Source organism: Pygocentrus nattereri, chromosome 27 (assembly GCF_015220715.1).
Source record: "Pygocentrus nattereri isolate fPygNat1 chromosome 27, fPygNat1.pri, whole genome shotgun sequence".
NCBI classification, from domain to species: Eukaryota; Metazoa; Chordata; class Actinopteri; order Characiformes; family Serrasalmidae; genus Pygocentrus; species Pygocentrus nattereri.
In genome coordinates, this window is record NC_051237.1 from 23,219,811 (window position 1) to 23,280,758 (window position 60,948).

The 60,948-nt window shown below is 41.9% G+C and overlaps 1 protein-coding gene across 1 annotated transcript; it reads left to right on the forward strand.

The window, feature by feature from the left end:
- Positions 1 to 34,901: 34,901 nt before the first annotated feature.
- On the forward strand, positions 34,902 to 60,649 carry LOC119262555 (L-asparaginase 1-like). Its single transcript, XM_037535305.1, has 12 exons — positions 34,902 to 34,921; positions 35,486 to 35,584; positions 36,054 to 36,192; positions 44,997 to 45,135; positions 45,253 to 45,378; positions 47,340 to 47,435; positions 47,757 to 47,883; positions 48,073 to 48,194; positions 50,417 to 50,596; positions 60,023 to 60,121; positions 60,345 to 60,395; positions 60,485 to 60,649. Exons 2-12 carry the CDS (start codon positions 35,515 to 35,517, stop codon positions 60,533 to 60,535), a joined length of 1,200 nt encoding a protein of 399 aa, XP_037391202.1. The 5' UTR covers positions 34,902 to 34,921; positions 35,486 to 35,514; the 3' UTR covers positions 60,536 to 60,649.
- The last annotated feature ends 299 nt before the right edge of the window (positions 60,650 to 60,948 follow it).

Below are 60,948 nucleotides of genomic sequence, written 5' to 3' on the forward strand. Positions count from 1 at the left end.
TTTGAAATGGAAACGTGAGGCACTGTGGACCTGCGATGGAGCGGTTGCATGTCGGGCTGTGATTTGCATACAGCTCCACACATTCCACGGCCAGGCCAGTACAATGTTGGCAATGTGACAGTAGTACATTTGGTCTTAAAGAAGCGCTCTTCATATTTGGGATCACGGCCACTCATGTGTTTGAAAAACATTGTGCAGTGCAGGTCCTGAGAGTGCATTTGTTCTGCTCCCACATAACCCACTTCACGGACTTTGTCACCTTTGTCACATGCTGCAGGGCTTTCCTGTCTGAGATGGAGCAGTTTCAGAGAGAGACAGCGAGAGACAAAGAGGGACAGAGAGACAGATAGTGAGAGAGAACAGAGAGCGAGAGAGACAGTGAGAGAGACAGAGAGAAAGAGAGAGACAGAGAGAGACACACAGTGAGACAAAGAGAGACAGAGAAAGAGATACAGAGAGAGAGACACACAGAGAGACAGAGAGAGAGAAAGAGAGACAGAGAGAGAGAGACAAAGAGAGACAGAGAGTTATACATCCACATATTTATTATTAAATTTGTACATTGTTATAATTGTTACAAAATGCTTTGCTTGTTGTAATTTTGGATTTAAAAACTTTCCCCCACAATTGTTTCTTCAAGCTCCAACACAAACTCTCTAAGCAGTTTTATTCATAGGGTTTGGGAAATGTGATGTCATGCTGCATGATTTCAATATGATGTTGGTGTTTATAAGCGTGTCGTGGTCTCCTCTGTCCCTCTGAGCCCACACCTGCCCACCGCCTCTCACCATGGGCAACCCCAGAAAAGAATAATGTCCAGCCCCTCTCAAGGAGATTGGACCCAGAGCCCAAGCTGTGTGTTGAGGTGAGCCTGACTATATCTAGCCGGTATCTCTCAACCTTGTGCACCAACTCAGGCTCCTTCCCCGCCAGTGAGGTAACTTTCCAAGTTCCAAAAGCCAGTTTCAGCAACCGAGGATCAGAACGCCAAGGCCCACGCCTTCGGACACTGCCAGATCCACAAAGCACCGAACCCCTACTACTGCCCTTCCCATTGGTGGTGGGTTGATGGGAGGGGGGACTCATGTAACCCCTTCGGGCTGGGCCCGGCCAGGCACCATGAGTAAATGCCTGGCCACCAGACGCTCGCTGGCGAGCCCCTCCCCCAGGCCTGGCTCCAGGGTGGTGCCCCGGTAACCTGTTCCGGGCAGGGTACACAAGTCCTGTTTTTTAATTATTTTCATAGGGGGAATTTTGGATCACACTTTGCCTGACCTGTCAGGCAGCCAAATTCCCCAGAAAAAGAGGATAACACAAGGAAATGGCAACCCACAGCAAATGAACACGATAGCTGCAGCTTACGCTGTGATAGCCTAACATACAGCTGCTCTGACGTTCAGTTAATTCTTAAAAAGGTAACTCATGGGAGCCCTAGTCCCCCCCAAAATACATTAATTATACAAAACAGCCAAAAGAACAAACATTAAAATACCAGCCGCCCGCTCAATAATACGAGTGCACGACGGCCTAATGACTGCTAAAACAATCAACGACGCTTTAAACGCGTGCGCCATGAGGTTTCAGTTTCCGTGAGGTGAAACGGCAGCTTATTCCCCCAGATAGAGGCCGCTTATAGCGTGTATGCAGTGGTCGTATTGGACGGCACCATATTCACTGGTCCCACTGATGCGGAATGAATGAAACGCCGCAGAGAAACTTCCTGATTGGTCAAGCGCCGTCAGCGCGAACAGGTGAGTAACTGAGTGTTGGAGCGCGCGAGGCGCAGACAAGGACGTTTGAACGGAGGCCAGTGGCGATAAACACTCAGAGCAGAGCAGTGACCCGGAAGGGGAGGGGGGAACCAAAGGCAGAGACCATGGAGCATTACCCAAAACCCTTTAATAGGGGCGCCGTCTCGCACAAATAAAATCCCCAGCACATTAGGAAGCAGCAATATTAAACTACTACTACTACTACTACTACTACTACTACTACCACCATTACTAACAATAATAATAATAATAATAACAACAATATGCCACATCTAGCTTTGTAATCTGATTCTCATTTTCTTATCAGGTTTGCTTTCAGGATTAATATAGTTCAATCATCACTCTCATTACATCTCCAGTTTCAGGAATTATTCTCTGACTTTTATCCTTCAAAACGCATTCAGTTTTAATTTAGAGTCACCAGAAATCTTCAGTCACACAAACATTGCACAAGATAGCAGACTAAAATGGAAGCTTACTTTCCAACACAGGTTTTTCACTTTTTCATCAGCATCTGTCCATTTAGTCCACACTCCAGATCGTACAGAATCCATAGTTCTTCAGGTTCTTCAGCTCTGTTCTGCAGAAGAATGGAAGTATCTGAATGAGCTGAGTGTCTGTGTTAAACATGCTGTGATTCTGCTCTATTCACACCCTCAACACACAGTATCCTGGAGAACATCTTCTGGAAAGAACTGGAACAACTGCCACAGCAAAGTGATCCAAACATTTCCTGAGAAATAAAACAAATAATTACTGGAAACAGAAAAAAAACAAAAACAAATTTAAATATTATTTATTTGGGCATATTTTTCCAACAACAAATTGTAGACATCAAGCTCTGCAACACAGGAGTTTTATTATTAGTCTTGTTCTGTGTTTTATTCTAAACGTTCTTTGGGCCTCATTTGTCAAAGTGCTGTCAGTGTCTAAACTCTGTGTGAATCCACCAGCAAGTGTTCAGCAACTGCCACCCTGAGTCCACTGATTTCTCCAAGGAAGAAAATTAAGAACATGTCCTCATGTACTGATCAATTCCTGAACCGATCAGGTGATCGACGTGATTGACGTGGTGGGCAGAGCCGTCAGCACTCAGACTTTGACTGTAAGTCGTGCCTTGGACAACATCGTGGAGAAGTTGGCGGCTTTGCAAAGGAAAATGGATCGCTGGAGTGACCACTGATTGTTGACTCTGCCTGGTCCCGATCAAGGTTGTCTCCATGGCGTTTGCTGAGTTATCGCCATTCCACCCTGCGAACTGTGAGATACCTGGGATGCCGAGCAGGGCGCCTTCTTCAGGCCCTTATCCCCCCCCCCTCCAATCCCCCCCTCCTCCCTCCCCTCCCTACTACCCCCTCCCCCTTCCAACGCCTTCGCCGCTTTTACCCCCCTGGTATGGTATGACGGGTCTGTTGATCAGCGCCGGATTATGGCTGCAGATCCGGATGGCTGCTTACTACGCTGGGTTTGTCCGCACCCCCTGCCCCATCCCCGTTGCAAGTCATGGACTTTGTGTGTGTGGAACTGTGTGCTAATGCTGAGGTGTTTTTTTCTCTGTTCCTAGACTGAGTTCCCTTAGGAACTCAGTCTGGGGTTTTTTTTTTGTCTCCTCCCTTACCCAATGTATTCTGTTTCTCTGTTTCCATTTGCCTGTCTTCCTGTCCTGTCTCCCCCCCTTGTCATATTGTATGTGCTCGGACGGGTTGATCATAATTTCGCTGGTTACTTTGGTGACTATGTGACAATAAAGGCTTCATTCATTCATTCATTCATCAAGCACAGTGATTGGAGGAAATCGTTGGCACAGATCTCAGAGAAGAGTTTCCTGTGGACTCGATCTCAGCCAATCAGGGCGTAGTCCACACATGAGATGTACAGGGTGAGTCAAAAGTCACAGGACACTGGATTTTCTCAGCATATACAATGTGTTTGAGATGACCCCAGAGATAAAAGTCAATAATAAAATAAAAAATAAAATAAAACCTGTCCTGTGACTTTTGACTCACCTTGTACACCAACTTCACTTCACATCCAGACTGGAACTGACTGCAAAGAAATGGTATTTCAAGTGAAATCATCTTAGATCTGCTCAATATTTCTAACGTTGAGATCATTGTTTCTTTATTGTAGTACAAAAATTATTTAATCGGTTGTTTTAAGAAGTTTTATCAAGTAAATTTTTTCTTGGTTGCTTTTAGAAATGTACCAACAAATGTATCTGCCAATGTAACGAAATGATTTCTCTCAATATACACTCACCAGCCACTTTATTAGTAAATAGTAAAAGGTTGGAACCCCTTTTTCCTTCAGAACTGCCTTAATTCTTCATGGCAGACTTTCAACAAGGAGTTGGAAACGTTCCTCAGAGATTTTTGTTGGTTATTTGAGTTCCTGTTTCCTTTCTATCAGACCGTCCTCTGTAAACCCTAGAGATGGTTGTGCATGAAAATCCCAGTAGATCAGCAGTTTCTGAAATACTCAGACCAGCCCGTCTGGCACCAACAACCACGCCACGTTCAAAGTCACTTAAATCCCCTTTCTTCCCCATTCTGATGCTCGGTCTGCACTTCAGCAAGTTGTCTTGACCACCTCTACATGCCTAAATGCATTGAGTTGCGGCTGTGTGATTGGCTGATTAGCTATTTGTGTTAACAAGCAACTGAACAGGTACCTAATAAAGTGGCCGGTGAGTCTAATTACATTAAACAAGCTATAAACACACCTGAAAATAAGTTAAATATTCATATAATATTCCTGTTACCATATGAGCTTTAGAAATTTTAGATGTATAACCATTTAACTGATCATACTTTTTTTCTAAACAAAGTCAGATCTCATAACGCTACATAGTTTATTCACACTATAGTGTCTCTTCTCATTTATTCCTATGAAATGGTTTACTAACAGTTATAAGTCCGTCATGTGCTCCACTATCGCTCTGGTGGGAAAGCACTGAATATCACCAGTGAACCAAACATAAACATAGGTGTGGTGATGGAACCTGTCTGATGTTTGGCCTGATTTGTTACTGATGTAATTAATCTCCTGTTTTTCGGTTTGCTGTTCTCCTCCTTACCATCTCAACTGTGTTTCACCTGGCAACATTTTTGTGGTTCTTATCCAGAACCGCCTACGGCTGAAGAACACGTTCCAGAGAATTATAAGAGTAACCCAGTACGCTGCCATCTGGGTGCTGTGAAAGTTTTCAAAGGGAAAAAAAAACTGATTAGTTTGTTTAATTCTTTTACATCCCCTCATCCTGCTGCACTGACTCTACACCAAGGTTTACTGCTGCTCCATCACTGCTAAAGGGCTGTGAAAAATTATTTGCCCCTTCCTGATTTCTGAAAACCTGTTTTGTGCCCTTTAGCAGCAAAAACTGTAAACAACATTTCCCATAATTCCATCAGGAATTTGAGCTCACTCTTCTTTGCAGAGCTGCTTTAATTTCCAAAACCTTCATTTTCTTTATTTTCATCCCTTCCAGTGTGGATTTGCGTTTCTGGTTTGGGAAATGTTCTTCATCATCACTTGATTCTTCTTCAGCATCATCACATGGACAGATGAACAGACACTTAAGACCCTCAGATACAGAGTAGAACTCATGGATCCTTCAGTAACTGAGTGCTGCCCAGGTCCAGAGGCAGTCAAACATCCCCACACCATCCCACCACCCACATGTCTGAATGATGGTCAGATGTTCCTGCTGTGAGACAGAATTCAGTTTACAGCAGATATAAAGGGATCTCTGTCGTGCTCAGTCTGGTCCGTCCATAGACCATCATCTCAAAAGGCTTAGAGATTAATCAATCAATTTGGGTTAATGTTCTCTGCTTTGTTGCTGCTCCATGAATATCACTTATGCCCACTCTGCTTCTTCCAGTAGTTATGAACACTGAGGTTAACTGTGGCTGAAGAGACCTGCAGTTCCTTGGATGTTCTCCTGGATCCTTAGGTGACTCTCTGGAAGATTTGCTCTTCGAGAAGTTCTTGCAGGCTGGCCAATCCCAGCAAGGTTCTCCAACTCTGTGTTTTGGTGATGTCTGAGATTCTTAGTGCTTTATAAACACTTTTCAGATGGTCCAGTGTCCAGTTTTTTCCTCGTTCCTTATGTACTTTTTCATATGGGTGATTTTATGATGAAGATCTTTAATCTTTAAATAAATTAAATGTGTAAAACATTCAATGTGACAAACAATAATCAGGAAGAGCCAAATTCCTTTCTGTACTGTAATCGTCCTAAGTTTGGTCCATTCAAAGAACATCATCTCAAAAGGCTTAGAGATTTCCCATTTTTAATTTTTTGTTCATTTATTAATTTATATATATTTGTTTGTGTGTGTATGTATCTGTGTGTGTGTGTGTGTGCATGTGTGTATACACATTTTTATATATTCTTTCTTTTTTTTTTTTGTTTTTTGCTTTTTCTACAAATGCATAACAAGGATTGTTTTCTGCTCGAGACCATAGCAGCTCTTCCATGAATATCACTTATGCCCAGTCTGCTTCTTCTACAGTTATGAACATTGACCTTAAAGCTCGAGAGACCTGCAGCTCCTCTGTATTTTCTCCTGGAACCTTTTTCCTGCAGGCTGGCCAGTCCCAGGAAGGTTCACCAATGTTCCTAGGATTCTTCACTTGTAGATAGTGGCTCTCACTGTGGTTTGGTGTCTGAGAACTTCAGAAGTTGTTTTAAAACTCTTCTACACTGATATCTATATATTTCAAAAAGAGAGCAACCTCATCTCTTTTGTCCTTTTTGACATGGGGTAGTTTCATGATGAATAACCGCAACATCTCTGTCTGAGAGCATCCTGACCTGTGGTCAGATATAGAAACTGTTCCGTCTCAGACAGGAAAGCCCTGCAGCAGGTGGTGAAGACTGCCCCGTCCATCACTGGGTCGAGCTTCCCTGCCCTTAACCCTCTACTGCACAGTGTTGCCAAATGGCAATGATTACTTTATCTGAATTTTACTAAAAACAGTGATATAAAATCTTTTACTTTGAAAGGACAGGTACTTTATGACATCACATGACCAGTGATTTTTATTGTGTTGTTATTACCATACATTCAAAATACCAATTGAAATAGTATAAATTTCCGATATTTGTAAATACAAGTATAAGTTGAATTTGTTTGTTCTTGTTTTCAATAAAAGATTAAACATTTTATGATATCTTTTTTAAAGATTTTATGGTGCTATGGTATAATTGTGCACTGTTGCCAAATAGGAACAATTTACCAAGTAACCCATTGAAATTTTAGAAATACATGTTTGTTTTTTAATTTTCATTATTTAAGCCATTTAAAATAATAGAAACACATTGAAACATTTGATCATGTTCATGTAATAATTCATGCAGTGGAGGGTTAAGGACACCTACACCAAACGATTTAAAAGTAAGGAGCGCAGCGTCAGGATGGATCCCTCTCATCCACACGGACTGTTTACACCAATCTCATGCCAAGAAGATCTACGGAGCTTCAGGGCCAAGTCCTCAGCAGGCAGTCAGACTGCTGAGCAGATCCACCTGATGGACCTTTAAACATTCTCACTGACCTGCTACCGCAGCCTTACTTCTCACTTTATCTGCTGCATTTTAACTTCCACACTCAGCCACTTTACTGTGAAACTTTGATCTTACTTGCTTTAAATGCACAGTCACTTTAATCCATCCTTTGTCTGCAGCTTTATTTTTCTTTGTGTTTGCATTAAAATACTATTGCTAATTGATATTGCTATTGTTAAGCTACTGTATACTTACAGAGGAATTGTAGTGTTTGTAGTGTCTATTTAGTGTGTTTTCTGCCTCTCTGCTGCTGTTCTGTATTAAATGTCGATCTGAGTCATTAAGAATTAAGAATCTCATTTGTGATGAGAAGAAATGACGACAAAGCTCACACTCACTTTTAGATTATTTGGTAACCCTTGGTACAAACAGACTTGCAAATGAGATGTTAATATTATTCTAATAAGTAATTAAGTATTCAGTATTTATTTAATAGTTATTCAATAAGGATTAGTTGTTATTTAGTATCTGATTATGTACTAGAAAGTAATTAGTAATTGAGTACATTGTTAACTGATTAGTTTTGTTTGTTATTAGATGATGGCTTATTAAACTGGGACTTAACTGGTGTTTATTACACTTGTATAATGTAGTAACATGAGTGCCATTAATTATCTGTTAATAAAGCCGTTGACTCATTGCTCTTATTTAGTTACTACTTTCTGTCCCTCTCAGTAAAGTGAACATTTTTAGTACTAATTGGTTTTGCTGAAACGTGCTGTTAGTGCTGTACAAGCTAAAATTCCCTTATTTCTAATTTGATTTTACCTGTTATTTTTTAATAGCCAGGTGCAGTGAGGTTTTTATTCAGATCAGTAACAATAAAAATTCTCACTTCAGAACTTTCAGAATGTCATATGTGAATCAAGCACATCTAAGTACAATTTTATTCCTTGGCTTGTTATGTTATAAATATTTCCTTACGAATTAACGACTTTTGGTGCCCCTTGCAAAACAGATCTTGTAATAACTGTGTAATAACAGATTTCCATGCTATTGCCATCAACTTCAAAGTAAAGGAAATGTTTCTTCTGAAGGAAACATTTCTGTGGTAGAGAAACAAACTTTTTCTTGAACCTGTTGGGTAGCAATCTCATATCTCACGCTGCCATCTGATAGGAGTTTTATGATTGTCATGTCATGTTTGAACACGTCCACCAAGTCCTAGGAACAGCCTAAGGTACTTTCTGTTATGTGCTCTTCCTAAATATGATGCCTTCAGCATGTTCCAGAAGTGTTAGGACGGGAGCATGTTTCCCCTGTTTCCCATCGCCTGTCCACTACCAGCTCTAAATGATCGTTTGGGGACTGAAGACACGACCTGATCCGGTTTAGAAAGCGGAATTGTCTTCTGTACTAAACGTCTTCATCCGTCTAACCAAACAGGGCCTTTGTTTCATATTTTTGCCCTTCATAATGTTTTCATATTATGGGGAGACACAGGCTGTTCTGGACACAGGAAGGTCAGTCTAGCACTTGCACTGTCCGATTACCCAGCCTTGCTGCTGAAACGTGCTGGCTACACTGTGCATATGTCAGCCCTCAGATCCATTTTAGAGGGTGTACATAGCTCTGGCTGAAGGGAAAATACCATAAATAAATGACCAAAACAAGGCGATTTTCCAGAAATGCTCTTTATATTTTCCTTATCTTTAGCTCACACAATGGAGATAGAGACAGAGAGAGAGACAGACAGACAGAGAGACACAGAGAGTCAGAGAAAGAGAGAGAGACAGAGAGATAGATACAGGGAGAGAGAGCGAGAGATACAGGGAAGGAGAGATAGAGAGAGAGAAAGAGAGACAGTGAGACACAGAGAGACAAAGAGAGAGAGACAGGGAGAGACGGACAGAGAGAGAGACAGACAGAGAGACACAGAGTCAGAGCGAGAGAGAGAGACAGAGAGAGAGAGATACAGGGAGGGAGACAGAGAGAGACAGAGAGAGATACAGCAAGAGAGGAGAGAGAGAGATAAAGGGAGAGAAGGAGAGAGACAGAGAGAGACAGAGACAGAGAAAAAGATAGACGGAGAGAGGGGAGAGAGAGACAGAAAGAGAGAGAGACAGAGAGACACAGAGAGACAGAGAGAGAGATACAGGAAGAGACAGAGAGAGAGAGAAAGAGAGAGAGAGACAGAGAGACACACAGAGACAGAGAGAGAGACAGAGAAAGAGATACAAGAAGAGAGAGAGAGAGGGAGACAGAGAGAGAGAGAGAGAGAGAGAGAGGGAGAAAGAGAGAGAGACAGCAAGAGACAAACAAAGACAGAGAGACAGATAGTGAGAGAGAACCGAGAGAAAGAGAGAGAGAGATAATTCAGATAAAGTAATCGTTGGCATTTGGCAACACTGTGCAGTAGAGAGTTAATGGCGGGGAAGCTCGACCCAGTGATCGACTGGGCAGTCTTGACCAGCTGCTGCAGGGCTTTCCTGTCTGAGATGGAGCAGTTTCAGAGAGAGACAGCGAGAGACAAAGAGGGACAGAGAGACAGATAGTGAGAGAGAACAGAGAGCGAGAGAGAGATAGACAGCGAGACAACGAGAGAGACAGAGAGAAAGAGAGAGACAGAGAGAGACATACAGAGAGACAGAGATAGAGACAAAGAGAGACAGAGAAAGAGATACAGGGAGAAAGAGAGAGAGAGAGAGAGAGAGAGAGAGAGAGTGAGACAGAGGGACAGAGAGACACACAGGGAGAGAGAGAGACAGCGAGAGACAGCGAGAGAGAAAGAGAGACAGAGAGAGACACACAGAGAGACAGAGAGAGAGAGACAAAGAGAGACAGAGAGTTATACACCCACATATTTATTATTAAATTTATACATTGTTATAATTGTTACAAAATGCTTTGCTTGTTGTAATTTTGGATTGAAAAACTTTCCCCCACAATTGTTCCTTCAAGCTCCAACATAAACTCTCTAAGCAGTTTTATTCATAGGGTTTGGGAAATGTGATGTCATGCTGCATGATTTCAATATGATGTTGGTGTTCATAAGTGTGTCGTGGTCTCCTCTGTCCCTCTGTCTTCATCTGCTTCGTCTGGTCTACTACTACTACTTGTGTGAGTAGCTTGTGTTTGTTTGCTCAGTGTTTCTTTGTCAAGATTGGTAGTTTGTTAGTATGTGTTAAATGTTTCTTCTGGTCTGTTTTGTTCATTAAAGTGTGCTCGAAGGTACGTCTGGCCTCCTTGCTCTCTGAAAACAATACAATGAGCCTATTATTATAAAACGCTACACTTTGTTTTCAATTTTTACCATTTCTTCCACCATAAAGTAGCTCCAGCAGCTTAGAGTAAAGCTGTTGTTGTTATTGTGAACACAGGTAAACTCTTTCCAGCCAATCAGATGGTGTTGGTGTGTAAACTGTTGTACAAATGAATATAAATGATCAGAATGAAGAGTGAAGATGTTCTATGATCAGAAACAGATTCATCAGCACCTAAAAATGGAGCAGATTTTAGATCCAGATTCAGATCAATTTTGAAGTTTGTGTGTTAATAATGATGCTGGAGTTTCTGTCCAGACCAGCAGCTGCTGTAACCCCATTACTGTAACCAAGGGTCTAATATAGGCTGGAAGTCAGGGAACCGGCCTTGTGACCAGAAGGTCGCTGGTTCGACTCCCTGAGCCGACAGTATGTGACTGAGGTTTCCTTGAGCAAGACAGCTAACCCCCAACTCCTCCCCGGGCGCCATGGATAGGGCTGCCCACCTCTCTGGATTTCTCAGGGAGTAACAATCAAAAGACATGATGCTTCATGCCGCAGCTGCAAAATATATCAGTGCTCTACAGACTGGTAAACCACTTTTAAGATTCAGGAGAACTTGTGGGGAATATTTTCAAATCTAAAATATTGATAATCTTTAGATCATTATATCTAGATTGTAGTTTGAGAACTCTTTAGAACCCACTCCCACATGGTGCTGTGTGAAACAGGGTAAACTGATAAAGTGTAATGGTCAATAAAGTTCAGACAGAATTACTGTCCACTCAGGACCAATATCAGTGCTTCACTGCTCAGCAAGCAGAACTTCAGCAGCTGAAATATGATCATCTACCTTGATTTCATAGTTTGTTCCTTCCACAGTTTGTTTCCGGTACATGAGGGCCTCAAAAACTGTGAATGTCTTTCCAGTCTTCTCCTCAACTTCAGCTGAAACCACAAAATAAGAAATATAACGCAAAGTAAGATCACTCGTTATTTTCCTTTAAAAAAATCCAGCTTTGCAACTTTGTAATGACTTGGAACGAAACTATCAATTAATAGCGTCTTTGAAGTTTCTAGAAACTCTGAAAATCAGTTAAACTACAAAGACAGAATTGAACCTGGTGGGAACATAGATCGACCGGTAAATTGAGAGCTTTGCCTTGTGGCTCAGCTCTTTCTTTACCACAACAGACCGGTAAAGAGCCCGCATTACTGCTGACCCAGCACCAATCCGCCTGTCAATCTCCCGCTCCCTTGTACCATCACTCGTGAACAAGACCCAGAGATACTTAAACTCCTCCACTTGAGGCAAGAGCTTATCCCCGACCCAGAGAGGGCTCTCCACCCTTTTCCGCCTGAGAACCATGGTCTTGGATTTAGAGGTACCGATTCTCATCCCGGTCGCTTCACACTCGGCTGCAAACCGATCCAGCGAAAGCTGAAGTTCACGGCCTGATGTCCCCAATAGGACCACATCATCTGCAAACAGCAGTGATGTGACCTTGAGGTCACCAAACCGTACACCCTCTGCCCCCTGACTGCACCTAGAAATTCTATCCATAAAAATTATGAATGGAATCGGTGACAAAGGGCAGCCCTGACGGAGTCCAGCTCTCACTGGGAACAAATCTGACTTACCGCCAGCCATGCGAACCAAGCTCCTGCTATGTTTGTACAGGGCCTGAATGGCTTGTAGCAAAGAACCATGTACCCCATACTCCTGAAGCACCTCCCACAGAATACCCAGGGGAACACAGTCGAATGCCTTCTCCAGATCCACAAAGCACATGTGGACTGGTTGGGCAAACTCCCATGAGCCCTCTAGGATCCTGGAGAGGGTGAAGAGTTGGTCCAGTGTTCCACGACCAGGGCGGAACCCACACCGCTCCTCCTGAATCCGAGGTTGGACTATAAGCCGGACTCTCTTCTCCAGTACCCCTGCATAGACCTTACCAGGGAGGCTGAGGAGTGTGATTCCCCTGTAGTTGGAACAGACCCCCTGGTCCCCCTTTTTAAAAAGAGGCACCACCACCCCAGTCTGCCAATCCAGTGGCACCGCCCCCGATGTCCACGCAATGTTGAAAAGGTGTGTCAGCCAAGACAGCCCCACAACATGCAGAGCCTTGAGGAACTTGGGACGGATCTCATCCACCCCTGGAGCCTTGCCACAAAGGAGCTTTTTAACTATCTTAATGACTTCGGCCTCAGTAATGGACGAGCCTATTCCCGTGTCTCCAGACTCTGCCTCCTCACTGGAGAACGTGTTGGTGGGATTGAGAAGGTCCTCAAAGTATTCCTTCCACCGCCCAATGACGTCTTCAGTCGAAGTCAGCAGCACACCATCTCCACTATATACAGTGCTAGTGGCACACTGCTTTCCCCTTCTGAGTCGCCTGACGGTTTGCCAGAATCTTTTCAGAGCCGATTTAAAGTCACTTTCCAAGGCCTCACCAAACTCCTCCCACACCCGGGTTTTTGCCTTGGCGACGACTGAAGCTGCAGAGTGCCTGGCCTGTCGATACCTGTCAGCTGCCTCTGGTGTCCCACAGGCCAACCATGCCCGATAGGACTCCTTCTTCAGCTTGACGGTGTCTCTCACCTGGGGTGTCCACCACCGGGTTCAAGGATTACCACCCCAACAGGCACCAACTACCTTGCGGCCACAGCTACATTCAGCCACTTCAACAGTGGAGGAGTGGAACATGGCCCATTCTGAGTCAATGTCCCCCACCTCCCCCGATAACTGGTCAAAATTCTGACGGAGGTGTGAGTTGAAGATTAATCTGACAGGTTCTTCTGCCAGATGTTCCCAGCAAACCCTCACTATACGTTTGAGTTTGCCTGGTCTGACCAGCATCTTCCCCCACCACCTGATCCAACTCACCACCAGGTGGTGATCAGTTGACAGCTCAGCTCCTCTCTTTACCCGAGTGTCCAAAACACATGGCCGCAAGTCTGATGACACAACTACAAAGTCAATCATTGAACTGTGGCCTAGGGTGTCCTGGTGCCATGTGCACTTATGGACATCCTTGTGTTCAAACAGGGGAGGTATCTTTCCAAGTTCCAAAAGCCAGTTTCAGCAACACTTTGCCTGACCTGTCAGGCAGCCAAATTCCCCAGAAAAAGAGGATAACACAAGGAAATGGCAACCCACAGCAAATGAACACGATAGCTGCAGCTTAGGCTGAGATAGCCTAACATACAGCTGCTCTGATGTTCAGTTAATTCTTAAAAAGGTAACTCATGGGCGCTCTAGTCCCCCCCAAAATACATTAATTATACAAAACAGCCAAAAGAACAAACATTAAAATACCAGCCGCCCACTCAATAATACGAGTGCACAACGGCCTAATGACTGCTAAAATGATCAACGACGCTTTAAACGCGTGCGCCGTGAGGTTTCAGTTTCCGTGAGGTGAAACGGCAGCTTATTCCCCCAGATAGAGGCCGCTTATAGCGTGTATGCAGCGGGCGCGTCGGCCGGCACCATATTCACTGGTCCCACTGATGCGGAATGAATGAAACGCCGCAGAGAAACTTCCTGATTGGTCAAGCGCCATCAGCGCCAACAGGTGAGTAACTGAATGCAGGAGCGCGCGAGGCGCAGGCAAGGACGTTTGAACGGAGGCCAGTGGCGATAAACACTCAGAGCAGAGCAGTGACCCGGAAGAGGTGGGGGGAACCAAAGGCAGAGACCATGGAGCATTACCCAAAACCCTTTAATAGGGGCGCCGTATCGCACAAATAAAATCCCCAGCACATTAGGAAGCAGCAATATTAAACTACTACTACTACTACTACTACTACTACTACTACCACCATTACTAACAATAATAATAATAATAATAATAATAGCAACAATATGCCACATCAAGCTTTGTAATCTGATTCTCATTTTCTTATCAGGTAACGAGGAAAAAACTTGCCACTGGACCAAGTTCTTGCAGGCTGGCCAATCCCAGTAAGGTTCTCCAACTGTGTGGTTTGGTGATGTCTGAGATTCTTAGTGCTTTATAAGCGTTTTTCAGATGACTTTCAGAACCTTAGTGGGATTGGCCAGCCTGCAAGAACTTCTCGAAGAGGAAATCTTCCAGAGAGTCACCTAAGGATCCAGGAGAACATCCAAGGAACTGCAGGTCTCTCCAGCCTCAGTAAACCTCAGTGTTCATAACTACTGGAAGAAGCAGAGTGGGCATAAGTGATATTCATGGAGGAGCAACAAGGCAGAGAACATTAACCCAAAGAAAAACCAACGCTCATCTCACATTAGCAGAAATAAATTGATTGATTAATCTCTAAGTCTTTTGATATGATGGTCTATGGACAGACCAGACTGAGCACAACACAGATCCCTTTATATCTGCTGTAAACTGAATTCTGTCTCACAGCAGGAACATCTGACCATCATTCAGACATGTGGGTGGTGGGATGGTGTGGGGATGTTTGACTGCCTCTGGACCTGGGCAGCACTCAGTTACTGAAGGAACCATGAGTTCTACTCTGTATCTGAGGGTCTTAAGGAGGGTGTCTGTTCATCTGTCCATGTGATGATGCTGAAGAAGAATCCAGTGATGATGAAGAACATTTCCCAAACCTGAAATGCAAATCCACACTGGAAGGGCTGAAAATAAACAAAATGAAGGTTTTGGAAATTAAAGCAGCTCTGCAAAGAAGAGTGAGCTCAAATTCCTGATGGAATTATGGGAAATGTTGTTTGCAGTTTTTGCTGCTAAAGGGCACAAAACAGGTTTTTCAGAAATCAGGAAGGGGCAAATACTTTTTCACAGCCCTTTAGCAGCGATGGAGCAGCAGTAAACCTTGGTGTGGAGTCAGTGCAGCAGGATGAGGGGATGTAAAAGAATTAAACAAACTAATCAGTTTTTTTTTTCCCTTTGAAAACTTTCAAAGCACCCAGATGGCAGCGTACTGGGTTACTCTTATAATTCTCTGGAACGTGTTCTTCGGCCGTAGGCGGTTCTGGATAAGAACCACAAAAATTCTGCCAGGTGAAACACTGTTGAGATGGTAAGGAGGAGAACAGCAAACCGAAAAACAGGAGATTAATTACATCAGTAACAAATCAGGCCAAACATCAGACAGGTTCCATCACCACACCTATGTTTATGTTTGGTTCACTGGTGATATTCAGTGCTTTCCCACCAGAGCGATAGTGAACAGTCATTGGTGGAGCACATGACGGACTTATAACTGTTAGTAAACCATTTCATAGGAATAAATGAGAAGAGACACTTTAGTGTGAATAAACTATGTAGCGTTAAGAGATCTGACTTTGTTTAGAAATAAAGTATGATCAGTTAAAAGGTTATACATCTAAAATTTCTAAAGCTCATATGGTAACAGGAATATTATATGATTATTTAACTTATTTCCAGGTGTGTTTATAGCTTGTTTTATGTAATTATGTAATTTTATGTAATTAGACTCACCGGCTACTTTATGAGGTACCTGTTCAGTTGCTTGTTAACACAAATAGCTAATCAGCCAATCACACGGCCGCAACTCAATGCATTTAGGCATGTAGAGGTGGTCAAGACAACTTGCTGAAACTGCTGATCTACTGGGATTTTCACGCACAGCCATCTCTAGGGTTTACAGAGAACGGTCCGAAAAAGAGGAAATATCCAGTGAGCGGTCAGTTGTGTGGACGAAAATGCCTTGTTGATGTGAGAGGTCAGAGGAGAATGGGCAGACTGGTTCCAGATTATAGAAAGGCAACAGTAACTCAAATAACCAACCAAAATCTCTGAGGAACGTTTCCAACACCTTGTTGAAAGTCTGCCATGAAGAATTAAGGCAGTTCTGAAGGAAAAAGGGGTTCCAACCTTTTACCAGCAAGATGTACCTAATAAAGTGGCTGGTGAGTGTATATTGAGAGAAATCATTTTGTTACATTGGCAGATACATTTGTTGGTACATTTCTAAAAGCAACCAAGAAAAAATGTACGTGATAAAACTTCTTAAAACAACCAATTAAATCATTTTGTACTACAATAAAGAAACAATGATCTCAATGTTAGAAATATTGAGTAGATCTAAGATGATTTCACTTGAAATACCATTTCTTTGCAGTCAGTTCCAGTCTGGATGTGAAGTGAAGTTGGTGTACAAGGTGAGTCAAAAGTCACAGGACAGGTTTTATTTTTTATTTTATTATTGACTTTTATCTCTGGGGTCATCTCAAACAAACTGTATATGCTGAGAAAATCCAGTGTCCTGTGAATTTTGACTCACCCTGTACATCTCGTGTTGACTATGCCCTGATTGGCTGAGATGGAGTCCACAGGAAGCTCTTCTCTGAGATCTGCGCCAACGATTTCCTCCATTCACTGTGCTTCAGTTCTGGACCTGATTGGTTCAGGAATCGGTCAGTACATGAGGACATGTTCTTAATTTTCTTCCTTGGAGAAATCAGTGGACTCAGGGTGGCAGTTGCTGAACACTTGCTGGTGGATTCACACAGAGTTTAGACACTGACAGCACTTTGAAAAATGAGGCCCAAAGAACGTTTAGAATAGAAGACAGAACAAGACTAATAATAAAACTCCTGTGTTGGAGAGCTTGATGTCCACAATTTGTTGTTGGAAAAATATGCCCAAATAAATAATATTTAAATTTGTTTTGTTTTTTTCTGTTCCCAGTAAATATTTGTTTTATTTCTCAGGAAATGTTTGGATCACTTTGCTGTGGCAGTTGTTCCAGTTCTTTCCAGAAGATGTTTAGACAGGTTCTCCAGGATACTGTTTGTTGAGGTTGTGAATAGAACAGAATCACAGCATGTTTAACACAGACACTCAGCTCATTCAGATACTTCCATTCTTCTGCAGAACAGAGCTGAAGAACCTGAAGAACCATGGCTTCTGTACGATCTGGAGGGTGGACTAAATGGACAGATGCTGATGAAAAAGTGAAAAACCTGTGTTGGAAAATAAGCTTCCATTTTAGTCTGCTATCTTGTGCAATGTTTGTATGACTGAAGATTTCTGGTGCCTCTAAATTAAAACAATGCGTTTTGAAGGATAAAATCAGAGAATAATTCCTGAAACTGCAGATGTAATGAGAGTGATGATTGAACTATATTAATTCTTGTCATGGTACTGTAATCGTCCTAAGTTTGGTCCATTCAAAGAACATCATCTCAAAACGCTTAGAGATTTCCCATTTTTAATTTTTTGTTCATTTATTAATTTATATGTATTTGTGTGTGTGTGTGTGTGTGTATCTGTGTGTGTGTGTGTGTGTATACACATTTTATATATTCTTTCTTTTTTTTAGTTTTTTGCTTTTTCTACAAATGCATAACAAGGATTGTTTTCTGCTCGAGACCATTGCAGCTCTTCCATGAATATCACTTTCTGCCCAGTCTGCTTCTTCTACAGTTATGAACATTGACCTTAAAGCTCGAGAGACCTGCAGCTCCTCGGATTTTCTCCTGGAACCTTTTTCCTGCAGGCTGGCCACTCCCAGCAAGGTTCACCAATGTTCCTAGGATTCTTCACTTGTAGATAGTGGCTCTCACTGTGTTTTGGTGTCTGAGAACTTCAGAAGTTGTTTTAAAACTCTTCTACACTGATATCTATATATTTCAAAAAGAGAGCAACATGATCTCTTTTGTCGTTTTTGACATGGTCTAGTTTCATGATGAATAACCGCAACATCTCTGTCTGAGAGCATCCTGACCTGTGGTCAGATATAGAAACTGTTCCGTCTCAGACAGGAAAGCCCTACAGCAGGTGGTGAAGACTGCCCCGTCCATCACTGGGTCGAGCTTCCCTGCCATTAACCCTCTACTGCGCAGTGTTACCAAATGGCAATGATTACTTTATCTGAATTTTACTAAAAACAGTGATATAAAATCTGTGTTGTGGAAAAAGGTCTTTTACTTTGAAAGGACAGGTACTTTATGACATCACATGACCAGTGATTTTTATTGTGTTGTTATTATCATACATTCGAAATACCAATTGAAATAGTATAAATTTCCAATATTTGTAAATACAAGTATAAGTTGGATTTGTTTGTTCTCGTTTTCAATAAAAGATTAAAAATTTTATGATATCTTTTTTACAGATTTTATGGTGCTATGGTATAATTGTGCATTGTTGCCAAATAGGAACAATTTACCAAGTAACCCATTGAAATTTTAGAAATACATGTTTGTTTTTTCATTTTCATTATTTACGCCATTTAAAATAATAGAAACACATTGAAACATTTGATCATGTTCATGTAATAATTCACGCAGTGGAGGGTTAAGGGCACCTACACCAAACGATATAAAAAATAAGGAGCGCAGCATCAGGATGGATCCCTCTCATCCACACGGACTGTTTACACCACTCTCATGCCAAGAAGATCTACGGAGCTTCGGGGACAAGTCCTCAGCAGGCAGTCAGACTGCTGAGCAGATCCACCTGATGGACCTTTAAACATTCTCACTGACCTGCTACCGCAGCCTTACTTCTCACTTTATCTGCTGCATTTTAACTTCCACACTCAGCCACTTTACTGTGAAACTTTGATCTTACTTGCTTTAAATGCACAGTCACTTTAATCCATCCATTGTCTGCAGCTTTATTTTTCTTTGTGTTTGCATTAAAATACTATTGCTAATTGATATTGCTATTGTTAAGCTACTGTATACTTACAGAGGAATTGTAGTGTTTGTAGTGTCTATTTAGTGTGTTTTCTGCCTCTCTGCTGCTGTTCTGTATTAAATGTCGATCTGAGTCATTAAGAATTAAGAATCTCATTTGTGATGAGAAGAAATGACGACAAAGCTCACACTCACTTTTAGATTATTTGGTAACACTTGGTACAAACAGGATTGCAAATTAGATCTTAATATTATTCTAATAAGTAATTAAATATTCAATATTTATTTAATAGTTATTCAATAAGGATTAGTTGTTATTTAGTATCTGATTATGTACTAGAAAGTAATTAGTAATTGAGTACATTGATTAGTTCTGTTTGTTATTAGATGATGGCTTATTAAACTGGGTCTTAACTGCTGTTTATTACACTTGTATAATGTAGTAACATGAGTTAGTGCCATTAATTATCTGTTAATAAAGCCGTTGACTCATTGCTCTTATTTAGTTACTACTTTCTGTCCCTCTCAGTAAAGTGAACATTTTTAGTACTAATTGGTTTTGCTGAAACGTGCTGTTAGTGCTGTACAAGCTAAAATTCCCTTATTTCTAATTTGATTTTACCTGTTATTTTTTAATAGCCAGGTGCAGTGAGGTTTTTATTCAGATCAGTAACAATAAAAATTCTCACTTCAGAACTTTCAGAATGTCATATGTGAATCAAGCACATCTAAGTACAATTTTATTCCTTGGCTTGTTATGTTATAAATATTTCCTTACGAATTAACGACTTTTGGTGCCCCTTGCAAAACAGATCTTGTAATAACTGTGTAATAACAGATTTCCATGCTATTGCCATCAACTTCAAAGTAAAGGAAATGTTTCTTCTGAAGGAAACATTTCTGTGGTAGAGAAACAAACTTTTTCTTGAACCTGTTGGGTAGCAATCTCATATCTCACGCTGCCATCTGATAGGAGTTTTATGATTGTCATGTCATGTTTGAACACGTCCACCAAGTCCTAGGAACAGCCTAAGGTACTTTCTGTTATGTGCTCTTCCTAAATATGATGCCTTCAGCATGTTCCAGAAGTGTTAGGACGGGAGCATGTTTCCCCTGTTTCCCATCGCCTGTCCACTACCAGCTCTAAATGATCGTTTGGGGACTGAAGACACGACCTGATCCGGTTTAGAAAGCGGAATTGTCTTCTGTACTAAACGTCTTCATCCGTCTAACCAAACAGGGCCTTTGTTTCATATTTTTGCCCTTCATAATGTTTTCATATTATGGGGAGACACAGGCTGTTCTGGACACAGGAAGGTCAGTCTAGCACTTGCACTGTCCGATTACCCAGCCTTGCTGCTGAAACGTGCTGGCTACACTGTGCATATGTCAGCCCTCAGATCCATTTTAGAGGGTGTACATAGCTCTGGCTGAAGGGAAAATACCATAAATAAATGACCAAAACAAGGCGATTTTCCAGAAATGCTCTTTATATTTTCCTTATCTTTAGCTCACACAATGGAGAGAGAGACAGAGAGAGAGACAGACAGACAGAGAGACACAGAGAGTCAGAGAAAGAGAGAGAGACAGAGAGATAGATACAGGGAGAGAGAGCGAGAGATACAGGGAAGGAGAGATAGAGAGAGAGAAAGAGAGACAGTGAGACACAGAGAGACAAAGAGAGAGAGACAGGGAGAGACGGACAGAGAGAGAGACAGACAGAGAGACACAGAGTCAGAGCGAGAGAGAGAGACAGAGAGAGAGAGATACAGGGAGGGAGACAGAGAGAGACAGAGAGAGATACAGCAAGAGAGGAGAGAGAGAGATAAAGGGAGAGAAGGAGAGAGACAGAGAGAGACAGAGACAGAGAAAAAGATAGACGGAGAGAGGGGAGAGAGAGACAGAAAGAGAGAGAGACAGAGAGACACAGAGAGACAGAGAGAGAGATACAGGAAGAGACAGAGAGAGAGAGAAAGAGAGAGAGAGACAGAGAGACACACAGAGACAGAGAGAGAGACAGAGAAAGAGATACAAGAAGAGAGAGAGAGAGGGAGACAGAGAGAGAGAGAGAGAGAGAGAGAGGGAGAAAGAGAGAGAGACAGCAAGAGACAAACAAAGACAGAGAGACAGATAGTGAGAGAGAACCGAGAGAAAGAGAGAGAGAGATAATTCAGATAAAGTAATCGTTGGCATTTGGCAACACTGTGCAGTAGAGAGTTAATGGCGGGGAAGCTCGACCCAGTGATCGACTGGGCAGTCTTGACCAGCTGCTGCAGGGCTTTCCTGTCTGAGATGGAGCAGTTTCAGAGAGAGACAGCGAGAGACAAAGAGGGACAGAGAGACAGATAGTGAGAGAGAACAGAGAGCGAGAGAGAGATAGACAGCGAGACAACGAGAGAGACAGAGAGAAAGAGAGAGACAGAGAGAGACATACAGAGAGACAGAGATAGAGACAAAGAGAGACAGAGAAAGAGATACAGGGAGAAAGAGAGAGAGAGAGAGAGAGAGAGAGAGAGAGGGAGACAGAGGGACAGAGAGACACACAGGGAGAGAGAGAGACAGCGAGAGACAGCGAGAGAGAAAGAGAGACAGAGAGAGACACACAGAGAGACAGAGAGAGAGAGACAAAGAGAGACAGAGAGTTATACACCCACATATTTATTATTAAATTTATACATTGTTATAATTGTTACAAAATGCTTTGCTTGTTGTAATTTTGGATTGAAAAACTTTCCCCCACAATTGTTCCTTCAAGCTCCAACATAAACTCTCTAAGCAGTTTTATTCATAGGGTTTGGGAAATGTGATGTCATGCTGCATGATTTCAATATGATGTTGGTGTTCATAAGTGTGTCGTGGTCTCCTCTGTCCCTCTGTCTTCATCTGCTTCGTCTGGTCTACTACTACTACTTGTGTGAGTAGCTTGTGTTTGTTTGCTCAGTGTTTCTTTGTCAAGATTGGTAGTTTGTTAGTATGTGTTAAATGTTTCTTCTGGTCTGTTTTGTTCATTAAAGTGTGCTCGAAGGTACGTCTGGCCTCCTTGCTCTCTGAAAACAATACAATGAGCCTATTATTATAAAACGCTACACTTTGTTTTCAATTTTTACCATTTCTTCCACCATAAAGTAGCTCCAGCAGCTTAGAGTAAAGCTGTTGTTGTTATTGTGAACACAGGTAAACTCTTTCCAGCCAATCAGATGGTGTTGGTGTGTAAACTGTTGTACAAATGAATATAAATGATCAGAATGAAGAGTGAAGATGTTCTATGATCAGAAACAGATTCATCAGCACCTAAAAATGGAGCAGATTTTAGATCCAGATTCAGATCAATTTTGAAGTTTGTGTGTTAATAATGATGCTGGAGTTTCTGTCCAGACCAGCAGCTGCTGTAACCCCATCACTGTAACCAAGGGTCTAATATAGGCTGGAAGTCAGGGAACCGGCCTTGTGACCAGAAGGTCGCTGGTTCGACTCCCTGAGCCGACAGTATGTGACTGAGGTTTCCTTGAGCAAGACAGCTAACCCCCAACTCCTCCCCGGGCGCCATGGATAGGGCTGCCCACCTCTCTGGATTTCTCAGGGAGTAACAATCAAAAGACATGATGCTTCATGCCGCAGCTGCAAAATATATCAGTGCTCTACAGACTGGTAAACCACTTTTAAGATTCAGGAGAACTTGTGGGGAATATTTTCAAATCTAAAATATTGATAATCTTTAGATCATTATATCTAGATTGTAGTTTGAGAACTCTTTAGAACCCACTCCCACATGGTGCTGTGTGAAACAGGGTAAACTGATAAAGTGTAATGGTCAATAAAGTTCAGACAGAATTACTGTCCACTCAGGACCAATATCAGTGCTTCACTGCTCAGCAAGCAGAACTTCAGCAGCTGAAATATGATCATCTACCTTGATTTCATAGTTTGTTCCTTCCACAGTTTGTTTCCGGTACATGAGGGCCTCAAAAACTGTGAATGTCTTTCCAGTCTTCTCCTCAACTTCAGCTGAAACCACAAAATAAGAAATATAACGCAAAGTAAGATCACTCGTTATTTTCCTTTAAAAAAATCCAGCTTTGCAACTTTGTAATGACTTGGAACGAAACTATCAATTAATAGCGTCTTTGAAGTTTCTAGAAACTCTGAAAATCAGTTAAACTACAAAGACAGAATTGAACCTGGTGGGAACATAGATCGACCGGTAAATTGAGAGCTTTGCCTTGTGGCTCAGCTCTTTCTTTACCACAACAGACCGGTAAAGAGCCCGCATTACTGCTGACCCAGCACCAATCCGCCTGTCAATCTCCCGCTCCCTTGTACCATCACTCGTGAACAAGACCCAGAGATACTTAAACTCCTCCACTTGAGGCAAGAGCTTATCCCCGACCCAGAGAGGGCTCTCCACCCTTTTCCGCCTGAGAACCATGGTCTTGGATTTAGAGGTACCGATTCTCATCCCGGTCGCTTCACACTCGGCTGCAAACCGATCCAGCGAAAGCTGAAGTTCACGGCCTGATGTCCCCAATAGGACCACATCATCTGCAAACAGCAGTGATGTGACCTTGAGGTCACCAAACCGTACACCCTCTGCCCCCTGACTGCACCTAGAAATTCTATCCATAAAAATTATGAATGGAATCGGTGACAAAGGGCAGCCCTGACGGAGTCCAGCTCTCACTGGGAACAAATCTGACTTACCGCCAGCCATGCGAACCAAGCTCCTGCTATGTTTGTACAGGGCCTGAATGGCTTGTAGCAAAGAACCATGTACCCCATACTCCTGAAGCACCTCCCACAGAATACCCAGGGGAACACAGTCGAATGCCTTCTCCAGATCCACAAAGCACATGTGGACTGGTTGGGCAAACTCCCATGAGCCCTCTAGGATCCTGGAGAGGGTGAAGAGTTGGTCCAGTGTTCCACGACCAGGGCGGAACCCACACCGCTCCTCCTGAATCCGAGGTTGGACTATAAGCCGGACTCTCTTCTCCAGTACCCCTGCATAGACCTTACCAGGGAGGCTGAGGAGTGTGATTCCCCTGTAGTTGGAACAGACCCCCTGGTCCCCCTTTTTAAAAAGAGGCACCACCACCCCAGTCTGCCAATCCAGTGGCACCGCCCCCGATGTCCACGCAATGTTGAAAAGGTGTGTCAGCCAAGACAGCCCCACAACATGCAGAGCCTTGAGGAACTTGGGACGGATCTCATCCACCCCTGGAGCCTTGCCACAAAGGAGCTTTTTAACTATCTTAATGACTTCGGCCTCAGTAATGGACGAGCCTATTCCCGTGTCTCCAGACTCTGCCTCCTCACTGGAGAACGTGTTGGTGGGATTGAGAAGGTCCTCAAAGTATTCCTTCCACCGCCCAATGACGTCTTCAGTCGAAGTCAGCAGCACACCATCTCCACTATATACAGTGCTAGTGGCACACTGCTTTCCCCTTCTGAGTCGCCTGACGGTTTGCCAGAATCTTTTCAGAGCCGATTTAAAGTCACTTTCCAAGGCCTCACCAAACTCCTCCCACACCCGGGTTTTTGCCTTGGCGACGACTGAAGCTGCAGAGTGCCTGGCCTGTCGATACCTGTCAGCTGCCTCTGGTGTCCCACAGGCCAACCATGCCCGATAGGACTCCTTCTTCAGCTTGACGGTGTCTCTCACCTGGGGTGTCCACCACCGGGTTCAAGGATTACCACCCCAACAGGCACCAACTACCTTGCGGCCACAGCTACATTCAGCCACTTCAACAGTGGAGGAGTGGAACATGGCCCATTCTGAGTCAATGTCCCCCACCTCCCCCGATAACTGGTCAAAATTCTGACGGAGGTGTGAGTTGAAGATTAATCTGACAGGTTCTTCTGCCAGATGTTCCCAGCAAACCCTCACTATACGTTTGAGTTTGCCTGGTCTGACCAGCATCTTCCCCCACCACCTGATCCAACTCACCACCAGGTGGTGATCAGTTGACAGCTCAGCTCCTCTCTTTACCCGAGTGTCCAAAACACATGGCCGCAAGTCTGATGACACAACTACAAAGTCAATCATTGAACTGTGGCCTAGGGTGTCCTGGTGCCATGTGCACTTATGGACATCCTTGTGTTCAAACAGGGGAGGTATCTTTCCAAGTTCCAAAAGCCAGTTTCAGCAACACTTTGCCTGACCTGTCAGGCAGCCAAATTCCCCAGAAAAAGAGGATAACACAAGGAAATGGCAACCCACAGCAAATGAACACGATAGCTGCAGCTTAGGCTGAGATAGCCTAACATACAGCTGCTCTGATGTTCAGTTAATTCTTAAAAAGGTAACTCATGGGCGCTCTAGTCCCCCCCAAAATACATTAATTATACAAAACAGCCAAAAGAACAAACATTAAAATACCAGCCGCCCACTCAATAATACGAGTGCACAACGGCCTAATGACTGCTAAAATGATCAACGACGCTTTAAACGCGTGCGCCGTGAGGTTTCAGTTTCCGTGAGGTGAAACGGCAGCTTATTCCCCCAGATAGAGGCCGCTTATAGCGTGTATGCAGCGGGCGCGTCGGCCGGCACCATATTCACTGGTCCCACTGATGCGGAATGAATGAAACGCCGCAGAGAAACTTCCTGATTGGTCAAGCGCCATCAGCGCCAACAGGTGAGTAACTGAATGCAGGAGCGCGCGAGGCGCAGGCAAGGACGTTTGAACGGAGGCCAGTGGCGATAAACACTCAGAGCAGAGCAGTGACCCGGAAGAGGTGGGGGGAACCAAAGGCAGAGACCATGGAGCATTACCCAAAACCCTTTAATAGGGGCGCCGTATCGCACAAATAAAATCCCCAGCACATTAGGAAGCAGCAATATTAAACTACTACTACTACTACTACTACTACTACTACCACCATTACTAACAATAATAATAATAATAATAATAATAGCAACAATATGCCACATCAAGCTTTGTAATCTGATTCTCATTTTCTTATCAGGTAACGAGGAAAAAACTTGCCACTGGACCAAGTTCTTGCAGGCTGGCCAATCCCAGTAAGGTTCTCCAACTGTGTGGTTTGGTGATGTCTGAGATTCTTAGTGCTTTATAAGCGTTTTTCAGATGACTTTCAGAACCTTAGTGGGATTGGCCAGCCTGCAAGAACTTCTCGAAGAGCAAATCTTCCAGAGAGTCACCTAAGGATCCAGGAGAACATCCAAGGAACTGCAGGTCTCTCCAGCCTCAGTAAACCTCAGTGTTCATAACTACTGGAAGAAGCAGAGTGGGCATAAGTGATATTCATGGAGGAGCAACAAGGCAGAGAACATTAACCCAAAGAAAAACCAACGCTCATCTCACATTAGCAGAAATAAATTGATTGATTAATCTCTAAGTCTTTTGATATGATGGTCTATGGACAGACCAGACTGAGCACAACACAGATCCCTTTATATCTGCTGTAAACTGAATTCTGTCTCACAGCAGGAACATCTGACCATCATTCAGACATGTGGGTGGTGGGATGGTGTGGGGATGTTTGACTGCCTCTGGACCTGGGCAGCACTCAGTTACTGAAGGAACCATGAGTTCTACTCTGTATCTGAGGGTCTTAAGGAGGGTGTCTGTTCATCTGTCCATGTGATGATGCTGAAGAAGAATCCAGTGATGATGAAGAACATTTCCCAAACCTGAAATGCAAATCCACACTGGAAGGGCTGAAAATAAACAAAATGAAGGTTTTGGAAATTAAAGCAGCTCTGCAAAGAAGAGTGAGCTCAAATTCCTGATGGAATTATGGGAAATGTTGTTTGCAGTTTTTGCTGCTAAAGGGCACAAAACAGGTTTTTCAGAAATCAGGAAGGGGCAAATACTTTTTCACAGCCCTTTAGCAGCGATGGAGCAGCAGTAAACCTTGGTGTGGAGTCAGTGCAGCAGGATGAGGGGATGTAAAAGAATTAAACAAACTAATCAGTTTTTTTTTTCCCTTTGAAAACTTTCAAAGCACCCAGATGGCAGCGTACTGGGTTACTCTTATAATTCTCTGGAACGTGTTCTTCGGCCGTAGGCGGTTCTGGATAAGAACCACAAAAATTCTGCCAGGTGAAACACTGTTGAGATGGTAAGGAGGAGAACAGCAAACCGAAAAACAGGAGATTAATTACATCAGTAACAAATCAGGCCAAACATCAGACAGGTTCCATCACCACACCTGTGTTTATGTTTGGTTCACTGGTGATATTCAGTGCTTTCCCACCAGAGCGATAGTGAACAGTCATTGGTGGAGCACATGACGGACTTATAACTGTTAGTAAACCATTTCATAGGAATAAATGAGAAGAGACACTTTAGTGTGAATAAACTATGTAGCGTTAAGAGATCTGACTTTGTTTAGAAATAAAGTATGATCAGTTAAAAGGTTATACATCTAAAATTTCTAAAGCTCATATGGTAACAGGAATATTATATGATTATTTAACTTATTTCCAGGTGTGTTTATAGCTTGTTTTATGTAATTATGTAATTTTATGTAATTAGACTCACCGGCTACTTTATGAGGTACCTGTTCAGTTGCTTGTTAACACAAATAGCTAATCAGCCAATCACACGGCCGCAACTCAATGCATTTAGGCATGTAGAGGTGGTCAAGACAACTTGCTGAAACTGCTGATCTACTGGGATTTTCACGCACAGCCATCTCTAGGGTTTACAGAGAACGGTCCGAAAAAGAGGAAATATCCAGTGAGCGGTCAGTTGTGTGGACGAAAATGCCTTGTTGATGTGAGAGGTCAGAGGAGAATGGGCAGACTGGTTCCAGATTATAGAAAGGCAACAGTAACTCAAATAACCAACCAAAATCTCTGAGGAACGTTTCCAACACCTTGTTGAAAGTCTGCCATGAAGAATTAAGGCAGTTCTGAAGGAAAAAGGGGTTCCAACCTTTTACCAGCAAGATGTACCTAATAAAGTGGCTGGTGAGTGTATATTGAGAGAAATCATTTTGTTACATTGGCAGATACATTTGTTGGTACATTTCTAAAAGCAACCAAGAAAAAATGTACGTGATAAAACTTCTTAAAACAACCAATTAAATCATTTTGTACTACAATAAAGAAACAATGATCTCAATGTTAGAAATATTGAGTAGATCTAAGATGATTTCACTTGAAATACCATTTCTTTGCAGTCAGTTCCAGTCTGGATGTGAAGTGAAGTTGGTGTACAAGGTGAGTCAAAAGTCACAGGACAGGTTTTATTTTTTATTTTATTATTGACTTTTATCTCTGGGGTCATCTCAAACAAACTGTATATGCTGAGAAAATCCAGTGTCCTGTGAATTTTGACTCACCCTGTACATCTCGTGTTGACTATGCCCTGATTGGCTGAGATGGAGTCCACAGGAAGCTCTTCTCTGAGATCTGCGCCAACGATTTCCTCCATTCACTGTGCTTCAGTTCTGGACCTGATTGGTTCAGGAATCGGTCAGTACATGAGGACATGTTCTTAATTTTCTTCCTTGGAGAAATCAGTGGACTCAGGGTGGCAGTTGCTGAACACTTGCTGGTGGATTCACACAGAGTTTAGACACTGACAGCACTTTGAAAAATGAGGCCCAAAGAACGTTTAGAATAGAAGACAGAACAAGACTAATAATAAAACTCCTGTGTTGGAGAGCTTGATGTCCACAATTTGTTGTTGGAAAAATATGCCCAAATAAATAATATTTAAATTTGTTTTGTTTTTTTCTGTTCCCAGTAAATATTTGTTTTATTTCTCAGGAAATGTTTGGATCACTTTGCTGTGGCAGTTGTTCCAGTTCTTTCCAGAAGATGTTTAGACAGGTTCTCCAGGATACTGTTTGTTGAGGTTGTGAATAGAACAGAATCACAGCATGTTTAACACAGACACTCAGCTCATTCAGATACTTCCATTCTTCTGCAGAACAGAGCTGAAGAACCTGAAGAACCATGGCTTCTGTACGATCTGGAGGGTGGACTAAATGGACAGATGCTGATGAAAAAGTGAAAAACCTGTGTTGGAAAATAAGCTTCCATTTTAGTCTGCTATCTTGTGCAATGTTTGTATGACTGAAGATTTCTGGTGCCTCTAAATTAAAACAATGCGTTTTGAAGGATAAAAGTCAGAGAATAATTCCTGAAACTGCAGATGTAATGAGAGTGATGATTGAACTATATTAATTCTTGTCATGGTACTGTAATCGTCCTAAGTTTGGTCCATTCAAAGAACATCATCTCAAAACGCTTAGAGATTTCCCATTTTTAATTTTTTGTTCATTTATTAATTTATATGTATTTGTGTGTGTGTGTGTGTGTATCTGTGTGTGTGTGTGTGTGTATACACATTTTATATATTCTTTCTTTTTTTTAGTTTTTTGCTTTTTCTACAAATGCATAACAAGGATTGTTTTCTGCTCGAGACCATTGCAGCTCTTCCATGAATATCACTTTCTGCCCAGTCTGCTTCTTCTACAGTTATGAACATTGACCTTAAAGCTCGAGAGACCTGCAGCTCCTCGGATTTTCTCCTGGAACCTTTTTCCTGCAGGCTGGCCACTCCCAGCAAGGTTCACCAATGTTCCTAGGATTCTTCACTTGTAGATAGTGGCTCTCACTGTGTTTTGGTGTCTGAGAACTTCAGAAGTTGTTTTAAAACTCTTCTACACTGATATCTATATATTTCAAAAAGAGAGCAACATGATCTCTTTTGTCGTTTTTGACATGGTCTAGTTTCATGATGAATAACCGCAACATCTCTGTCTGAGAGCATCCTGACCTGTGGTCAGATATAGAAACTGTTCCGTCTCAGACAGGAAAGCCCTACAGCAGGTGGTGAAGACTGCCCCGTCCATCACTGGGTCGAGCTTCCCTGCCATTAACCCTCTACTGCGCAGTGTTACCAAATGGCAATGATTACTTTATCTGAATTTTACTAAAAACAGTGATATAAAATCTGTGTTGTGGAAAAAGGTCTTTTACTTTGAAAGGACAGGTACTTTATGACATCACATGACCAGTGATTTTTATTGTGTTGTTATTATCATACATTCGAAATACCAATTGAAATAGTATAAATTTCCAATATTTGTAAATACAAGTATAAGTTGGATTTGTTTGTTCTCGTTTTCAATAAAAGATTAAAAATTTTATGATATCTTTTTTACAGATTTTATGGTGCTATGGTATAATTGTGCATTGTTGCCAAATAGGAACAATTTACCAAGTAACCCATTGAAATTTTAGAAATACATGTTTGTTTTTTCATTTTCATTATTTACGCCATTTAAAATAATAGAAACACATTGAAACATTTGATCATGTTCATGTAATAATTCACGCAGTGGAGGGTTAAGGGCACCTACACCAAACGATATAAAAAATAAGGAGCGCAGCATCAGGATGGATCCCTCTCATCCACACGGACTGTTTACACCACTCTCATGCCAAGAAGATCTACGGAGCTTCGGGGACAAGTCCTCAGCAGGCAGTCAGACTGCTGAGCAGATCCACCTGATGGACCTTTAAACATTCTCACTGACCTGCTACCGCAGCCTTACTTCTCACTTTATCTGCTGCATTTTAACTTCCACACTCAGCCACTTTACTGTGAAACTTTGATCTTACTTGCTTTAAATGCACAGTCACTTTAATCCATCCATTGTCTGCAGCTTTATTTTTCTTTGTGTTTGCATTAAAATACTATTGCTAATTGATATTGCTATTGTTAAGCTACTGTATACTTACAGAGGAATTGTAGTGTTTGTAGTGTCTATTTAGTGTGTTTTCTGCCTCTCTGCTGCTGTTCTGTATTAAATGTCGATCTGAGTCATTAAGAATTAAGAATCTCATTTGTGATGAGAAGAAATGACGACAAAGCTCACACTCACTTTTAGATTATTTGGTAACACTTGGTACAAACAGGATTGCAAATTAGATCTTAATATTATTCTAATAAGTAATTAAATATTCAATATTTATTTAATAGTTATTCAATAAGGATTAGTTGTTATTTACTATCTGATTATGTACTAGAAAGTAATTAGTAATTGAGTACATTGATTAGTTCTGTTTGTTATTAGATGATGGCTTATTAAACTGGGTCTTAACTGCTGTTTATTACACTTGTATAATGTAGTAACATGAGTTAGTGCCATTAATTATCTGTTAATAAAGCCGTTGACTCATTGCTCTTATTTAGTTACTACTTTCTGTCCCTCTCAGTAAAGTGAACATTTTTAGTACTAATTGGTTTTGCTGAAACGTGCTGTTAGTGCTGTACAAGCTAAAATTCCCTTATTTCTAATTTGATTTTACCTGTTATTTTTTAATAGCCAGGTGCAGTGAGGTTTTTATTCAGATCAGTAACAATAAAAATTCTCACTTCAGAACTTTCAGAAATATGTGTGAACATATGTGAATCAAGCACATCTAAGTACAATTTTATTCCTTGGCTTGTTATGTTATAAATATTTCCTTACGAATTAACGACTTTTGGTGCCCCTTGCAAAACAGATCTTGTAATAACTGTGTAATAACAGATTTCCATGTTATTGACATCAACTTCAAAGTAAAGGAAATGTTTCTTCTGAAGGAAACATTTCTGTGGTAGAGAAACAAACTTTTTCTTGAACCTGTTGGGTAGCAATCTCATATCTCACGCTGCCATCTGATAGGAGTTTTATGATTGTCGTGTCATGTTTGAACACGTCCACTAAGTCCTAGGAACAGCCTAAGGTACTTTCTGTTATGTGCTCTTCCTAAATATGATGTCTTCAGCACATTCCAGAAGTGTTAGGACGGGAGCATGTTTCCCGTTTCCCATCGCCTGTCCACTACCAGCTCTAAATGATCCTTTGGGGACTGAAGACACGACCTGATCCGGTTTAGAAAGCGGAATTGTCTTCTGTACTAAACGTCTTCATCCGTCTAACCAAACAGGGCCTTTGTTCCATATTTTTGCCCTTCATAATGTTTTCATATTATGGGGAGACACAGGCTGTTCTGGACACAGGAAGGTCAGTCTAGCACTTGCACTGTCCGATTACTCAGCCTTGCTGCTGAAACGTGCTGGCTACACTGTGCGTATATGTCAGCCCTCAGATCCATTTTAGAGGGTGTACATAGCTCTGGCTGAAGGGAAAATACCAGAAATTCTCTTTATATTTTTCTTATCTTTAGCTCACACAATGGCATTACTAGGTAGATGATAGCTTTAAGGTGCCCCCCCTCCCAAAACAACAAACATAGCTTCTTAGTTTAAAGACTAATATTGGTATACTGCCTGAAAATATGAGCTAAAGACTTTACGATAGAGTTTTACAGATGGGGAATAAGTGGGTGATGATATGGTAATTCTATGGTAAGTTGTACTAAACTAAACATTACATGCCAATATTCTAGTTGTTGATATATAATAAGGTCAATAAAAAGTAATGAAATGATAACTTGTATTAACGGACAAATTACATGCTACTTTTGTTCAGTTCAGTTTCTTGCCTGTTGTGCATTTAACTGTTCAGGTGCAGTGTGACGGCTACACACTGTAGTTACAGTGAAACTGAATGGCAGTTCATGCGTCTCATATCACCTTTTTTTATAATAATGTGGGTAACTGCTCAGACATTATGACTAAATCACTGACTTATAATCACTCATGATTGTACTGTTATTTTACATGTAGCGCCACCTACAGGCACTCTAGTTACTCAGCATTAATGGAGGTAAATATGCCCTTTGAAAGTTACCTGTTAACAAAATAATGCAACTTTACTGTAAAGCAATCATTCTAAGGATGGAAAAACACCTTTAGCTTTATTTTTTATTAAGTGTATATTTAACAATATGTAATTGCGTGTAATGTTTAGGTTATTATGACTTGTTACAATAGTATTAACATATTATTACCTGCTTATTACTGACTTTCAAATAAAATGCTACCATATGTTTATTGTTTCTAGATATCCTGATAAACATTGATCATGGCCAACAAAACCTACTTCCAATTCTGCCATCCATTTCAGTGTAATGAGAAACACACATTTGTACAGTAAAAATGTAGATATTTTACTGTGAAACGCAAATATTTTACTAAAGTACAGATCCTTGAGCAAAAGTACTGAAGTATGGCGTTTATTCTTGCCGCCACTGGAATTCACACACATTTCTGCAAACGCTCAGACAAAGACTTGAACACATTCCAGATTAAATAAATGACCAACTTACCTTCGTCATCTTTCTTCATTCCGAAAGTTCCTCCATTGTAGAGAACATACACCTTTCTCTCCACAGCCATGGTCCAGAAATGGGAAAGTAGCTCTACAGCTAATACAAAAATCAAATCAAAGCACGTTTATTGTCCCGTCACATTTCCACAGGTGTGAAGGCGAGTGGAAATCTAAAGTGTGTAGGATATCTCGCACAGATAGATACTACAAAACCTCATGCCTCCATATTTTTGATGTTTTTCATGCCTGTTGCTCTTTACATTGCGTGTTAAGTAATGATGAATGGACCAAAAGAAACCTGTTTAAACCTGTTTACAGTAACGTGCCAGCAGATAGTTCAGCTCAGACAAACAGCACTAACGAAAGCTGGAGCTTCTGAACCTGAACCATGTGTTCAGTGTTTGTTTGGTCAGTGTTCAGTGGCCGATTAAAGGATCTGACGCTCCTGGCGGTCAGCTGTGGTGTTTGATGGAAAAGCTGTCTGTTGTTGTGTGTGTTTAGTGTTTTGTGACTCTGATTAGTATCGTGTGTTAACTGTTTTTAAATTACAGCTTCTGGATGGACAAAAGCAGCTGAGAAAAGCTGTAAACCAGGTCGACTGTTTGTTAACACATTCTTTTCTGATTTAGGTAGAATTTTTACAGTGAATGAAAAGAAATTTATTTAATCAGTAAAACGTTACATAACAGAATGATTCATTTTTATAGAACAGAAACAAATGAAGTAATAGACTCCTTAGACTCCTTTACTGTAAAACACCTCCAGTTTCCTTGTTTTTCAAAAAAGGAGTCATTCTTTATGCCACATCTCTCAGAACATCGTTTTTTCATCTCCGGTTTCACTCCCACCAGTTCGAGCAGGATGTGTGTATATTTCTCTATCAAATAACAGCCGGTGCTGCTTCCCAGGAACCAGAAAACCTTTGAAGTGTTTGATAAGTTTGGGAGCCCCTTGTTTAGAGAGTTTAGAGAACTTCAACTCCATTCATGGTGGAGGGAGACATGCAGGGCGCTGTGCGGCAAAATAGTCCCCAAAGAAAACTGATTATTCCAGATTTTCCACTGTTTTCCATCATCAACATTCCATATGAACTCAGAAGACTCGTGTAGGTTCTCTGGTGGTTCTGGATGGTAAATAAAATGTCTGTATATCTGTGTTGTAGTCATGGCAACGCCTGGTTCCCATCACCACCACTGTAAAGACGTGTGAGACTGTGGTTTTATTTACATTTCAGCAATTGAATTATGTGGAATTCAGGAAAAACTAACAAATGGTGGAATTCCCCTTTGACTCCTACAGAGTCTCCGTGAGTGACATCACACCTGCTTCATCCTTCATGTGACAAAATGCAGCTTTTTCCACGTTGCTGTCGTCCTCCATCCTGTAATTAGTCTTCATGCTGATGAGATCACTGACGCCCCCTTGTGTACAGCTCATTGGTCACCTTCTGACTTTTTTAAATAGGTGGAGCTACAGACTGGTATTTAAATCCCAACCCAGTCCATTAACACCACTTAGCTCTACGTGTCACCAAGAAGGCAGGTACCAGGTATTGACATTTATTTTTCTTGTGCATATTTAATATTTCTGTACTGTGCAGTTATGTAAGATAACAGTTTACTTCATTTATTCTTTTATTATTTTCATAAGCAAGAAATCAGAATAGAAAATGGAAATTTTAAAATGAAAGTTTCTTCTAAAAGGTAAAATGAAGCCGTGATGAAAGACAGAAAGGTGCCTGAAAAAGATTCTTACTTCTAGATTTAATAGAAAATAAATGAATAAAACACTGAACTACCGTGGCCTTAATCTCACTCTTATTCACAACTGGATCATATTTTAAAAATCATTTTTACTGTAACCTTTTCAGCCTTTCTGTTATTTTATCGTATAACATTTGAAAAACTGTCATTTATGTACCTCAGACTCACATATATGGAAATTTGTGCATATCATATTTCATATATATCTCACACACACACACACACACACACACACACACACACACACACACACACACAAGGAGGCGACACACTTTAGATTTCCACTCGCCTTCACACCTGTGGAAATGTGACGGGACAATAAACGTGCTTTGATTTGATTTTTGTATTAGCTGTAGAGCTACTTTCCCATTTCTGGACCATGGCTGTGGAGAGAAAGGTGTATGTTCTCTACACTGGAGGAACTTTCGGAATGAAGAAAGATGACAAAGGTAAGTTGGTCATTTATTTAATCTGGAATGTGTTCAAGTCTTTGTCTGAGCGTTTGCAGGAATGTGCGTGAATTCCAGTGGCGGCAAGAATAAACGCCATACTTCAGTACTTTTGCTCAAGGATCTGTACTTTAGTGAAATATTTGCGTTTCACAGTAAAATATCTACATTTTTACTCCAACACTTTCTGTACAAATGTGTGTTTCTCATTACACTGAAATATACACGATATCTCAAATCCAAACAAACCAATCATACAAACTCTATAAAGATCTTTTAAAACAGTCCAGCTGTAACAGCCAGATTCACTCAGTACTTCTGATATTCGAGCACATTTTAAAGCAGACACTGCGCTTCTGTACAGAGAATTTCTACTTTTCCTCGAGTCACGCTATATATTTCACTTCAATTGTGTATTTTGTCCAAAACCGTTCAGTTCATGTTTAAATATCACTATTTCCATATGAAGGGAAGCTCGCTCCACAGACGCTGGATGTCATCAAAGACTTCATCATTCGCCACACCATCCTTTACGAGAGGAAACCAGGAGAATCAGACGAGGATGTCTGGAACCGCATCGTCACCCCGGACGGCCTCATCACGCTATAGTGAGTTAAAACTCATTTTTCATGGTTCTTTATCTCAAAAACATTCTGAAAAATTCCATCTTCTGTTGAAATACATTTACCCTGAGAAAACAAATTAGAGTGAGCAGTGTGAGAGCACTCCGGCTCCTCTTCAGATCCTCCTCCAGGGTTCTTGTGCTGCGACATGATAACCAAAGTTTAATCTACAGCTTTAAACTACTGTGAAATGTGACTGTATAACAGAAACAGCACAGCTTCAGAAATGACTCCCATATAATTCATTCAAATGTCACTGGCAGTGAAATGAACCTTTTATCTCCAAAGTTTTGCACCGTTTCTGTTGGTCCGTTCACCCTGAAACTTTAACATGATGCAGAGGGTAATTAGAGTTTTCAAATCATGCAATGAATAAATGAATAAATAAATACAAAACTATAAAAATGCAAATATAAGGACTGTGTGGTTCTATAATAACCCTAAAGCAATTTGTGGATTAGCTGTAATTTCACTGTGTTTACAGTAACAGCTACCCTGGAATTTCTCACTCATTTTAAGCGTAATTATTTCATAATACTGTGGAATATTTGTGTTGTAATATGATGAACTATTACCCAAAACATCAAAGATCCTCTACCATACTTAACAATGAGGATAAGGTCCTTTTCTACATATCCACCTTTAGTAACCCTTTAATGACAGGCCCTAAGGAACATCCGTTTAGTCAGTATGTAATATTGTGTTAAAACATATAATAGTGACATATGCATTAATAAATGGTCTGATTCATTTAGTGACAGATGAATAATCAACGGTTGTTTTTAAATGTAGAAACCTAATCTAATCTGCCCTCCTGGTGTGTCTTGTCCTCCTGTTTTGCCCCCTCCCTGTGTTCATGTCGGGGTAGTGCTGGGCAGGGCAGTTCTCTACTCTTTGTTGAAGTGCCTATTAAAGTAAAAGAGCATTTGCCTGAACTCGTAACGTCTAGTTCTTCTTCTGCACCGACACTACAACATGTTAACAGCGTGACTAACTGATTGTATACTGATGGCCGATGATGACCGCAGTCTGATGGTACGGGTCAGTCTGGTCAGGCTTGGCTGTCGTTATAGTTCCCCTTACTGTAATGCTCAGAATGCAGCTTGTGCTTGTGTTGTTGTGAATTGTGTTGTGACATGTTTAGAATGCAGTGACATGCAAAACAGTGTCTGCGTAGCTGGACGTTCGTGCAGTTGCGTAACGGAGGTTTCTGGCCTCATGAGTCCAGCTGCACAAGCTAGCAGGCCAGTCATGCATCTGCCAGACATCCTCACAGCAATGAGACACAGGGAGACCTAAAAGAAGGAGTGGAGTGTTGGACTGCACTGGATCAGCTGTTATTGATGAATTACTGAATAATACTGAGCACAGGCCGATACAGTTCAATCCAGAACTCCAGTCCACATCTTCTGGGTTTTCAGCAGCTCGTTGCTGCATGTGATGTAATCCCCGCTCGTTAGACTCTGTGCTGAACTCTGAGTTTGAGTAATTGCTGAACTCTGCTGTCTGTTTTTTGGATTTAGTAGCATAATCATTTGTTATGTTTGTATATGTTATGCAGGTTTTCTCTGTATTGACAGGTCTTGTTTCACTGGTTGGCTTATATTAGTACAATAATTATTTAGTACAGTAATAATTAGTACAGTAATTTAACCCTGTGAGTTGTTTTCCTCCATGTTTTACACTACAGTATAGACACTATTTACGTTTTACCCTTGTTTGTTAACCTACTGATCCATAACACTGTGTATGGTTATGAACGCTGTCTATGGCTTTATCATAACTATGCATAGTTCTAAACATTATGTATGGTTATTAACATTGCATGGTTATAAACTCTATGTATGGTTATAAACACTTTGTATGGTTATTAACACTATGGTTGTGAACACTGTGTGAGGTTGTAAACACTATGCATGGTTGTGAACTCAGTGTATGGATATTAACACTATGGTTATAAGCACTGTGCATGGTTATAAACATTGTACAGTTATGGTTATAAACACTTCATATGGTTATTAATACTATGGTTGTGAACACTGTGTGAGGTTGTAAACATTATGTATGGTTGTGAGCACTGTGTATGGTTATGAACACTATGGTTGTGAGCACTGTGTATGGTCAGGGGCGTCGCCTGGGGTGGGCTTCCGGGGCTTCAGCCCCGAATGATTATCCAGTAGCCCCGAACCTTTTCGCTCAGCTGTACTATTAATGAGGAGGCCAATGCTGCTGTGAGAATAGGAAATCTCTTAACGCCAATCATAGTGCCGCTTCAAGGATAAAGTTCCGCCTTTCAGGAGAAACAGCCAATCAGCTTACTGGTTTTGCGGGCGCGGAGGAGAGCCCACCCCCACCCCCGTGGGGGAGCGCACATGTGCTCTAGCCATTTTTGGCAGCAGGTTGCAGGAAGCTGACGGTGAAAGAAAATGGATATACGGCGTTTTTTCAAGGAGAAAGGTAACGGTAGTTAACTATGTAAACTGTGATGACATTGTTTGTGGAGCTCTGATAGCTGGTTAAAAACACACGTCTCCGAATCAAAACACACAGATCAAACCCACTGTGTGCTTAATAAAATGCAGCTTGTCACTAGTCAGCTTCGGAATTAGTTAGATCCTTTAGTAAAAGCTCACTATCTTTAGGTCACCAACAGTCATTCTGCAGAATTTGTGCACCCTTTGTTAAATTTTAAATCTGTTGAATAAAAAAATATAACTCCATATTATAGTGTTAAACATTATATATCAGGGTAAAAAAAAAAAAAAAAAAAAAAATATATATATATATATATATATATATATATATTATAATTATATTATAATATTATTAATTATATATAAATATATAATTAATTGGGCAGAGCCCCGTGTTACGGCATGGGCTCGTCCACAACCCGCAACATAAGAAGAGGAACACAACACGAAAGGTTAAGTTTAAACCAAAGAATACTTTTATTAATTTAATTTAAAACTATGAACCAATCCAAAAATGCCCTCAATGATCTAATTAGACTAATCAGGCCTAGCTCCGCCCGTGCACTGGCAAACTAGTACCTGAAGGGAGCACAGGGTGTCGTCACACCTCCCACACTACAAAGAGGTTTGTTAAAAAAAAACCTCAAAGAGAAAAAAACAATTCACTTGTGGTCCCATCAAACACACCACATCTTCCTCCAGCCTGGCGCCTAGGAGAAAGAATGACGGGTGCAAAACAGAAATAAAATTAAGACAAAAAAAAGACAAAAGCTCTAGACAAGGCATCAGCGACGATGTTATCCTTGCCTCTGATATGCTGAATCTTGAGCGGATAGTGTTGAAGAATTAAACTCCAACGCATTATGCGTTGATTCTGGTTCCTCATTCGGTCAATAAAGACCAACGGGTTGTGATCAGTATATACAGTTATTGGAGTTGAAGAAGACCCCAAATAAACTTCAAAATGTTGAATGGCAAGAATTAATGTAAGTGCCTCTCGTTCGACAGTAGAGTAGGCCTGCTGGTGACGGTTAAATTTTTTAGAATAGTAGCATACTGGATGCTCTACACTATTCAAATCACACTGTAACAAAACAGCACCAGCACCACACTCACTGGCATCCACAGCGAGACAGAAGGGCTTGTCAAAGTCTGGTGCTTGCAACACAGGAGAGGTAGCTAAGAGGAGCTTTGCATTATCAAATGCTTCCTGACAGCTACTAGACCACTGGAACTGGACCTTAGGACTGAGAAGATTAGTTAGGGGCGCAGTAACAGAAGCAAAATTTTTACAGAACGCCCTGTAGTAGCCAGCCATTCCCAGGAACCTCCGGAGCTCCCGGCGGGTTCCTGGCACGGGAAAGTTACAAACGGCCTCAACCTTCGCTTCTACAGGCCGAACTTGTCCACCCCCAACCACCTTACCAAGATAGGTAACCCTGTCCTTCAGGTACACGTTTGTGAGTTAACACATATTTATCTGCCAGAACAGCAGCCTCGTCTAAATCTTTTACCTCCTGCTCATTTAGATAAACAGCAACAGACTCAGGGAAACAGTTCATAAAGTCCTCCAGTAGAACAAGCTGCTTTAACTCCTCCCTGGACACTACTTTCTGTGCTGTACACCACCTGTCGAACAGGCACTGTTTCTCTCTAGCGAACTCGACAAAAGTCTGCAGATCAGGTTTCCTAAGGTTCCTGAACCTCTGGCGATAAGCCTCAGGCACCAGTTCATATGCATGTAATATTGTCGCTTTAACTACATCGTATTGCTTACCCTGGTCACTACTCAGAGCAGAGAAAACCTCCTGAGCCTTGCCACTGATCACACACTGTAACATAAGAGGCCACATTTCCTTTGGCCAGTCTAACGTGGTTGCCACTCTCTCAAAGTGCGCAAAATATTGATCTATATCTTTTTCTGAAAAAGGTGGAACGAGGCGGATGTTTTTACTGACATCAAAGACAGGAGAAGCTATGGGCACTACGGGAGGTGATGCATTGAGAGGAGACTCAGCTCGCTTTATTGCGACTTCAAGCTCAAGCTTTTTAATGGCCAACTCATGTTCTCGACGTTCACGTTCACGTTCGAACTCGACACGTTCACGCTCCTGTTCACGCTCTAAGCGTTTGAGCTCTAACTGCTGTTCAAGTTTTCGAAGCTCTAAGTCCCTCTCAATCTCAAGTTCTTTTACCTTCAGCTCTCTAACTTCCTTCTCTGTCTTCCATTTCTCCAGTTCAAAACGGCTTTTTGAGGTCTGCTGCTGAATTGCAGCCACCACCTCAGAAGAAGCTACAGTTTCTTTTAACACACCTGTCTGGACCAGATAGTTTTTAATGGCCAGAAAGAGAGTTTCCTTTAGTTTTCCCTCCTGAGCTGTAATTAATAACTCAAAATGCTCAGCCACCTTCCAAAGCTGATCTTTAGTTAAACGTGACAAACACTCCTCAGAAGGACTAGCAAAAAACTCTTCAGGAGTTGCCATAATTCAACAATGAAGATAACACGCTCAACAAAAGTCCAGCTAACACAACCCACACTAAAAATACACGCTGTAGCTAAGCGCTAAGCTACCTATCCCCCTAATAGGCGCCCACTCCACATAAAAGCTACTAGTGTGACTACTCAATAAACCAAGACTACTGAGGCACACCAAAAAAACTAACCAAATAAATAAATGTATATAGGCACAAAACAAAGGCTATAATGATTCACCCCAGCATACAATATGCAATCAAACACCAGCACTAGGCTACAACCCTAATACACAAAACAGCTGGTGACACTACTCCCCTCCCCGAATACAAACCTAGGCCTGCTATGAACACTTCAAATTCAAGCATTCATTCACTACAGTTTACTACAGGCCAAGTTACAAAGGCTTAACGCACAGTTGCAACCAAAAATTGCCTCTACAACAAAATACAGAGTTTAAATAGCCTAAACGTTCGCTTGTGTAACCGAAAACACTAAAGTTTAGCTATGCAAAATAACCAAACGCGCGAATTGAGGAAAAAAAAAAGTCAATGCGTTATTAACAAATGAAGCGGAAAGCTGCTACTACAGCGAACGCTAAACATCACCAACTACACAAAACACTCCACTCACCTACTCAAAGGTGGATCCCAAATACGTCACGTACATCCAGTCGAAGCCTTGGTTGGCAGCCATTGAAAGTTCCCCGCAGTTCTCCGGTGTCCTGAACAGCTAGCCTAGCTAGTCTTCCAGGGCTTGCTGGCCTCGGGGCGGCTGGTTAACGCTGAACTCGTTGCAGTAACTGCACGAAGCGTGCCCCAGACAGGAGTACAAAACTCCGGACCAGGATTACCCCTCAAAACAACAAACTAAAATAAGAAAGTAAAAAAACAAACAGTGCTCCAATAGAAGGGAAACCCCAGCTGAAGCACTCTGCCTGAATCCTGACCAGAGACTAACCTTAGCTGCACAGCCAACAGAATTAAGCTCACCTGGATGCACGTGAGTCTATGGTCCCATTTCACCACCTGTTTAGAGATCCCGGACGAGCCCCCAATTATGTTACGGCATGGGCTCGTCCACACCCCGCAACATAAGAAGAGGAACACAACACGAAAGGTTAAGTTTAAACCAAAGAATACTTTTATTAATTTAATTTAAAACTATGAACCAATCCAAAAATGTCTAGGGTATGAATGCAGTGTTAGTCGTGAATGAGTGGATGTATGTTTGTGTCAGTAGATGATATATGTAGAGGCAAAAGTAAAGAAGAGAGCGAGGAGGGGGGGGGGGGGGGGGGGGAGACGGATAAATCAAAGAGCCTAAAAAAAGAAAATAAACCGTGCCTACACAAAGAAAGAAGGTGCCTCTCTAGAGGGACAGATCCACCACCTTTTAAGCTATACCTCTTCCCAGGTGCCCTAAATGATCTAATTAGACTAATCAGGCCTAGCTCCGCCCGTGCACTGGCAAACTAGTACCTGAAGGGAGCACAGGGGGTCGTCACACCCGGATCTTTACATACCCAGGCAACGCCCCTGTGTATGGTTATTTATATTATGGTTGTGAACACTGCGTATGGTTATGAACACTATGGTTGTGAACACTGCGTATGGTTATGAACACTATGGTTGTGAACACTGTGTATGGTTATGATCATCGTTCAAACACACCTGGTGTATACTTGTAATTTTAAAGTATGTACCAGAAAATTACATACAGGTACTACATACTTACCTGTTAAATCAAGTCAAGTCAAGAGGCTTTTATTGTCATTCCATCTATGTACAAGTACACAGTGGAGAGAAATTACGTTCCTCCAGGAACATCACGGAGCAACAAGGAACAAACAGTATAAAGTGCGAACGTGTAGACATCGTGTGCAAACAAAAAATTAAACTAGAATCAATAAATACGATAAATTAAACAGACATTAGACACAGTAAACAGACAGGACAGTGCAGCACCGACACAGCACTTATTCTGGACATGAGGTCGTGGAATAAGGTGCAGAGATATTAACATGCTGTGATCTGTGAGTCACGCAGTCAGTGGCAAGTGGCTATGGAGTTGGTGTTGAGGGACCAGGTCAGGTTCTCTGTGATGTGGACATGAGGAACTTGATGCTCCTGACGATTTCCACAGCAGAGCCAGTAATGTTCAGTGGGGGGCATTGTCTATTGAGCGGTTGGGGCGATATGCAAATTGCAGTGGGTCCAGTGAAGGAGGAAGCTGGTCTTTAATGTGCCTTATAACAAGCCTTATGAAGCACTTCATGATGATGGGAGTGAGTGTAACGGGACAGTAGTCATTGCGGCAGGACACTGGAGATCGCACCGTACATCAGCAGTGGACAAACACAGTACCTGTTCACTTGGAGGAGGTGTGGTTTTCCCCACCGTCGTGCTGTTCTGTGCCTCAAACTGAGCACAGAAGTTGTTAAGCATGTCTAGAAGGGAGGCATCTTATATACTTATTATACTTATAGTTGGTGATGACCTGGATGCCCTGCCACATGCGCCATGTGTTAGCAGTGTTTTGAAAATGATCATGGATTTTCTTTGAGCAGGCACGCTTAGCCTCTTTGATGGCCCAGGAGAGCTTGGCTCTTGAAACCTTGAGGCTTGCTTTGTCCCTTGTCTTGAAAGCCTTGTTGCGGGTTCTCAGCAGCATGTGCACCTCTGCAGTCATCCATGGTTTCTGGTTGGGGTAATTTGTGCCAGGTTTGGAGACAGTAACATCATCAACATCATCATCATTAACAATGCACTTGCTGATGTAGCCAGTCACTCATTCTGTGTACTCCTCCAGGTTGATGGAGTCACCAGTAGTTGCTGCTACTCTGAACATTTCCCAGTCAGTGTGCTCAAAACAGTCCTGAAGAGCAAAGATAGCTCCTGGCAGCCAGGATCTCACTTGCTTCTGGTCTGGTTTGGCATGTCTGATGAGCGGTCTGTTGAGATGGTTTGAACATGTGTTGAGGAGGAATAGTGGATATATTGGGCAAAGAATGTTGGAGATGGAGCTGCCGAGTAGAAGGAGAAGAGGTAGACCTCAGAGAAGGTTTATGGATGTAGTGAAGGTGGACATGGAGATGGTTGGTGTGAAAGTAGAGGAGGTAATGGATAGGGCAAGATGGAGGTAGATGATCCGCTGTGGCGACCACAAAAGGGAGCAGCCGAAAGAAGAAGAAGAAGAAGAAGAAGAAGAAGAAGGAGTGTTGATGTAAACACACAGGCCTCCACCTCAAGTCTCACTGCACAGCTCAGCGTCTCTGTCCGCACGGAAGCACAACAGGCCGTTAAGCTGAATGGCTGAGTCTGGAGTGGAGCTCGTCCTCCACGTCTCCGTAAAAACAAAAACACAGGACTCTCTGAACTCACGCTGGGTAGCCTGCTGAATCCAGAGGTAGTCCAGTTTATTCTCTAAGGAACAAATGTTGGAGAGAAGGAGCGATGGAACGGTTGGTCGTGTGGGGTTTGCCATTAGCCTAGCATGCACACCGGCTCGCGCATCACTTTCAGCCAGCAGGCTCACGCACCGCTGGGGACCGTAGCAGGCCTAGCTACGCAGCTCTTCCACAGTTTGCTTGGAAGCAGAGAGTGTGGCTGATTTCTCAGCTGTAGCAGGCTCTGGCGTTGGTAGATGATGGTGCTGCTTAAAACAGTCATGATATCTAGTTTTGGTCGGGATACACGACAGACAGTAAACAAAAATAGCAAAAAAGCACCGAAGTGGCTGTTGCAGCAACTCGCCGCGCCGCCGGAAGTGGAAAAAAAAATACCAGGTACTGTAGTGTACTTTCATTTAAGATCACCATGTTCCCTTGTTTTTCTTAGTCACCAGTTGGCTGAAGACGATCCTAAAGCCAAAAGTCAAAAGTATAAAGTTCTCTACAGAATGGACAGCCTACCAACGCCGATTGACTCCTCAAATGTGACCCCTAAAGACTGGAGTGACATGGCTGAAAGAATTAAGGTAAAATACAAGAAATTATCGTCTGCTGTTCTGAATGAACTTTACTCATGTTGTCACTTATAATTTTTTCTCTTTTACTCCTTTTCTTTCTCTCTTTTTTATCACTGCCATTTATAGGAACACATGTGCGTGTACGATGGGTTTGTTATTATCCATGGAACAGACACGATGGCCTACACCTCCTCTGCTCTGTCCTTTATTTTGGGGAAAATCTACAAGCCTGTGATCGTGACTGGAGCTCAGGTCACATTTCCTGCACATTTACCAATTGATTTGTCATTTAAATCATTTTACACTTTTTATCATGCAAATAACTGCATAGTTGGGCAAAAATAAGGGAAGTACACGCAACCACAACAACAACGTTTCATCAGATTTGATTCATGACAAAATATCTCTTCTACACTGATCTGGCAGGGATTGAAAGTTTACAATCTGAACATTCCACTTGTTTTAGGGAGCTACAAGCCAGAAATTACTGCTATAATATTACAACCCCATTTCTGAAAAAGTTGGGACGCTGTGCAAAATGTAAACAAAAACAAAATGCAATGATGTGCAAATCAGTTAAACCCTATATTTAATTGAAAATAGTACAAAGACAACAAATCAAATATTGACACTGAGAAATTTTATTGTTTTAAGCCCATTTTGAATTTGATGCCAACAACACATTCCAAAAAAGTTGGGACGGAGCAGCACAAGGCTGGTAAAGTTGTGAATGCTAAAAAAAACACCTGGTGGTTGATTGGCAGCAGGTCAGTAACATTGGGTATAAAGAGCATCTAAGAGAGGCGGAGTCTTTCAGAAGTGAAGGTGAGGAGGGTTCACCACTCTGTGAAAGACTGCACCATCAAATAGAGCAACAATTCAAGAAGAACGTTTCTCAAAGTAAAACAGGAAAGAACTTCTGCTTTTCATCGTCTACGGTACATAATATCGTTAAAATTGAGTGTTGTTAAAGAAAAAGTGATGAAACACAGTGGTAAACAGGACCCCGTCCCAACTTTTTTGGAACATGTTGTTGGCACCAAATTCAAATTAGGCATATTTAAAAAAAAAAAAACAATAACATTTCTCAGTTTAATCATCTGATATGTCATCTTTGTAGCATTTTCCTCTAAGAATATGCTTTACATGATTTGCATTTTATTACATCCTATTTTTATTTACATTCTGCACAGTGTCCCAACTTTTTTGGAAATGGGGTTGTAACATAGTCAGGAACAAATAACTTTGGGCCCTCAGGCAGCACTGCATTAAAAACAGACATGATTCTGTAGAGGAAATCACTGCATGGGCTCAGAAACACTTCTGAAAACCACTGTCTGTGAAAACAGTTCATCACTGCATCCACAAATGCTGTTAAACTCTAAAACACAAAGAAGAAACCAAATATAAACAGGACCCAGAAATGCTGCCACCTTCTCTGGGCCTGAGCTTATTTAAAATAGATTGATATTTACATGTTTTAGCAAAATATGCTGCCGTCCAGACGATGTCTTTTTCAGGGAAGGCCTTGATTATTTCAGCAAGACAATGTCAAACCACATTCTGCATGTATTACAGCAGCATTGCTCCATATTAAAAGAGTCCAGATGCTAACCTGACCTGCCTGCAGTCCAGACCAGTCACCACTGTGAACATTTGATACATTATGAAATGAAAAATATGACAAATGAGGCCCTGAAACTGATGAGCAGCTGAAATCCTGTATCAAACAAGAACAGAAAACGTTTCACTTTCAGAGCTACAGCAGCGTCTCCTCAGTTCCCAAACACTCACAGAGTGTTGTTAAAGAAGAGGTGATGAAACACAGCGGTAAACAGGACCTGTCCCAACTTTTTTGGAACATGTTGTTGTCACTAAATTAAAAAAAAACATTTCTCAGTTTAATCATCTGATATGTCATCTTTGTAGCATTTTCCTCTAAGAATATGCTTTACATGATTTGCATTTTATTACATCCTACTTTTATTTACATTCTGCACAGTGTCCCAACTTTTTTGGAAATGGGGTTGTACATAGTCAGGAACAAATAAGAAAGTACACACAACAACCACGACAAAAACGATTGATCAAATTTGATTCATGACAAAATATCTTTACCTTTATCTGCACGTTCCTCTTGTTTTAGGGAGTTATGAGCCAGAAATAACTGATATAGAATTGTGATTCCACCTCCTCTTCCCCTGCATTTGTAGATGCCCATCTTCCATCCTCGAACTGACGGTCTGGATAACTTTGTTGGTTCGATGCTCATGGCTGGGTACTTTTGTGACAGAGAGATGCTGCATCAGGTCGGCTGAAAAACTGTTTGTTTTATATTACATTCTGTTTGAACTATGCATTCATATTATTATGCGTCTATACATAAAGATCCTTTAATAACTGCTCCAGCATAATATTTCTCTTTATTTTTTATTGTTAGTTCTGTCATTTCTTCAAAGTCAACGTTTAGCCATGTTTTTTTTCTGAGGGACAAAAGCACATAGTAAATATCAATGTTTGATGCAACAACAGAAACTGAAGGTGTAATTTAAGTACACACCATCATTGTGAAGCAGCACATTCGAATCTACACAGTATCCACAGTTTTGATCTCCTCTGTCTACTTCCAGGTGATGCTTTATGATCTGAACAAACTGTACCAGGGCAACCGAGTGGTGAAGTTTGACTGTGATTCCTTCAGTGTGTTTGACAGTCCTGATGTGTTCCCGATCGCCAGCCTGGAAACTACCATCAAACGTAAATGACAAGCAGCTTTACTGCTTTCCAGACCTCAGTTACACTTTAATGATGAGTCTTGAGACATTTCATCATGTACGGATTAAGACTCTCATCAGTAAAAACTAAATATATGTTTATATGAATGTATTATGGTGCAGTGCTGTATGTACACAGGTGGAAAACTAATTAATCTCTTTACTTCTTCAGTATATAAACATAAGATGGTGGAGCCCATATTCCCTCCCTCCTTAAAGAGCAAAGCATTCACACGGACAGAAACACCACAAGTCAGGATCCTGAGATTTTTCCCTGGAATCACAGAAAATTATGTAAGTTGAATATAATTCAGACACAGCCTTAGAAAATGAATAGCCTTCTACCCCTTTACTGAAATCTGTTCAATTATCTTTGTAAAATAAAGCTGGCAGCTTAATCTACAGAACCCAAGTATAACGGTGGTATTTGCCATGGTCAGTCCTGAGATAGTACCAGTGGTGAAGTCCACTAACAATGAGTGTATTAACATTACCATAATAACTTCAATCAATCTGTCATCCTTTATTTAATCTCGGGGGGAACTGAAGGAGACTTCACTGACAATTTAGTCAAGCACTGTACAAAAAAACAAGGGATTAAAGAGTAAATATACACTGACCAGCCATAATTATGAGTACCTCCTTATTTCTACACTCATTGGTCGTTTTATCAGCTCCACTTGCTCTATATATTAGGGGTGGGAATCTCTAGGCACCTCACGATTCAGAGGCTGTGATGCGATTATCAGTCAATTATCGGTGCATCTTTTTTTCTATACAGGATTTCTATTATCTCACTGTGTGAGGACTTGGTACTTTTAAAGTAAAATATTTGTAATGATCCATAATGAATTTACTTCCAATATCTTTTATTAACAAAACAAATGAAGTGATGTGGTGAGTGAACTGGAAGACTCTCATTCACTGCTCTTGTTTGGAGCACAGGGGGCACTGCTGCTGCTCATCTGTGAGAAAATGCGCTGTTACAGTGAAATAAGATCGAGTGGTAATGGATGTCCACGCAGATGTTACAGCTATTCTACCAGTTTTCTTCAGTGATTTCACAACTTCAGTTCTGGTCTCATTGTGGGGGCAGGGACGGTGTTGCTATGTCAGTAAAATATCTTTGAGACAGGTCGCTGCTCTCAAAGACTGAGAACAGATGCAAATCCTTGGCAATAAAAGTTGTGATAGAGTTTGTAATTCGTTTCATTCTTTCATTCTTTCTGAGTTGGGCAGAAACTCTGAAATCGCTGCGGCTTTCTTCCTGCCCTGTCACGACTCCACAGCTGAATTAGATTAGTAGGTAATAATAAAATAATCCTCCTTTACAGTAAAATAAAGCTCTGCATTTTAACAGTAAATGCTCTTAAATGCTGGAGTTAATGTAGATCTGCTGATTCACCCTTTAACCCTGAAGATCAGCGCAGACTGCTGGTCAACACAGTCTCATCTAGCTAGCAGCTACGAAACGGCAAAGAGAGAGATTTAGGACGAACATCAATAATTTGGAGATGAATGGACTTATTAGTGTTTATAGTCACTCCAACTGGTTTCTTTATATATTTAATCTGCAATGAGAAACTCCACCACCAAAAAGTCACAAGGCTGAAGTTGGTTTCTCATTCACCAGCTTTAGTTTTTTTTTTTTCTTTTCAAATTTTCCTGTTCCACCTTAAATGGCGCAGTAGTTACATTCTGGCCCCTCAGGCACCGTTTAAGTTGGAACAAGAAAATTTGAAGCTGGCGAACAAGAAGCAACTTCCTAAAAAGTAAAATGCTGAGAGACATTTTACAAGAAACTGATCTACTTTTGAGGAAAGGTTTCCTGCTGGAGATGCGAAAAAAGCACCGCTCAGCTTCAGCTGAAAGCAGAGCAGAGTGAGTTTGTGTTTTTGTTTATATATTTTTAGCCTATACTAGAATATCAGCACATACTGAGACAAGTTTACAGCCAAGATGGTAAAATGGACTCAAAATGTTGTGTCTCCAAAGGTGGTTTGATTTTTGCTGAAAGGTCGAAATAACTCTTGTTAACATTTGGGTTGCGACCCCTGCACTAGTTTTTAATGACGTTTGCCACCACGGAAATGAATTTTTGACATTTTGACAATTCAGAATCATCCACATCCACATTGTCATGCATCTAAGAATCAATCCCCCCAATATAGGTGCACTTTTGTCCACTCGCTGTCCACTTTATTAGACAGCAAGTGGACAATTTTTGGTTGGATATTTTTGGTTAGTGGACTGTTCTCAGTCCAGCAGTGACACTGAGGTGTTTAAAAACTCCAGCAGCACTGCTGTGTCTGATCCACTCGGACCAGCACAACACACGCTAACACACCACCACATCAGTGTCACTGCAGACACAAAGACAATAATAGTGGTGTTAAAGTGGTAAAATGATAAAAAGAATAATTGAATATTGAAGTTAAATGTTTTTCAGCAGTTCAGATACACTAAATCTGTATTTACCAAATGTGCATTTATTGTGTTTTTTGCCTGCTGTCCAGGTCCGTGGCATTCTGGTCGGAGCTGATGGTGTCATCCTGGAGACGTACGGAAGTGGGAACGTTCCAGATGTTGCCTGGCTAAAGGAATGTCTGACTGAAGCTGATAAGAGAGGTGTTCTGATGTTGAACTGTACTCAGGTGTATCGAGGCACCGTCTTACCCATCTACGCTACATTTGAGGTACCACTCAACACAGTCCCCCACAGCAAGGGAAGGGTTTTACCATCAGAAACCTTTTTAGTTTCTGCTGTTGTTTGAGCTTCAGTCCCTCCTTCCATCTTTCAGTGTGTTGCTCTCTTCACAAACTTAAATGCCACAGGTTCTTCAATTACGCAGTACTTCACAGGAGTTAGTGCTCTACAGTGAGGTACTGGCACTGGTGAGCTGGTCATCAACTCAAGGCTGAAGGCTGAGTAGATCAGGACAGCAGCACCAGTATCTCACACTACAGAACCATCTCCAGGGTATTATGGCATTATTACACCTGTACCACATCAAAAATGCACTGATTTTAATTAATTTAAATGTTTGCATTTTTTCATGTGGAACTACACACACACACACACACACACACACACACACACACACACACACACACACATATATATATATATATATATATATATATATATATATATATATATATGTATATATATATATATAGGAACCAATGAGGAATTGATGTAAAAGCGATGCATTGTATAAAGCAAAAACATATTTCCAAAAGTATTCACTCCCCCCATCCAAATAATTGAATTCAGGTATTTCAATCACTTCCATGGCCACAGGTGTATAAAGCCAAGCCCCTAGGCCTGCAGACTGCTTCTACAGACATTAGTGAAAGAATGGGTCGCTCTCAGAAGCTCAGTGAATTCCAGCGTGGTACCGTGATCAGACGCCACCTGTGCAACAAGTCCAGTTGTGAAATTTCCTCACTACTAAATATTCCACAGTCAACTGTCAGTGGTATTATAACAAAGTGGAAGTGATTGTGAACGACAGCAACTCAGCCGCGAAGTGGTAGGAGACGTAAAATGACAGAGCGGTCAGCGGATGCTGAGGGGCATAGTGCGCAGAGGTCACCAACTTTCTGCAGAGTCGACAGGAGACAGGAGACAGGAAGAGGAAGAGACAGGAAGACGCTATGCTGTAGTAACGCAGACTTCAACGCGAACCTCGGCAATATTGAGCAAGGCAGCAAGTCAGTAATCTATAAACCACATGGATTAGTTTTCTTAGCCAACATAGTTATAAAACAAAGCTATAAAATTTATATTAATAAACTACTCACTACCGGAAGTACACTGGAGGACGGTGAAGAAGATCTGGACAGTCTGCAAGCTTACATCGACGAGTGTTTCGACCGAGTCGTAATGGGAAAACCAACCAACACTCCGTCCAGCAACAAAGGAGCTCCATCCACCAAGAGGAGTCGCCCAGAAGATTCACCAGGGGCTTCTTCTCAGTCCAGCGAAGTGGCGGACATTTTGGAGTCCATCGATAAGAAGCTGTCCAGTTTCGACGCTCGCCTCTCCATTTTGGAAATTCTTCACAAGGAGTTTCAGGCTCTCCGGGAGTCGGTAGAGTTCAGCCAACAGCAGGTGGAAGCACTCGCTGTGGAGAACGCCGCTCTCAGAGAGTCGGTGAATTCCCTCACCAAGGGAATGACCCGGCTCTCGGAGGAGAATAAAAAAATCAGGGAAACCGTCACCGAGCTCCAGGCCCGCAGCATGAGGGACAACCTCGTGTTTTCGGGTCTACCGGAGAAATCGGAGGAAAACCCGGAAACGACAGTGAAAGAGTTCTTGCAATCCTACCTGAAGCTCCCGGAGGACACCGTTAAAACCATCAATTTCGATCGTGTTCACCGTATAGGAGCTAAGCGACCCGGGGCACACAGACCCAGACCAATCATAGCCAAATTCGAACGTTTCAAGCAGAAAGAGCTGGTGAAGAGCCGCGGACGGGAGCTGAGAGGAACGGACTTCAGCGTCAACGATCAGTTTCCTAAAGAGATCCTGGAGCGACGCAAAATCCTGTTCCCTCTCCGGAAAAAACATATTCAAGAAGGTTCACGAGCTGTCATTGCGGTGGACAAACTCTATATAAACGGACAGCTCTATCGCGACCAGGAAACCACGCCATGGCTATACTGATCAGGTGACCTGTGTATACAAACGCCTTTTTTCTCTATCTTCTTTGTTTTGTTTTTTTTCTTTTTTTACATGTCTATATATAACAATTAATGCCGGTTTAGACAGCATAGTGGACTTTATGTTAAGTAATTATTATTATTATTATTTTATTTTTATTTTATTTTTATTTTTTTTCTTTCTTTTTTTTTTTTTTTTTTCTTCCCCTCATTCTTTTGCTATATTTGTCACTTTGGAGCACCCTTTCCTTTTCTTTTCTTTCTGCATCCAACATGTTTGCTACACAACACACACAATGCTATACAGGACACACAACATGCAGTGTACACTCACATACACATCCACACACACACACATCTTCAGTGAGCACGCAACACTTTCTCGATTAATTTCAATATGAGCACACTGAGGTTTGTTTCATGGAATGTGCGTGGAGTTGGTTCAAGGGAGAAGAAGGTGAAAATTCTTAACCGATTAAACGACTTACAGGCTGACATTGTGTTCCTACAGGAGACACATGTGTCCAGAACATCTGCACACACACTCTCCTCTTCACAGTTTCCTCATATGTACTCAGCCTGTTACAACTCTAAACAAAGAGGTGTAGCTATATTAATTAACAAAAGGATAAACCTCTATTAGAAACACGATATCAGACCCCGAAGGCAGATTTATAATACTTAATCTATCTATTCAGAATATAGATTTATGTATTGCCAGTATATATGGACCAAATGTTGATGATCCCTCCTTCTTTCATACCTTCTTCACCTCACTTGCTGATCACTCTGATACCACACTTGTAATAGGAGGGGACTTCAACCTGGTACTTAATGCAGAGATTGACAGGCTTAGTACAGCAGTGAGTCAAAGAAACTGGCAGTCTGCAGACATTCTTAAACAATACATGAAGGATTTTGGTCTTTGCGATGCTTGGCGCTCACATCACCCCACTCTGAGAGATTATAGTTTTTTCTCACAAGTACATCACTCCCACTCCCGCCTGGATTACTTTTTAGTCAGTAGCTCCATGATGACAGAAATCACAGACACTCAGATACATCCTATCACTATTAGTGATCACGCACCTGTATCTGTGTCTCTGACACAGAAACGAGTTACACCACCAACTAGGAACTGGAGATTTAATACATCATTACTTAAAGAACAAGATTTCATTAATTATTTTAAACTATATATACTTAGAACAAAATAATCTGCCGGAAATATCGCCATGTGTTCTATGGGAAGCAGGAAAGGCAGTAATGCGGGGTAAAATAATTTCTTACTGCGCACATAAGAAAAATAAAGAAAAAACACTTATATTAGAATTGGAACAGAAAATTAAATCTTTAGAAAATGCCTATGCTGCATCACCACAAGAAAATATAATTAACAGCCTGAGGAAACTTAAATTGGAATTAAATGAAATACTTGATAAGAAGACACAATTTATGTTGCAGAGGTTGCGTCTGGAAAACTTTGAACATGGAAATAAATCAGGAAAATTCCTGGCCAATCAGTTAAAACTGAATAAAGAAAAAACAGCTATTCACTCTATTAAAGACTCGGTCGGTAATATTACTCATGACCCACAACAAATAAATAACTTTCTGCAGAGTCAATCTCTACAGACCTCCAAACTTCATGTGGCCTTCAGATCAGCTCAAGAACAGCGTAGAGAGCTTCATGGAATGGGTTTCCATGGCCGAGCAGCTGCATCTAAGCCTTACATCACCAAGGGCAGTGCAAAGCGTGGAATGCAGTGGTGTAATGGACTCTAGAGCAGTGGAGATGTGTTCTCTGCAGTGACCAATCACACTTCTCCATCTGCCAATCTGATGGATGATTCTGGGTTTGGTGGTTGCCAGGAGACGGTACTTGTCTGACTGCATTGTGCCGAGTGTAAAGTTTGGTGGAGGGGGGATTATGATGTGGGGTTGTTTTCCAGAAGTTGGGCTCGGCCCCTTAGTTCCAGTGAAAGGAACTCTTAATTCTTCAGCACAAAGAGAATTTGGACAATTTCATGCTCCCAACTTTTTTGGGAACAGTTTGGGGACGACCCCTTCCTATTCCAACATGACTGCACACCAGTGCACAAAGCAGGTCCATAAAGACATGAATGAGCCAGTTTGGTGTGGAAGAACTTGACTGGCCTGCACAGAGTCCTACCCTCAACCAATAGAACACCTTTGGGATGAATTGGAGTGGAGACTGTTAGCCAGGCCTTCTCGTCCAACATCAGTGGCTGACCTCACAAATGTGCTTCTGGAAGAACGGTCAAAAATTTCCATAAACACATTCCTAACCCTTGTGGAAAGCCTTCCCAGAAGAGTTGAAGCTGTTATAGCTGCAAAGGGTAGGCCGACATCATATTAAATACTATGGATTAAGAATGGGATGTCACTCAAGTTCATATGTTTGTGAAGCCAGATGACTAAATACTTTTGGCAGTATAGTGTATACACATGTGGAACCGATGTAACCAATGTTCGTGCCAAAAGTGAGTGAACTGAAAGGAAAATGGGTTGATGTAACCTGTGCAATACATAAAAATATATGTTATTCGTGTGGAACTGATGCATAAATATGAACTAAGTCAGTGCACGTTTCATACCAATGATTCATTATTGATGTTTATTATTAGGTTTTGAGACAAATATAACAAAAACTGCTTAACAAGGGAAATTAATTTACATTTCTCATAGAAAAATCGCTCTGATCCAGAAAATAAACTCCTTAAAAAATTAATCACAACACAACACTTCTGGTGCCGGTCCCAAGCCTGGATAAATGGTGATGTTTGCATGAGGAAGGGCATCCGGTGTAAAACTTGTGTCAAAACTATCATGAGGATCACAAATATGAGTGCCACACCGGATCGGTCAAGGCCCAGATTAACAACGACCGCCTACGGTGCTGTTGACCAGCAGGGTGCCGACGGAAATTGGACTACTGTAGGTCAAAGACCATCAAAGAGGAGAGGATGAAGGCGGGTTAGAAGGAAAAAAGAGAGAAGGAAAGGCAGGAGTGTGGAGGTTAGAGTAGGGACTCTGAACATAGGGACAATGACTAGTAAAGGCAGAGAGCTTGCAGACATGATGGAGAGAAGGAAGGTAGATATTCTGTGTGTCCAGGAGACCAGATGTAAAGGAAGCAAGGCCAGGAACATTGGAGGTGGATTCAAACTGTTCATGGTGTAGAGAGGAAGAGAAATGGAGTAGGGATAATCCCAAAGGAACAGCTCGGGAAAAGTGTTCTGGATGTAAAGAGAGTGTCAGACGGGATCATGAGCCTGAAGTTGGAGGTTGATTGTGTAATTTTGAATGTGGTCAGTTCATATGCACCACAGGTTGGTTGTCAGTTAGAGGAGAAAGAGGAATTTTGGAGTAAGATGTATGAAGTGGTAGATGGTGTCCCTAGAGAGGAGAGATTAGTGATTGGTGCAGACTTCAATGGACATGTTGGTGAAGGGAACAGAGGGGATGAAGAGGTGCTGGGTATGTATGGTGTGAAAGACAGAAATGTGGAAGGTCAGATGGTTGTAGATTTTGCAAAGAGAATGGAAATGGCTGTGGTGAACACGTATTTTCAGAAGAGTGAAGAACACAGGGTGACATACAAGAGTGGAGGGAGGTGCACACAGGTGGATTATATCCTTAGCAGGAGATGCCACCTAAAGGAGATTGGAGATTGTAAAGTGGTACCAGGGGAAAGTGTAGCAAGGCAGCATAGGGTGGTTGTCTGTAGAATGAGATTAGAAACAAAGAAGAGGAAGAGAGTGAAGACAGACCCAAAGATTAGATGGTGGAAGCTGAAGGAGGAGGATGGTTGCAGGCAGTTCAGGGAAAAAGTGCAACAGGCCCTTGGGGGCAGTGAGGAGCTACCTGAGGACTGGGAAACAACAGCTAAGGTGGTGAGAGAAACTGGCAAGAATGTGTTGGGTGTTTCGTCTGGTCAGAGGAAAGAAGACAAGGAAAGTTGGTGGTGGAATGAGGAAGTCAAGGAGAGTATTCAGAAGAAGGCAGCTAAGAAAAAGTGGGATAACTAGAGAGATGAAGGAAGTAGGCAGGAGTACTGTGAGGCTAGTTGCATAGCGAAAAGAATGGTGCAAAAGGCAAAGGCTCAGGCCTATGATGAGCTGTATGAGAGGCTGGACAGTAAAGGAGTAAAGGACTTGTATTGTTTGGCTAAACAGAGAGACAGAGTTGGAAAGGATGTATAGCAGGTTAGGCTGATAAAGGATAGAGAGGGAAATGTACTAGTGAGTGAACAGAGAGTGTTGAGTAGATGGAAGGAGTACTTTGAAGAACTAATGAATGAGGAAAACGAGAGAGAGAGGAGGACAATGGGGGGAGAGATACTAGATCAGGAAGTGCAGAGAATTAGTAAGGTGGAAGTGAGGGCAGTTTTAAAAAGGATGAAGAATGGAAAGGCAGTTGGTCCAGATGACATACCTGTGGAGGTATGGAGATGTTTAGGAGAGAAGGCAGTGGACCTTTTAACCAGGTTGTTTACCAAAATCCTGGAGAGTGAGAGGATGCCTGATGAGTGGAGAAGCAGTGTATTGGTCCCCATTTTTAAGAACAAGGGTGATGTGCAGAGCTGCAGTAACTACAGAGGTATAAAGTTGATGAGCCACACCATGAAGGTATGGGAAAGAGTTGTTGAAGCAAGGCTAAGGCGAGAGGTTCAGATCAGTGAGCAGCAGTTTGGTTTCATGCCCAGAAAGAGTACCACAGATGCAATTTTTGTATTGAGAATGTTGGTAGAGAAGTACAGAGAAGGTCAGAAGGAGCTCCATTGTGTCTTTGTGGATCTAGAGAAGGCATATGATAGGGTGCCAAGAGAAGAACTGTGGTACTGTATGAGGAAGTCAGGTGTAGCTGAAAAGTATGGTAGGGTGGTGCAGGACATGTATGAGGATAGTGAGACAGTGGTAAGGTGTGCAGTTGGAGTGACAAATGGTTTCAAGGTGAAGGTAGGGTTACATCAGGGATCAGCTTTGAGCCCCCTCTTGTTTGCAATGGTGAAGGAAAGGTTGACAGATGAGGTCAGGCAGGAGGCTCCATGGACCATGATGTTTGCAGATGACATTGTAATCTGTGGTGAGAGTAGAGAGCAGGTGGAAGAGAATCTGGGGAGGTGGAGGAGAGGAATGAAGGTCAGTAGAGACAAGACGGAATACATGTGTGTGAATGAGAGGGAGGCAGGTGGAAAGGTGAAGATGCAAGGAGTAGAGGTCGTAAAGGTGGATGACTTCAAATATCTTGGGTCAACCATCCAGAGCAATGGACAGTGTAGAAAAGAGGTGAAGAAGAGGGTGCAGGCAGGATGGAGTGGGTGGAGACGGGTGTCAGGGCTGATGTGTGACAGAAGGATAGCAGCAAGAATGAAAGGGAAGGTTTACAAGACAGTAATGCATCCTGCTATGATGTATGGTTTGGAGACTGTGGCTCTGTCTAAAAGACAGAAGGCTGAGCTGGAGGTGGCGGAGATGGAGATGCTGAGATTTTCGTTGGGAGTGACAAGGATGGACAAGATTAGAAATGAGCAGATGAGAGGGACAGTGAAGGTAGAGCAGTTTGGAGATAAAGCCAGAGAGGCCAGGTTGAGATGGTTTGGACATGTGTTGAGGAGGAATAGTGGATATATTGGTCAAAGAATGTTGGAGATGGAGAAGGAGAAGAGGTTGACCTCAGAAGGTTTATGGATGTAGTGAAGGTGGACATGGAGATGTTTGGTGTAAAAGTAGAGGAGGCAGTGGATAGGGCAAGATGGAGGCAGATGATCCGCTGTGGCGACCCCAAAAGGGAGCAGCCGAATGAAGAAAAAGATGAAATGGATAGTCCTGGTCCTAAAATCTGATTGGCTAAGCCACAGTCAAAGCTGTGGTAAAGTATACTAAGCCAAGATACCACTCTTATGACCACCTCAATACAACTGACCTGAACTTAATAATCTTTGATTCTCATGCTGTTCATACTGTCTACTGAGTATATCAATGAAGTAAGAACCCGGTTCTTTTAAAATTGAGGGGCTGGAGGCTTATGTTCTTAACTAGAACCAGGCTGGTCAGCAAGCTAACAGGCTAAAAGATAGCAAACACATTAAACAGCTCCATCATTAACATCACAGGCTTGAGTTAAAGCACTTATATTCTGATTTACTGTAAAACTGCAGAAATACATCTCAATAAAGCTCTTTCTTCTCTGGCTCTCAACGAAGGCAGTCGCACTTTCTCCCTCTCCTCTCCCTTATCTCTCCTGCTTCGCTTCTACGGTTGTGTATAGTCTACTGTCTTTACTTGAGAGACTCTCTCGCTGTTCTTCAAACTAAGGAAAATGGATTTGATCAAATGGTCTCTCAACGTAATTGACACCATCTTCTCGACAAGAAGTCTGGGTTCGGGGGAACCAGCCTGTCCTGCCGGAACATTTGCAGCTGGCTACACGATGGACATGTGGGAGAGATGGCAAGTCGTGTGCCTGTGCCTCTTTCCATGGAGGATATTAAGGACATCTACCTATTTGGAACCACGAGTACAGGTGTTTTGCTGATTGGATTAGCATTGCCCTGGTTTATCGTGAGATTCGAGGAATGAGGACAGCGGTCCAAGGCCCCTTAAAGCTGCCTGACATGATTGACGTGGTGGGCAGAGCTGTCTGCACTCAGTGTGACCATAAACCGCAACATGGATAACATCGTGGAGAAGCTAGCGGCTTTGCAAAGGAAAATGGATTGATTGGGAGATCAAAATGGACTAGGTAAGTAGTCGTGTAAAAATACGACTACTCACCCCAAGCCCAAACAATCCCGGTCTTAATCTGCTTTCGGCTCCCCGTATCAACAGTTCCTCTGGAAAGGACACTGCAGTGAGACGCTCTTTTATCCCTTCCTGCATTTCTCCGGCTGATTGTTGACTCTGCCTGGGACCGATCAAGGTTATGACACTCTGCGGACTGAGGCTGGACCTAGACTGGGATGCCAGGCGAATCGCCTTCTCCAGGCCCTCCAATACCCCCCACTCCCCTTCCCCACGCCTTCGCCTCTGAATCCCAAATCACTGTTCCTTAGCTGTGTTTTGCTCTGTTTGGCTGCAGGATGCAGTATTTAAACTCCTAGCAGGGAGCCTACCAGGGAGCCGTTTGAGATTCAGCCCAGAGTGAGGGGAGGGGCGACGCTGGATTGGTGCTGAATTAGACTCGCGGTGGTGATTTGGTGACCAGAATGTACTTATAAAGCAAAGGTTCTGCATAAAACAGTGCAGCGTTATCAAATGTTCATTATACAGCAAAAATAATACCATACACTAAATTTTATCATATTTTTTGTTTTATAAAAGCAATAAGCCAGTTATTAATATCTGTAGTCCTGCCTGTAAGCATGATGTATTCACTGTGTTCACTGACCACTGTGGCCTTGTTTCTTTGTGTCCCCGATTTTGATGAAGGCACATGTTATTCCTGGATATGACATCACTCCTGAGGCAGCAATGACCAAGATGATCTGGGTGCTGAACTCAGACTTTAACCCAGAGACAAAACGCAAGGTGTGTCTGAGCTTCTACTGGAATGAGTTTAGTGCTGCTCTATCACCGCCTGTATATTAAAGTTTTCATTAAAGCAGTGTTTGTTCAGAGGAGTTACTGATGGCTGAAGAAGCTGAAACTCACAGCCAACATAAGATCTAGAACAAAAAAAGCTAAAAGATAGAAGGAAAATGTAAAGGTGGCTTTATAAATGAATCTTTTTGTGCATTTTAATGTGTTTCAGATACTGAAGCACAGTTTGTATGGGGAATCATGTGCCCCTTCCTACTGCCCGGTGAGTTAGAGAGATTTTCTTTGTTACTGGAATCGATTCTGGATTATATTCCAGTTCTTACTTAAGACCTTTCTCTCCACTTTTTTCAGCCGAATGTGGAACCTGGACAAAAGGGAGAGAGAGAACAGACACCGGAATAAAATCAACATGATTGGTCATTAAAACAAGAAAAAAGATCAAGAAAAGTAAACAGTCTAAACCAATCATCAAAGTCTAATTGTTCTCTAATGTTCTAATCAAATAAACTGATTCATTGCCTCCATTCACTGCCTCATGGTGTTTTGATTTGACTTAAACTAGAATTATTTCTTTTGTCTCATTTTACAATAAGCAGCAGAAAGAAAAACTACTAAAGTTGACTAATGGCATTCAGCAGTTGGATACACTCTGTGACCTTTCCCCTGATCTAGACACTCTTAAGAAAAGAACAGCCCTGCAATCAGAATTTAATTTGCTATCCACTCATCATGCAGAAGAAATGCTTCTTCTGAAATTTACCTATAACCAAGTAGGAAATTATTTCAGCCATTCAAGCTATGCAGAGTGGCAAGAC

Bases quoted from the DNA above. Each gene is read 5' to 3' on its own strand.
- LOC119262555 (XM_037535305.1), top strand. From the start codon at position 35,515: ATGGCTGTGGAGAGAAAGGTGTATGTTCTCTACACTGGAGGAACTTTC. The intron at 48,195-50,416 runs GTAAGTTGAATA...CCTGCTGTCCAG, and splicing joins CTGGAATCACAGAAAATTAT to GTCCGTGGCATTCTGGTCGG. The intron at 50,597-60,022 runs GTACCACTCAAC...ATTTTGATGAAG, and splicing joins CCATCTACGCTACATTTGAG to GCACATGTTATTCCTGGATA.